The 69,639-nt window shown below is 46.1% G+C and overlaps 6 protein-coding genes across 6 annotated transcripts; 4 read left to right on the top strand and 2 right to left on the bottom strand.

The window, feature by feature from the left end:
* The first annotated feature begins 7,741 nt into the window (after window positions 1-7,741).
* On the top strand, window positions 7,742-8,677 carry LOC127227801 (olfactory receptor 226). The gene has a single exon (XM_051192130.1). The coding sequence runs from the start codon at window positions 7,742-7,744 to the stop codon at window positions 8,675-8,677; it is 936 nt and encodes a 311-aa protein (XP_051048087.1).
* A 15,715-nt stretch (window positions 8,678-24,392) lies between these two features.
* Window positions 24,393-28,013, top strand: Sprn (shadow of prion protein). Its single transcript, XM_051193303.1, has 3 exons — window positions 24,393-24,448; window positions 25,297-26,111; window positions 27,683-28,013. Exon 2 carries the CDS (start codon window positions 25,312-25,314, stop codon window positions 25,753-25,755), a length of 444 nt encoding a protein of 147 aa, XP_051049260.1. The 5' UTR covers window positions 24,393-24,448; window positions 25,297-25,311; the 3' UTR covers window positions 25,756-26,111; window positions 27,683-28,013.
* A 303-nt stretch (window positions 28,014-28,316) lies between these two features.
* On the bottom strand, window positions 28,317-39,680 carry Mtg1 (mitochondrial ribosome associated GTPase 1). Its single transcript, XM_051193302.1, has 11 exons — window positions 39,488-39,680; window positions 38,916-38,980; window positions 37,160-37,264; window positions 34,544-34,624; window positions 33,940-33,996; window positions 33,594-33,684; window positions 32,085-32,146; window positions 31,617-31,713; window positions 31,194-31,275; window positions 29,091-29,203; window positions 28,317-28,772 (listed from the first exon to the last, which is right to left on the bottom strand). The coding sequence occupies exons 1-11, from the start codon at window positions 39,594-39,596 to the stop codon at window positions 28,654-28,656; spliced, it is 981 nt and encodes a 326-aa protein (XP_051049259.1). The 5' UTR covers window positions 39,597-39,680; the 3' UTR covers window positions 28,317-28,653.
* A 2,623-nt stretch (window positions 39,681-42,303) lies between these two features.
* Window positions 42,304-49,325, bottom strand: Paox (polyamine oxidase). Its single transcript, XM_051193301.1, has 7 exons — window positions 49,111-49,325; window positions 48,203-48,689; window positions 47,338-47,537; window positions 45,611-45,863; window positions 44,415-44,527; window positions 43,832-43,992; window positions 42,304-42,641 (listed from the first exon to the last, which is right to left on the bottom strand). Exons 1-7 carry the CDS (start codon window positions 49,265-49,267, stop codon window positions 42,498-42,500), a joined length of 1,515 nt encoding a protein of 504 aa, XP_051049258.1. The 5' UTR covers window positions 49,268-49,325; the 3' UTR covers window positions 42,304-42,497.
* A 4,442-nt stretch (window positions 49,326-53,767) lies between these two features.
* On the top strand, window positions 53,768-63,909 carry Echs1 (enoyl-CoA hydratase, short chain 1). The gene is made up of 8 exons (XM_051193300.1): window positions 53,768-53,896; window positions 55,878-56,075; window positions 56,487-56,614; window positions 57,253-57,352; window positions 58,205-58,309; window positions 58,751-58,870; window positions 61,209-61,276; window positions 62,491-63,909. Exons 1-8 carry the CDS (start codon window positions 53,809-53,811, stop codon window positions 62,554-62,556), a joined length of 873 nt encoding a protein of 290 aa, XP_051049257.1. The 5' UTR covers window positions 53,768-53,808; the 3' UTR covers window positions 62,557-63,909.
* A 1,895-nt stretch (window positions 63,910-65,804) lies between these two features.
* Fuom (fucose mutarotase) lies at window positions 65,805-68,448 on the top strand. The gene is made up of 6 exons (XM_051192066.1): window positions 65,805-65,952; window positions 66,536-66,604; window positions 66,740-66,810; window positions 66,939-67,037; window positions 67,913-67,986; window positions 68,176-68,448. Exons 1-6 carry the CDS (start codon window positions 65,868-65,870, stop codon window positions 68,237-68,239), a joined length of 462 nt encoding a protein of 153 aa, XP_051048023.1. The 5' UTR covers window positions 65,805-65,867; the 3' UTR covers window positions 68,240-68,448.
* The last annotated feature ends 1,191 nt before the right edge of the window (window positions 68,449-69,639 follow it).

The following is a 69,639-nucleotide window of genomic DNA, read 5'->3' as shown; positions in this document are numbered from 1 at the left end:
ATGCAGGCATAAAGATTTTCTAATAAAGCAGTTCATGACCAATAGGCTTCTAAGAAGAGGGAATATTCATAGCTGTTGAGAGGAATATTCTCTAGATGCCTGTTACATCTTTTTGCTCTGTGGTACCATTTAATTATGTGGTTTCTTTATTGATTTTTTTCCCAAGGAATTGATCTACTGATGACAATAGTGTATTGAAGCCACCTGACATTATTGTATCTTGTATTATTTGTCCCTTTGGGTTCAATAATATTCACTTTATAAATACTGATGTTCCAATGTTCAAGGAACAATATTTGTTTTATCTTCTTGAAGGATTTCTCCGTTGATTAATATGTAGTAATGTTTTTTATTGCTTCTGGCTGAGTTTCCCCTGAATTCTGTTTTTGCAGACTTGAGTACAGCTGCTTCTGCTTATTTTGGGTTCTGGGTTGCATTGCATATAATCTTCCATCCTTTCATATTCCAATCTTTGTGATCTTTGCCAGTGAGAATGAAGTTTACCCCACATCCCTTCCCCTCTTATCCCCCCCATCATTTTTATCTCCTGACTTTATGTGCTTTTCTCATACCCACTGAATCCCTTTAATGTCCTCCATGTGTACATGAGTGTAGGACAATCAGTAGAGAATGGGTAGTCCATCAGAGCCTGCATCACTGAAGAAGCAGCAATCAACTGCCAATAGTTCCTAAGATAGAAATGAACTTCATGAGCACACACACACACACACACACACACACACACACACACACCTACCTATGCTGGGATTTTGTACAGATCTTGTGTGGCAGACTTTTCCTGAGGAGATGCAACACATTTGTCTACTTACTTGAGAAAGGAAGCCTGTAACAGACCAAAGTCCAACTTGATGAACCAATGGATTTTATTGGAATTACTTACAGGTATGTGGGGAATGATTACGTATAGAAACAGAAATTATTCAAAGACAGCTTCATCACCAAAGCCCATTCCTGCATGGGTGACAGCTCACAAAGGCTGGAACCATGGAGCACACTGTACAGCCTACAAGCAGATCAACAGGCTGGAGAATGTCCTTTCCAGATATCAAGCACAGTTTGTCTGAACCTCTTCCAGGTAGATTGGCTGGTTTTTCTTTCTTCTAGGCAGTTCATCTGGTCTCTGCTGCTTTCGGGTTGCTCTGCTGGTCTACACTTCTAGATTGCCTGGCTTTTCTAAAAAGTCCTTTATACATTTTAGGTTTGTCCTAGTCCCTCTGCAGTCTTTGCTTTTTATATACTCTTGGGAAGGGAGGGGCTTAGTAAATCTGATCAGTTTCAGGAAATGTCTGAAGCTATTTTGAGTTGTTCGCTTCCTGTTTTAATGAGCTTGCTAGCAGAATGGAATGTGTCAGCCTGGGAAGAAACTTCTACCAACAGCTCTTTCCCCAACCATGCTATGATTTTTGGCTTGCTTGATCTTATGCAGGCCTTGTGCATACAATCCCAGCCCCCTGTGAATTTGTGCAGACAACTGCACTGTCATGTCCAGCAAATACTGTTCCCCTAAAGATTTCTACTCCCTCGAGCTCTTTTAGTGTTTTTTGGCTCTTCTTCCTACATGATCCCCGAGAACTGGAGTATCATATAGCTGTCCCATTTAGAGCTAAACACTCCAGTGTTCTCTGAACATCAATAATGAGCCTCTTTTTTTTTTAATTTTACATGTCGATCCCAGTCCCCTCTCCCTCCCTCCCTCTTACCCTCTCTGCCCCCTCACATGCACCCTGACCACCCTCCCATCCCATCCCCCCACCACAATTCCACATGTAGGGCAATGCCATCCAGGTGGGGTCATGTAAATCTGTCAAGTCATTTGAAGTAGGGACTAGGACTTCTCTCCTGTCTCTAGGTTAAGGGAGTATCAGGGAGCCATTATTGGTTTGGAGAGAGAAAACGGAACCTAAAGAAAGGTCTAGAGACCTACAAGACTGCTGCCAACTAACAATTTGAGCAACCATGGAAAGGCTACCATAAATGTCCTTCCCGGATAGTGAGATCAACAACTAACTTATCCACCATCATGGAGCCCTCATCTAGTACCTGTTGGAAACAGAAGCAAACACCCATAACTAAACACTGAGTCGAACTAGAATCCAGATGCAGAGGGAGAGGACAAGACCAGGTTGCAGAAACACATAGAGACTGCTGGCCTGAACAAGGAGGAGCTAACAGGGCCCCCATACTGATAGCTGGGAATAATGAGTCTCTTTATTAATGGGCTGTTCTCCCTTCTCTTGGAGACAGCTTGGTAGTTCATACCCTAAATAAAGCCATGCCTTTTGACCTCAGCTTGGCTTTCATGGTCTCAGTCTCTCATTAAGCATCACACAGTGCATGTAAACACCCACAAGTGTGTGTGTGTGCATGTTCACACACACTAAAAAAAATAATAAAATAAAATAAAGCATGATGAACAGAAGCCAGAGATAGAAGATCCTGTTCTCATTACCTGCCAGAGTTAGTAGAACTGAACCACAAGGCAGAAGCAAGTACCTAGAGAAAGGGTATGCAAGATACCTCTGAAGCAAAGAAAGTTGAGTGTGAGTTCTATCATATACATATTTGTCAATACTCAACTCCAAGGCAATACTAATTTTCAATGTCACTATTATGACTGTTTTAAATATCAGCTTGTCACAAATTAGAATTACCAAAGTAGGGATAGTCACCTCAAGAACTATCCTGATAGCCTTGGTCAATGTAGGAAGGCTCACTCCCATTTTGCGTGCCATATTCTGGCAGTAGCCCAGATAAAAAAGGGTGGGACAGAAGAAGAGCATCTTGTCTTTCACTTGCTCCTCCATCATCCCTCTTGCCACAACTTGATTTGCCCTGTCGCTGCAACTGATGATTCCTTTACTGACAGCAGAACAGCTGTCATCATGCCATAGGGACCAGCAGCTCTCCAGGAACCTTTTGAGCTTCCAGAACCAAACTGGCACCCTGCCTTGTAGACTAACTTAACTATCTGCTTACACACAAATACAGAGAGAGAGAGAGAAAGAGAGAGAGAGAGAGAGATAGAGAGAGAGAGAGCATAAGAGACAGCTATTGTGGGATTACTTTAACTGTTAGAGCATCCAGCCTCAAGGGTTGAGAAATTACTGAGTTCTTAGCTTTCAGGTGTGATTCAGTTATTGTTACTATTTTGAAGTTGACTTATAAAATTCTGGTATATAAATATATTTTGTGCATATATACATATGTATATATTCTCAGTCCTTGGTTCTGTTCTTCTAGAAAACCTTAACTAAAATAGTCAACTTAACCTAGAAGACATGTCTCTAAGAGTGTTTTCGTAGGTCTTTCTAAGGAGATTTAACTGGGAAGGGAAGACCCATCCTGAATGTAAGTGACACTATCACATGGGCTTTGGTTACACACTGAATAAAAGGGGAAACAGGAAAAAGTCACATGAGCTTCCTTGCCCATGCCATGGTCCAAGCTGTTCTTGTCATCATGACTCCCTTCCATAATGGACTACATTGCTCTTAACTGGGCCAGAATAGACCCTTCCCTCCTTAAGTTAGTTTTGTCACAGAGACAAGAAAAGTAAGCTAATGCAACCTTAATGAGCGACTTCAGACACATAGGTCTGCCTGGGTGGGCAGAAGACAGCCACAGGCTGAGCAGGCACCACTATGATGAACAGATATGTGGTGGAGAAATGGGAGAGAAGAAGTGGAGTGGTTTGTGTGCCATGAAGAGAGGCAGAACTGAAGATGCAACAGGGGTGTGGAACAGGCTGATATGAGTGGTCTATGCTGCCAGCTGGGGCCATGTGCTATCTGGACCTGTGCTGTCACCAAGGGCCATGTCTGGGTCCATGGCCCTTCTGCAGTCAGGGTCTGTGTTTATGGCCATGGCCCGTGTTACCACTGAGGGCCATACAGATGCCCATGAACGGGCCACTGCCCAAGGCCATGCTGATTCTGAGGGCCGTGGTGCCACTGGGGCCATACTGAACTGAGTGACCTATACAGTCAACCAGGGCCATAGTAATGACCAGGTCCAAGCTGTGGCCTACTGTAGTCAGGGTCTGTGTTGATGTCCATGCCCTGTGTTACCATGGGAGCCATGGGAAATCTAGCCCCAGGAGACCTGGGCACCAGAGAGCTAGTCCTGCCTCAGTGGGGAAGCTTTCCGCTCAGGAGAACTTGCCCTGCATGCAGGAGCTCTGGCCCTGACCCTCACCTAAGGGGAGTGATCCCAGTGGAAGCTGAGACTGACCAACTCAGCTACTGTTGCGCCCCACATCCAGGGCTTTGAGTTGGCCCACCCCTACATCTATACCAGCTATGACCTGCTGGAGTGCATGAAGGGACCTGTCCTTAAAAGCCATGACCATAGGATCTCCATGACTCAGGCCAACAGCAGGATATCCTAGAGAAGTTTTGGTGAGGATCCAGTATTGATGGTGTGCCAGAAGTCAGAGGCCTTGAACCAAACCATCATCTCACTGCAGTGAACATTTGCAAGTAAAGCTATTTGAGGAAAAGGTATACTGGGTGTTACACTGAAGCTCCCAAGATCACTATCACAAACGAATAAGTGGTAGAGAGAAAGATGGAGAAATGAAGTGGTTTGTTTGTTTGTTTGTTTGTTTGTTTCCTTTTGTGACAGTGGGGAGGCTACAAGGGTGGAGAGTGGACTTAGAAGGACTGGAACTGATGGGATTGGGATACATGATGTCAAATTCCTAAAGAATCATAACAAGTGTGTTAATAAAAAACTGACTTCAAAAACATGAACACTTTTTAAAATGATGAGTAAAAGATGACAGACAGCTTTGGAAGCAGTGGGCAAAAGACCAAAAAGGGACATCTTACAGAAGCCAAAGGCGTAAAGTGGGAACTTATAAATCACTACAATTAGACACATTTTAAAACATTTTTTAGATTTGTTTGATTTATTTTACATATGGGAGTTTATTTTCTTCATGTATGTGCAAGTTGTGGGCATTTGATTCTCTGTAACTGGAGTTACAGATCTGAGCCACTCTGTGGGTGCTGGAGACCAAACTCAGGTCCTCTGCAGGAGCAATATGTATTCTTAACCATTGGGCCAGCTCCCCAGCCCCAAAACAATGAAATACACACTAATGTGGCAAAGGTTCAGAATTTGACCATACCATCTGGGCCAGGACCAATAGCAGGTGTGCAGTCTAATGTGGTCACTATTACTAATGTGGTCGCTTGGAGAAAAGACTGGCATTTTCTTGCAAAAGTTCAGATAAAGTTCAACTCAGATATCCCCTCCCTTAGGTGTGGATCCAAGAGAAACATTCTGATAGTAAATAGGATCTATGTGCTGAAATGTCACCCAGTGCTGTCCCCAACAATAACAGTCTGGAAACGAGCCAAGTGTATTACACTCACACCTTGGACAACACACAAGGTAAAATGAAGTGAGTGGCCTGGAAGGATAGGAATCTTGGCAGCAAAAAGCAAGAACTGAAAGACAACACAGAGTAACACCCTCTGCTATGCAAGCAAAGCAAAGTCATAAGCTGTCAACAGGTCAGTTATGTCAAGTGGTGAACACTCCTCTGTGGGGAAGGGGACTGAGGCTGGGGGCTTGGGTCACTTTGCAATTTTCTCCTCTTGGGTTGAGTGTTCTTCCTATCACTTCATAAAATGAATGGATAGATGGCTGTCCTGAGAATAACATAACAGGGGCACTCTGAGATCTGATGGGAAAGGGCCTTGATTCTTAGGCTTCTCTGGGGTCAACTACCCTGTGGGAAGCCTGGTGCTGAAGAGAAGGAAGGCTTCCCAGCTGAGCACAATTCCCCATGGGCCTGGAGGAACCTCCACAGAGCTCCACAAATTGTCCTGAGGACAATTACAGCCCTCAGCACTGGAGAGAACAAGGCCACTATGGAGAACATAAAGGCCATGGAGGCCCAAAACAACAGGCCCTGTGAGATGAGGAGCACCTCCCCCAGACTTGCAATAAGAGACACACACAGACACTGCAGGGACCCCACCTGGTTCGCTGAGACCTTGAGACAAAGGGTCCAGGGAAAGCAAGACCTTCCAGGGGCTGCCAACTGCTGCCACAAGCCTGGCCGGTGCATGACAGCAGACCTGGGAACTGGAAAGCTCCCAGCCCAGAGGCAGGGGTGGCATCCACCCTGTCCCAGGCCACCCGGTTTAGATGGTACTCAGATGCCCATCGCCAGCATGTGTGGGATCAGGCTGACAGGCTGCCACTATCAGCTTGCAAGCAGTACCCCTGCTTGTTTTTCTGACCCACTCCCTTTCTGAGGTGCTGACAAGAAACTGGAACAGCCCTTGGGCTCCTCCCCAACTCAGCTTGTCCCACCAGCCAGAATTCTCACAAACCTTGAGCTGTGGAGCCTCCCTCAGCATGACTCCGGGCTCCAGTAGCTTCTGCAGTCACTAGGGCCACAAACTGGTTCCAGTGGATTCACCTCATCAGAAGAGCCAACTGCACAGCCTGGGAGGTAAGAACCAACTGTGGCAAGGACTGCTTGTTGAACCTGCCAAGAACTGTGCTTGTCCACCAACCTTCTCTGTCCATCCAGGAGCAGACAACCTGGTGCTAGATGTGATCAAGGGACCTGGGGCTTCACCCCTTCCAAGATGAGGCAAGGAAACCATAAAGTGCTACTGCATGGGGACCCCTACCTGGCTTCTGTTCCAGGTTACCTCATCTGCCTTCAGATACCTAGCTACAGAGGTGTCCCCACGGGAAATTCCCAAACTGCTTATTTCATTCGAAGATTGGTGACAACGACTTCCATTCATTCTCCAACAATAAATTTGCTCCTTGGGGAAAAAATGTTAAAGCATCAGATGTAGAAGTGAAATCAGAAGGACTCACACACCTGTAGCCCCAGTATTAGGAGACTGATGCAGGAAGATACCGAGTTTGTTGCCAGCCTGGGCTCCAGAGACTGTCTCGGGGAGGAGAGAAGAAAGGGAGACACCATTACAAAGCAGGGTAAGCCATGTCCTCTGCAACCCTTTGCTCTGTTCCCTTCTCCATCTGATGGACTGTAACTAGTGGAGGTGTAGCTTTCCAGTCCCCTTGAGACATGAGACATGAGACCCTGGCCACAGAAAACAGCATCAACCGGCCAAGGTACTTGAGTCTTCAGACAAGACAGCATACAAAACCAGGCTCTGTAACCTCTGAGTAGCATATAAGGCAAAGCAAGCTTCCTTAGAACTGTATGTGTGCATGTTATATGGTAAATGCATGTGTGTACATGTGGCATGTATATGCATGCACGTAGCTGACAAGAGTGTGTGTGCACATGCACCTGGAGAGTATGTACTTGTGTATTGGGCCAAGGAGGGTAGCACATATTCATAATTATGTAAGAGGGTGTTCCTGCTTACACTGATGTCCACAGACCCCAGGCCACCACTCAGCCGTTAGCTCTCGGTAAATGTGAAAGTGAGCCCCCACGGTGGGCGTAACAGATAAGTACCGCAGCAGATCATGAAAGTACAGTGAGAGCTTGTCTGGCCTCTCCCTGCCAACAAGGCTGATCAGCCCTGGGAGCCCCCACAGAGAAGTCCCTTGGTCCTGGGACAGTGTGGCAGCCCTTGCCTTTGAGACCCAGCAGGGGTTGCAGAACTTCCAACATCTTTGACCAATGGAACAGTAGCCTGGACCTATCACTCAGGGCACCTGAGTCCTTGCTGTCCCGAGGTGCTCAGAAGTGGCCTCCGGGCCAGAAAGGGCCATGAGCAACTGCAACAACACTTTGGTGACAGAGTTTGTTCTTCTGGGTTTCCCAGAACTGTGCCACCTTCGAGGGCTGCTCTTTGGGTTATTTCTAGTCATCTATGTGGTGACTGTTTTAGAGAACTTGGTCATTGTGGGCACCATCAGTGCTAGCCGGCAGCTGCACATACCCATGTACTTCTTCCTGGCCAATCTGTCTGTGCTGGAAACCCTCTACACTACAGTCACAGTGCCCAAGCTGCTGGCTGGCCTCCTGGCAAGGGCAAAAACCATCTCCTTCTCAGGGTGCCTCACCCAGCTGTTCCTATTTCTTTCACTGGGCTCCTCTGAATGTTTCTTACTAGCTACTATGGCCTGTGACCGGTACCTGGCCATCTGCCGCCCTCTGCACTACCCAGCCATTATGGACTCAAGGCTGTGCCTATATCTGGCTCTCAGTGCCTGGCTTGGGGGCTTCCTGGCCTCCTTTGTGTCCACAGCTCTCATCTCCCGCCTCAGGTTCTGTGGCCCCAATTCCCTCAACCACTTCTTCTGTGATGTCTCACCCCTGCTGCAACTATCCTGCTCTGACACCTCTGCCATTGAAATGCTGGACTTCGTGGCAGCTCTGGCAGTTCTTGCAACCTCTCTGATAGTGACCTCAGTCTCCTATGCCCGCATCCTTGCCACTGTCCTGAGGATTCCAGGAGGAGCAGGCCGCAGGAAGGCTTTCTCCACATGTGCCTCCCACTTGGTGGTGGTCTTAATCTTCTACACCACCACCACCTTCATGTATGCCCGGCCTCACGCCATAAGTTCCTTCGACCTCAACAAGCTGGTATCTGTGATCTACTCGGTAGTGACTCCCCTCCTGAACCCTATAATCTACTGCCTGAGGAACCGTGACATCAGGGAGGCACTTACCAAGCTCCTACAGAACCCTAGGTTCTCCTGAATGCCAGTTGCTGGGTCTGCTGGAACGGTGGGTCCCTCTGCTCTGCTGTCAGACATGCCCACCAGCTACGCAAGGCTGTGCTCTACCTCATCAATGGGGACAAGTCCATCCTTTCCTCACAATTCAGAGTATCGGAGGGCACAATGTGGCCATTAGCCAGCAACAAACAAAAAGAGGGCTAAAGACTCTAGACTCTCCTAGGAAACTCAGCCCTGGCCCACGGACAGCTGCTCTTGTTAGGAGCCCAGGCGAGTCCTTTGTTCTTAAAAATCTCACTTCAGAGCACAAAGGAAGCTCCCTGTCTACTGACAGGATCTGGGTTTTATGTCCTTTCCCTGACCAGCCCTGAATGCCCCACTTCTGAGGCCCTGTAATTCTTCGCAAGGTCCCACCTCCTGGCAAGGTGGAAGAGTTCCAGCCAGGGCAGGCCACGTTACTGAAGATGCAAAAGATCCCTTTTCTCAGAAACAAGGAGAGCTTATTATATCTTCTTGCACAAAGCTTGGTAGGCATGATGAGTAAATGGCATGCATGCACCTGCCCTTTCTTTTGTGGGGCACGAGGACAGAAGCAGTAAAGCGAGCATTCCCCTTCCCAGCAGGTGTCATTGTTAGCCAGGCCAAGTTCTTTCTTGGTTTTGTGGTTGTCCTTTTCCTTCATGACAGCCACCTAGAATGATGAGCCTCACATGTGTCTTTGGAAGAATTTAATAGATATTGCAAGTCTAGGCAAATTTTTGTGTTGTGTTTACAGCCTGTGCCTTAATGCTTTACCTTGTACTTCTGAAGTTGCAGCAAGGTGCATCCATATTTAGGATTGTTTTGTTGTCTAATAGATGTAACCCTTCATCGAGAGGAAGCAACCACCTGTCTCTGGCATGTCTGTCTGCCTTGACACTTAACTCTTGAATTCTGCTTTGATTTAATACAACCTCATTGTTTTCCTCTTGTTACCTGTGTGATGCATACTTCCAGTGCTGTCTCTCTATTCCTGACCACCCTTCTGCAGCCATCTCGGTGATCCAGGCAGGGATTGCACAGACCATGCTTCTGCCACACCAACTGCTCCCTGTTGAGAACTCTGCTGTCAACCATTTTTACATTGTAGATAACTCTTTCTATAATCTTTGAGCTTTTCTTGTTTGGTTTGCAACTGTCTTAAGTGTGTGTTTATCTTTGTATTTGCTGCCTTTGGTGTTTGTAATACTTCCAGAACTCATAGCTTGCACTGTCATCAGTTTTTGAAACATATCCTGCATAACTTTCTTAAATACTACATCTGAGGTATTCTCTTTGCTCCAAAATTACATGTGTGTCAGATCTTCTTACCATGGCCCTCTGTCTCTTTTTTATAATTTACTTTCTGTATGTTCGTTTGTGTTTTGTCTGCATGCATATCTGTGTGAGGGTGTTGGAGTCTGGAGTTACAGACAATTGTGAGCTGCCATATGGGTGCTGGAAATTGAATCTGGGTCCTCTGGAAGAGCAGTCAGTGCTTTTAACCTCTGAGCCTTCTCTCCAGCCCACCCTTACTGTCTCTTCACATTCAAAGTTATATACTCCCTTTTCTGCAAATTTTCTTCCAATCTTCCGGGTTCTCAAGTCTCTCACCAACTATGTCTAATATTCTAGGTGTTTGGTTTTATTTTGTTCATTCTAGAATTTTCCTTTTGTTCTTTTTCTAGGTGAACAAAACCTCATTTTTTTTTCCACAATCATCAATCATCACAGAACACACTTGGGACCAAATGTGTAGAGTAGCATCCCCATTTACCAATCAAGCAATTCTGCAGCTAATATAAGATAGGGTCTTCTAATTCAGTTCAATTCTAACACTGAATACTTGGAAGTATCTCAATTCCCACAAATCTTAATTGAATACCCAGACAGTCCTACCCAATTCAGAACCCAGCTTCAAGCCTAAGGAGCTTACCTGTCTTCCTCATAAAACAGCAATAAATGGGGCTTTGCATAGTCCCTCACTGGGGATCTTTCTCATTTGCTAGAGAGCTCACTAAACTCTGGCAAACACTTGTTTACATGTCCCTGCCTATTTAAAGAACCACAAAGGAGTGACGAGGTTGTTTAGTGAGGCTTTTGCCTTGCAGAGAGACACATAAATCCCCAAAACCCACATGCAAAAGAAAAAACAAACAAGTAGGTACTACATGCTTTTAATCTTAGTGCTGGGGAAGTAGAGACAGACATGTGTCTCAGGCTCACTGGTCAGCCAACCCAGCCTCCTTTGCAAGCTCCAGGACAGTAATTGAGCCTGTCTCAAAAACACAGAATGATTGCTCCTGAAGAACAACACCTGAGGTTTTTGTCTGGTCTCCACATGCACCCACACACACACATGTGCACTTGCATATGCATGTGTACCTGCACACTATTCAACATATACACTGACAGTATAGAAGAATCATCACAAGGGATACAGATGAAGAGACACAGTGTGCCAGGAGTCTGTGAGTGGTGTCCTGGGTCTCTTGAACTGTTCTATCTGTCCCTGACCCAGACTGGACTGCATTCTTTCTACCACCATATGCAGATCCCTAACATCTTTAAGATCTATTTGCTTTTATTTTATGTGGATGAGTGTTTTGCCTGCATGTACGTATATGCCTGGTACCCATAGAGACCAGAAGAGGGCACTAGATCTCCTGGAACCAGAGTTATATAGATGGTTGTGAGATACCACATGGGTGCTGGGAACTGAAGCCAGGTCCTCTGCAAGACCAGCAAATGCTCCTAACTGCTGAGCCATCTCTCCAGCACAAGCTTTAGTATCTTATATGAGCCCCTCTTCCTTGGTCTTCTAGAAGTTATCTTGGATGTTTCAGGCCATTCCTTTTCATCTTCAGAAATGCCAGGATTCTTCATTAGCTTGCTAGTACAATTTTAAAATGTCATAAACAAGGTAGTTTAAACATCAGAATCAATTATTTTACCTTAGTATTTTATTTTATTATTATTTTACCTTAGTAACTGGGATCTTCTGAGACCCCTTTTCTTACCTTAAGAATGCCATATCTCCATCACCCTCCCTGTGGAGTGGAGGGAATAGGATGGGAGGGGGTTAGGAGGCATGGGAGGGAGAGGGAATTGGGATTGATATGTAAAATAAGAAAAAATAATAAATATTAAAAAAATGAATGCCATATCTCCTGTGTCCTTCCTTACATGGGCCCTTTGTCTCTGAACAATCTGTGACCTAATATCCTTGGATTGTGACCCTGTTACTTCCATAAAGATTCTATTATGGAATACAGCCACATTCTGAGGTGCTTGGAATTAGGATTCAACATGAAAATGGAGTAACCCAACTTCTAACAAGTGGCAGACATCTAGGAAAGAGATGACAAGTGCTGAGCAAATCTTACTACTGGGCAGCATTAAAATTCATAGGCCAAATTGGATATGATGGTATACCTTTAAGCCCAGAGCTTAGGAGGCAGAAGAAAACAGACCTCTCTGAATTTGAGGCTAATCTGGTCTAAATAGTGAATCCTAGGCAATAAATGGAATCTTCCAGAAACATGTGAGACCCAAAAAAAAAAAATGACTTTCTTAGCAATGTGCAGAGAAGACAGATGAGCAACACTCCTGTAACTGGCACCTAAGAATGGGACAGGAGAGATGGAAAACAAGCCAAACTTGGTAGAGGTTAGCAGGCAGGCATGGGAGTTTCAGTATGGAGTTGTCTAAGAATAATATTTAGGCACAAAAGCATGGAGAGAGACCATCTACCCACTAGGAATACTCCCAGAAACAGAAGTAGGGGGATGGAGAAAGAAAGCCCAAAAACCATTCACACTATCACTGTTAAGCAGAACTACGGTCTAACTCAGATCAGGGACTGTAGACTCTAAACAGCATATGCAACATGATGCAATGTAAGAAGCCATCTGGGGTGGGGCTGAGTCTGCCACCTTAGGAGTCAAAGGTTCTTGGTGTTATCCCATCTCCAGTAACTCCAAGAAAGGTAGCCTTGGACCATGGAATGACAACCTGGAGAGCTGGTCTAGCTACAAAAGGAAAGGTGATGATCGCCAGCAGGTTCTAGTCCCAAGGATGCCTCCAGATGCCCTCTGTCTCTATCCAGAAAGCAAGAGAGCACTCCGGGGTCCCCTCCCCAGACCTAGTTCTCCCAGGTCACATCAGCACCTGTCTCCACCCCCAATGGATGTGGTCAGTGCATCAGGTCCAGACAGAGTGACTATCTCACTACACCAGTAGGATTTTTTGTTTTGCTAATATTTTAAGAGCTGCCATACCTATTCAAATATCAAGCCCTAAATGCTATTCTTGCCTCCATGTACATCTTTCAACCTAGTCCAGTGGGGAGCCACACCTCCTCTGTGTTTCCTACTGTGTCTCTGATCCTCTTTCTTCTCTACTCTCATCTTTGGAACAACCCTCAAGTGTCAGAACCCAAAACTGGATCCCAGGGTTGATGACATTTCCTCTCACAGTCTTCATCTTTTGAAGGATATGGCCTTCACTTTGTAAACTCAACCCTTCTCTTCTTTGGGGGAAACAAAATGTTCTGCTCTGAAAATTCCTTTCTTGTTGCTTTTATTCCTATTTTACAGCATCCTCTTCTTAGCTATCAACATCGTGTCTGCTCAGGTCATTATGAGTTAGTGTGTGTGTGTGTTTGGGAGAGAGAGAGAGAATGTATCAGAAAGTATTGAGAAAGTGTGTGTGGTGAGAGTGTGTGAGTGTGTGTATGAAAGAGAGAGAGTGTGTGTATATAAGTGAGAGTGTGTGTGAGAGTGTGTGTGTAAGAGAGAGAGAGAGAATGTATGAGAAAGTATTGAGAAAGTATGTGTGGTGAGAGTGTGTGTGTAAGAGAGTGTGTGTGTATAAGTGAGTGTGTGTGTGTGTAAGAGAGTGTGTGAGAGTGTTGTATGAGAGTATGTGAATGTGTGTGTGTGTAAGAGAGTGTGTGTGTGAGAGAGAGAGTGTGTGAGAGAGAGAGTGTGTGTGAGTGAGTGTGTGTGTGTGCTTTAAGTTTTCCTCTGGGTCTTCAAATTTCTTTTGTTCTGTTTTTATACCTTGGCCTTGTTCTTGTGGGCTTTGACCATCTAATAAATTGTGTTTGTCTTTCACATTTTATCATAAAGTGCAGAGGGGGAAGCACCTGGGAGCTCTCCCTGCCTGAACTAAAAGGGAGCATCAGCCAATCTGGGCTACCACCCTTCAACTGCACATGAAAGAAAGCTCAAAACCACACTAGCTTCAATGAGAGGATCTCCATACACTAACCAGGGATTGCTGAGCCCAAATTGCCTCCCTTTCTCTCCAGGCCCTGCCTCTACCCACTGGATCCACCTCAGATTCCCATAATGCTCTATACTAAGCCTCAGCCAGGACAGGGCTGCCCCTAGCAGCTCAGACTATCATCCTGGGCCTTGGAAAGCAAGTCCAGTACAGATGAAAACCCTCATGGCTGCCTGGAGCTGAGATTACACTTACCCTACAAAGGCAGGGAGGGCCCGGCGACCTCAGTGGTTCCCTGGCATACAGATGTCTACTGCACAGATAGGACTGAGAGGTAAGTGACCAACTTCCCATCTGGACCACACAGCCTCTAGGCTTTCCATCCCAGGGCAAAACCCCAGACCCTCCCCCCTCCCGTCTCAGCCACACTAGCGGGTCAGCAAGAAAGACTCCTGGAGTCAGGCTACACCAACAGCCCCTCACAGGATCCTGTAACCTACAAGGCCCACTCCACCCCCAAAACCAGCCATCCTCCACATCCTCAACAGCCCACTGGGATACAGACATCCACTGTGAAGAGAGAACTGACAGTCGGCCCCCAAACCCACCCATCCAGGGAGGCCTCAGCAGCTACCTGGGACAAAAACATCTACTGCACAGAGAGAGCTGAGAGAGAGAAGTGGATCAAGAGACAAAGACGCCGCCTGTACCAACAGGAAGAAGAGATGGGTAGATGTCAATACAAGAATACATTCAACAACCTGAAGAGCACGATGGCAACACCAGAACCTAGTGGTACTACATCAGGAAAACCCAAACACCCCAACACAGAAGAAACAGAAGAAAGCAACCTTTAAAATAACTTGATCTGGAATGCAAAAAATAAATTTAAAAAAGAAAAAAAAATGATCAAAATGATGGAGCCCTTAAAGAGGAAATGAAGAATTCCATTAAAGAAATGGAGGAAAAGACAAACAAAAATTTGGGGAAAAAATCAATAAATCCCTTAAAGAAAGCTAAGAAAACCAAGAGAAAAAAAAAAAAAATCAAACAAGTCCAAGACATGAAAACTGAAATGGAGGCAATAAAGAAAACACAAACAGATTCTTGGCCCTCCTGGGCCCACTGCTCGGGGTGAGCATTTGGCCAGAGTATGGGTCCAACACTCCCTCCACCTCCCTGGAACTTCTGGGTTGGTTCTGAGCATACTGGACCCGCCTATCCACAAAGAACCACTTGAGCCGGCACTCACCTGATCTTTGAGCCCCATAGCCTGCCATCTGCCTGAGGTGAGTCTGGGACCAACCCAGGCCGAATACCCCCACATCCTTTCCTGGGTTAGCTCTGCATCTCGCTCCCCCCTATAACCTTGGCCTAGTGGTTCAGTCCTGGTACTCTGGTCCTTACCACCAATGAATGCCTTCCACTCATCCTTGTCCCTGCTGGGCCCACTGCTGAGGATGAACACCCCCTCCATCTCTTTGGAACTTTCTGGATATGCTCTGTGCATACTGGACCTGTCTATACACATGGGACCATCTTGAGCCTGCACTCACCTGATCTTCGGGCCCCATCGCCTGCCCTCTGCCTGAGTGCTTGAGACCATCCTGAGCCTGCCTTCCCCACATCATTGGTTGTGCTGTGGCCTCTGCTTGAGGGACTTCCAAGAGAGCTCAGATCATCCAGAGTTACAGACATCAAACTCCTGACCAATCTACACCCACCAGGAGAGCAGGGTAGAGAGAGAGAGAGACTCCACCTGCACCCACTGGAAGAAGCGATAGGAAGACTCAATACAAGAAAACACCCAACAATAGAAAGACCAGTATGACACTATCAGAATCTAGAGACTCTACACCAACTAGACCTGAACACACCAAAGCAGATGAAGCAGAAGAGAATGACTTAAAAAAATAACTTGATAAAAATGATAGAGCCCCTCAAAGATGATATGAGAAAATCCCTTAAAGAAATGGAACAAAAAACAAACAAAAAATTGGAAGAAATAGAGGAAAAGACAAAGCAAAAAAAAAAAAAAACACACACAAGAAACAAACAAATCTCTTAAAGAAAGTAAGGAAGGCCAAGACAAAAGAATCAAACAGATGAAGGAAATAATTCAAACAGTTCGAGACCTGAAAACTGAAATAGAAACAATAAAGAAAACACAAACTGAGGGAATGTTGGAAATAGAAAAACTGGGTAAACAATCAGGAACTACAGACGCAGGCATAACCAACAGAATACAAGAGATCAAAGAGAGAATCTCAGGCGCTGAAGGTAAACTAAAAGAAATAGATTCATCAACCAAAGAAAATATTAAATCCAACAAATCCTTAACACAAAACATCTAAGAAATGTGGGGCAGCATGAAAAGACCAAACCTAAGAATAATAGGCATAGAAAAAGGCGAAGAAGCCCAGCTCAAAGACGCAGAAAACATATTCAACAAAATCAATGAAGAAAACATTCCCAATCTGAAGAAGGCCATGGCTTTGAAAGTACAATAAGCATACTGAACACCATATAGACTGAACCAAAAAAAAAAGTTCCCTTGCCACATAATAATCAAAACACTTAACAAACAGAATAAAGAAAGAATATTAAGAGCAACGAAGGAAAAAGGCCAGGTAACATATAAAGGCAGACCTATCAAAATTATACCTGACTTCTCCATGGAAACCCTGAAGCCCATAATGTCCTAGATAGATGTTCTACAAATACTAAGAGTCCATGGATGCCAGCCCAGGCTACTATACCCAGAAAAACTCTCAATCATTATAAACGGAGAAAACAAAGTATTCAATGACATAGCCAGATTTTCACAATACAGATCTATAAATCCAGCCCTACAGAAAGTTCTGGAAAGAAAACTCAACCCAAAGAAGTTCACTATATTCACACAGACATAGGCAATAGTTAATCCCACTTTATCAGAACCCCCCCCCAAAAAAAAAGCAGGCCAAATATATTCACGATACCACTGCCAACAACAAATCTAAAACAAACAAGAATTAAAAGTCAATGGTCCTTACTTTCCCTCAACATTAATGGTCTTAAGTCGCCTATAAAAAGACACAGGCTAACAGAATGGATACAAAGACAGAATCCATCCTTCTGCTGCATACAAGAAACACATCTAAGCTTCAAAGACGGACACTGCCTCAGGGTAAAGGGTTGGGAAAAGATCTTCCAATCAAATGCACCCAAGAAGCAAGCAGGTATAGCTATCCTAATATCTAACTTCAAACCAAAATCAATCAAAAGAGATGAAGAAGGTCATTTCATATTCATCACAGGAGAAATCTATCAGTACAAAGTCTCAATTCTGAACATCTATGCCCCAAATACAAAGGCACCCACATTTGTAAAAGAAACGCTATAAAACTCAAAGCTCACATAAAACCTCACACACTCATATGAGAGACTTTAACACCCCACTCTCACCACTAGACAGGACCACCAGACAGAAATTTTTAACAAAGAAACAAAAGAACTAACAGAATTATGTTCAAATTGGGTTTAACAGACATCTATAGAACATTCCATCCAAACACAAAAGAATATACACCTTCTTCTCAGCTACACTTGGAACATTCTCTAAAAAGCAACATAGCAAACCTCAACAGATTAAAAAAAAAATGGAATGGCCCTCTGTATCTTATCAGACTACCATGCTTTACAGTTGAAATTCAACAACAACACAAATTTCAGAAACCCTACAAACTCATGGAAACGAAACAATCCTCAAATGCACCATTCCTGGGTCAAGGAAGAAATAAAGAAAGAAATTAAAGATTTCCTAGAATTCAATGAGAATGAAGATACAACATACCCAAACTTATGGGACACATTGAAAGCTGTGCTATGAGGGAAGGTCATTGAATTAAGTGTCCATATGAAAAAAACAGGATAGTCACATTAGAGAATTAACAGCACAACTGAAAGACCTAGAACAAAAAGAAGCAAACTCACCCCTGAGGAGTAGATGCCAGGAAATAATCAATTTGAGGGCTCAAATCAATAACGTAGAGAATAGGAAAACAATACAAAGAATCAGTGTAACAAAGAGTTGGTTTTTCAAGAAAATCAACAAGATAGACAAACCTTTATCCAAACTAACAAAAAAAAAAGCAGAGAAAAAACATGCAAATTAACAAAATCAGAAATGAAAAGGGGGGATATAATAATGGACACTGAGGAAATCCAGAGAAATTTCAGGTCATATTTTGGAAACCTGTACTCCACAAAATTGGAAAATTCAAAGGAAATGAACAAATTTCTGGATAACTATCACTTACCAAAATTAAATCAAGAACAGATAAGCAATTTAAATAGACCTATAACCCCTAATGAAATAGAAGCAGTCATCAAAAGCCTCCCAAGCAAAAACAGCCTAGGGCCAGATGGCTTCAGTGCAGAATTCTACTGAAAATTCAAAGAGCTAATACCAATACTCTTCAAATTGTTCCACACAATAAAAGCAGAAGGTTCATTACCAAACTCTTTTTACAAGACTACAATTACCTTGGTACACAAGACACACAAAGACACAACTAAGAAAGAAAACAACAGACCAATATCCCTCATGAACATTGATGCAAAAATACTCAATAAAATACTGGCAAATGGAATCCAGGAACACATTAAAGAAATCATCCACCATGGCCAACTAGGCTTCATCCCTGGGTTGCAGGGATGGTTCAACATATGACAATCAATCAATGTGATCCACCATATAAACAAACTGAAAAAGAAAAATCATAAGATCATCTCACTAGAAGCTGAAAAAGCCTTTGGCAAAATCCAACACCCTTTCATGATAAAGGTCTTGGATAGATCAAGGATAACAGGAACATACCTAAACATAATAAAAAATGTTATACATTAAACCAACAGCCAACACCAAACTAAATGGAGAGAAGCTTAAGGCAATTCTTCTAAAACCAGGAACAAGACAAGGCTGTCCACTCTTTCCATATCTCTTCAATATTATACTTGAAGTTCTAGCTAGAGCAATAAGACAACAAAAAGAGATCAAGGGGATAAAAATTGGAAAGGAAGAAGTCAAAATGTCACTATTTGCAGATTATATGATAGACCTGAAAAGCTCTACCAGGGAACTCCTACAGCTTATAAACACCTTCAGCAAAATGGCAGGATACAAGATTAACTCAAAAATAAAAAAAAAGTATCTCTACTATATACAGATGATAAAAAGGCTGAGAAAGAAATCAGAGAAACAACCTGGGCAGTCTAAGGGACTTCTAACAGTGGAACCAGGATGTATCCCTGGTGCATGAAAGGACTTTGGAAGAACATTCCCCATGGAGGAATACTCCCTTAGTCTAGCGGCAGGAAGGGCCAAGTCCCTACTCCAAATGACTTGACAGATTTTGATGATCCCTCCTGGAAGGCATCACCCTCCCTGTGGAGTGGGGGGGGATGGGATGGGATGGGGGTCGGAGGACATGGGAGGGAGGGAGGGAGATAAAATTGGGATCGATATTTAAAATAAGAAAAAATAATAAATATATTTAAAAAAAGAAATCAGAGAAACATCACCCTTTACAATAGCCACAAACAACATAAAATATCTTGGGGTAACACTAACCAAACAAGTGAAAGACCTATATAGTAAGAACTTTGTGTCTTTAAAGAAATAAATTAAAGAAGATACCAGAAAATGGAAAGATCCCCCATGCTCTTGGATAAGTAGGATAAACATAGTAAAAATAGCAATCTTGTCAAAAGCAATCTACAGATTCAATGCAATCCCCATCAAAATCCCAGCACAATTCTTCACTGACCTTGAAAGGATAATAATCAACTTTAAATGAAAAAAAAAAAAGGACCCAGGATAGTCAAAACAACCCTGTACAATAAAGGACCTTCGGGAGGCATCACCATCCCCAACTTTAAGCTCTACTATAGAGCTATAGTCCTGAAAACAGCCTGGTATTGGCACAAAAATAATCCAATAGACCAAGGGAATCGAATTTAAAATCCTGATAATAACCCACATACCTACAAACAACTAATTTTTGACAAAACAGCTCAAAGTATACAATGGGAGGAGGAAAGCATCTTCAACAAAGGTGCTGGCACAACTAGATGATGGTGTGTAGAAGACTGAAGATAGACCCATGTCTATTGCCATGCACAAAACTTAAGTCTAAATGGATCAAAGACCTCAACACAAATCCAGCCACACTGAACCTCTTAGAAGAGAAAGTTGGAGGTACCCTTGAACAAATTAGTATGGAAGACGGCTTCGTGAATATAACACCAGTAGCACAGAGATCGACAATTAATAAATAGGACCTCCTCAAACTGAGAAGCTTCTGTAAGGCAAAGGATATGAGTCGACCAGACCAAACAGCAACCCACAAAGTAAGAAAGATCTTCACCAACCCCACATCTGATAGAGGGCTGATCTCCAAACTATACACGGAACTCAAGAAACTAGTCAACAAAACACCAAATAACCCATTAAAAAGTGGGGTACAGAACTGAATAGAGAATTCTCAATAGAGGAATCCAAAATGGCTGAAATACACTTAAGAAAATGCTCACCATTCTTAGCCATCAAAACAACTCTGAGATACCATCTTACTCCTGTCAGAATGGCTAAAATTAGAAACACCAATGATAGCTTATGCTAGAGAGGATGTGAAGAAAGGGGAACACTCCTCCACTGCTGGTGGGAGTGCAAACTCGTACAGCCATTTTGGAGATCAGTATGGCAGTTCCTCAGGAAAATGGGAATCTGTCTACCACAGGACCTGGCAATTTCACTCTTAGGCATATACCCAAATGATCCATATCCATGAAACAAAGACATCTATCTATTCAACTATGTTCATAGCAGCATTATTTGTAATAGCAAGAACCTGGAAACAACCTAGATGCCCCTCAACCGAAGAATGGATAAAGAAGATGTGGTACATTTACACAATGGAATACTACGCAGTGGGGGAAAAAAAACAATGAAATCTTGAAATTCGCAGGCAAATGGATGAAACTTGAAAAACCATCCTGAGTGAGGAAACCCAGTCACAAAAAGAGGAACATGGCATATACTCACTCATATATGGATTTTAGACATAAAGCAAAGGATCACCAACCTATAATTCACACTACCAGAGAAACTAGGATACAAGGAGGAACCTAAGAGATTCACACAAGCTCCCTCACAGAAGGGGAAAGGGACAAGATCTCCTGAGCATATTGGGAGGGGGGAGTTAGGAGAAAGAGAAGGGGAGGAGAACGAGTGAGACCTGGAAGATTGAGTCAGGGGATGAATAGATGAGAGCAAAAAAAGATACCATAATAGAGGGAGCCACTATAGGTTTGAAGAGAAAACTGACTCTAGAGAAATGACTCTAGAGAACTTTAAATGTTCTTCCCTGATAATGAGATTGATAACTAACTTATATGCCATCCTAGAACCTTCATGTGTAGCTGTTGGAAACAGAAGCAGACACCCATAGCTAAACACTAAGCCAAATTCCTGGAATCCAGTTGTAGAGAGGGAGGAGTAATAAGAAAACGGGTCAAGACCAGGCTACAGAAACCCACAGTCCGCTGACATGAACAAGGGGGAGCTCATGGACCCCAGACTGATAGCTGAGAAACCAGTATTGGACTGATCCAGACCCCCCTGAACATGGGTCTCAGTTAGAAGGCCTGGGTAGTCTATGGGACCTCTGGCAGTGGAATCAGGATGTATCGATGATCACTCCTAGAAGGCATCACACTGCCTGTGGAGTAGGTGGGGAATTGGGTGGGGGGCGGGGGGAGGAGAGGGAACTGGGATGGATATGTAAAATAAGAAAAAATAATAAATAAAAAAAGAAAACACAAACAGAAGGGATTCTGGAAAACAAAAATCTGAGTAAATGAACAGAAACTACAGGTGCAAGCATATCCAGCCAACAGAATGCAAGAGATGGAAGAGAGTATCTCAGGTGTTGAAGATACGATAGAGGAAATAAATTCATCACTCAAATGAAACATTAAAGCCAAACAAAATGTCCAGGTAATCTGGGACACCATGAAAAGGCCAAACCTAAGAATAATAGGGATAGAAGAAGGAGAATACCAGCTCACAAGCACAGAAAATATATTCAACCACAGAAGACAACTTTCCCAATGTAAAGAAGGAATTGCCTATGAAAATACAAGAAGCTTACAGAACACCAAATAGATTGAAAAATAAAGTTCTCTTGGCACCTAATAATCAAAACACAAAATAAACAGAACAAAGGAAGAATATTAAGAGCTGAAAAGGAAAAAGGTCAAGTAGCCTATAAAGGCAGACCCATCAGAATAACACCCAGTTTCTCAATGGAGACTCTCAAAGCTAGAAGGTCCTGGGCAGACATTATGCAGACTCTAAGAGACAGTGGATGCCCAGCAAAACTTTCAATCACCATAGATGGAGAAAACAAGATACTCCAGGACAAAACCAGACTTAAACAGTACCTATCCACAAATCCAACCCTACAGAAAGCATTGGAAGGAAATCTCCAACCCAAGGAGGTTAGAGGTACCCAGGAAAGTACAGGCAATAAATAATCCCACACCAGAAAATCCTTAAAAAAGGAAACACAAACACGCACACCACCATCAAAAAATAACATGAATCAACAATCGCTGGTCATTAGTATCCCTTATATCCCATTGATATCAATGGACTCAACTCACCTTAAAAAGACACAGAGTAACAGAATGGATGTGAAAACAGGATCCACCCTTCTGCTGCATACAAGAAACACACCTCAACTTCAAAGACAGACATTTCCTCAGAGTAAAGGGTTGGGAAAAGATTCTCCAAGCAAATGGACCTAAGAAGCAAGCTGGTGCAGCTATTCTAATATCTTACAAAATAATCTTCAAACTAAATGTAATCAAAAGAGATGATGAAGGACATCTCATATTCGTCACAGGAAAAATCCATAAAGAAGAAGCCTCAATTCTGAACATATATGCCCCAATTACAGGGGCACCCACATTTGCAAAAGAAATATTACTAAAACTTAAATCACACATCAAACTCCAAACACTAATAGTGGGAGACTTCAACACCCCACTCTCACCAGTGGACAGGTCTTCCTGACAGAAAATCAACAGAGAAATAAGGGAACTAACAGATGCTGTGACTCAAATGGGCTTAAAAAACATCTATAGAACATTCCACCCAAACACAAAAAAAATACACCTTCTTCTCAGCACCCCATGGAACCTTCTCTAAAACTGACCGCATACTTGATTACAAAAGCAAAAAGAAAAAAAATGAAATAATCCCCTGTATCTTATCAGATCACCATGGCTTAAAGTTAGAATTCAACAACACAAATTGCGGAAACTCTACAAACTCATGGAAATTGAATAATGCCCAACTTAATCACCCCTGGGTCAAGGAATAAATTAAAGATTTCCTAGGAGTCAATGAAAATGAAAGTATAGCATACCCAAACTTATGGGACACTATGAAAGCAGTGCTAAAATGAAAATTCATAGCACTAAATGCCTACACAAAGAAGTTAGAGAAATCCCACACTAGTGAATTAACAAAACACCTGAAAGCTCTAGAAGAAAAAGAAGCAAACTCACCCAGGAGGAGTAGACGACAGGAAATAATCAAATTGAGGGCTGAAATCAATAAAATGCAAGTAAAGAGAACAATAGAAAGAGTCAATAAAACAAAGAATTGGTTCTTTGGGAAAATCAACCGAATGGCAAACCCTTATCCAATCTAATCAAAAGGCAGAGAGAGAATATCCAAATTACAAAATCAGAAATGAAAAGAGGGACATAATAACAGACACTGAGGAAATCCAGAGAATCATCAGATCATACTTCAAAAACCTATACTCCACAAAAACGGAAAATTTAAAAGAACTGGACAGTTTTCTGGATAGATTCTACACACCAAAATTAAATCAACAACATATAAACAATTTAAACAGACCTATAACCCCTAAGGAACTAGAAGCAGCCATCAAGTTTCCCAGCAAACAAACGAATGAATGAATGAATGAATGAATGAATGAATGAATAAATAAATAAATAAATAAATAAATAAATAAATAAATAAATAAAAGCAAGCCCAGGTAGGAAATGCATAAGAAGGTCAGGTAAAGAGACCCAGAGAGGGAGAGGCCATGCTGGACCAACAGGAACAAGAACGCACTGGATGTCCCGAGCTGTGGGACTAGTGGACAGGGGAAATGAGAGCTTGGGCGGGGTTGGAGGGTGGGGGGAAGACGGGGTGGGAGGAAGCAATAAACAGAGCAGCTAGGATGGGGGCCGGGCAACAGAAGGGCTAGGGCTGTGCCTTTCTGAGCTTGTGGTACCTCCTCCCTTCGCGTCTCCCGAGGCTGAACCTCCGCAGCAGCCCGCCCCTAATCTTCTGGCGGAGGCTTCGGCAAAATTCAGTTCAGTCGTGAGCTCTGCCTCGGGAAGAGGGTCCTCGCCACCGCACCTTTCCGCTTGGCGGGCCACAGTCTCTATGCGCTGTTCCGACCTAGGCCTGTGACCAGTAAGTCGGGGAGGTGGATGAACCGGGTGAGGCTGGGAGGGAAGAAAAGAGGGGGGCGGGGAGAGAGGCCCTGAGGAGGATGGAGCCGCAACCCAGACTGCTGGTCCACAACTAGTCGGAACCCATCCTGATCAGTGACCTGCGCGGACTGCTGGCCTGAGCAAACCCGGGAAGGGTGGAGCTGGGGAGGGGAAGAGAAAAACCTATTTTGGGTCCCGGCCTGCCCAGAGCTGGTTGTTTGCGCTACAAGGAATCGCGGATCTGAATTCTGCTCCCCACCACCACAGCCGCAGCCGCAGCTGCAGCCCCTAGCTGAAAGGTTCAAGCGAGGTATCAGGAGATCTAGGTGCCAGAGCAAATCACAAGGCCGTCCATTCTAACACTAATCTGGGTGTATTGAGGGCTCTCAATTCCAAACTAGCGTCCTCCATACACTAATCCATCCCCAGCCCTTCCATAGACCCGTGTGCAGAGCTAGGGATTTTTACCCCAGCCCCCAAAGCCTATGGGCCCCACCGAGGGAGCTCAGCAAACCCCGCCTCCACTCTATCACAACAGTAAGACGCTACCCTGTTATTGACCCTTTCACCTCACCCCATCTCCACATAGCAGAAGCCCCAAACCAGAGACCTGGTGCAGGAGGTTAAAAGAGCCCCTTGCCCAGCCCTGAGCCTACTGTCCTCCAAAATGCTGGGCGTCCTCTGTCTCATCACCACAAAAATCAGAGGCTCTTTCAGCCCTTCAGATTGATGAGCCTATTCCCAGACCCTGACACCCCCTTGCCCAGGGCCTAAACCAAGCTCCACCCCTTCACAGAAGCTGAAGCCCCTTCCACCCTCTTCTCACAGATTCTGCCCAGTAGAATGAACTGGACTGCTGCCACGTGCTGGGCTCTGCTGCTGGCCTCCGCCTTCCTCTGTGACAGCTGTTCAGCCAAGGGTGGCCGCGGAGGCGCTCGAGGCAGCGCCCGCGGGGTACGCGGAGGCGCGCGCGGGACATCAAGAGTGCGCGTGCGGCCAGCACCCCGCTATGGCTCCACTCTGCGTGTGGCGGCTGCAGGGGCAGCCGCAGGTGCTGCAGCGGGTGTGGCTGCGGGCCTTGCCACCGGCTCGGGCTGGAGGAGGACCTCGGGGCCTGGAGAGCTAGGCCTGGAGGATGATGAGAACAGGGCAACTGGAGGCAATGGAACTGACCGAGAAGTCTACAGCTACTGGGCCTGGACTTCGGGCTCTGGGTCCACGCCCAGCCCACGTATTTGCCTACTTCTGGGTGGCACCCTTGGTGCCTTAGAACTGCTTTGGCCCTAGATCAGGCTAGCTCCGGTCCCAGATCGGCTCCTAGCCTGCATCTTTGGGGCCCTAGGACCTACCCCAGTGGTCTCCAGATCAGAAGGTCACTTCCTTTTGCTGACTATGGTTCCCCCACCCAGATGACAGTCTGGGCATTCTGAATCCGCAAGATCTCTTGCAGTTTGTGGACATTGTCTACTCTCTTGCCCATCCCAGTTTCCCAATCTTCCACATTGGCAGGAACACCTTCACTGCCAGGAAGGCAGGCAGCACTCCACTCTCCAGAGCAGCCCAGGAGGAAGTACCAGGCCATGCCTATCTGCTTGCACTGAACACAAAAACATGAATAACCACCGAGAAGAGGCCATCCTCAGGTGAGCCTGTCTGATTTTGCCACTAAAGCCCAAAAGATCTTGGGCCTCCCATGGAAGCAGAAGGAATAGACCACTTCCCTCTGGACTTCACACTTTGGTGAAGATAACATTCATTTGGACTTGTGTGAGAAATGTCAGGTGCTAACCACCTGCTCAGAGCAGGTCCTAACGATGTCACAGCTCAGGAACATCCAGAGCAGAAACTATCCATCCCAGGACACCCTCTGTGGTCCTCCTAGAACATGCTACCAAGGCCACTGTAGTGTTTCTTCACTGAAGACTGCGTAAGAGACTTTCTGTCAGGATTCCCCACTTGGAGTTACTTGGTCATAGGACCACTTAACTGTTCCTAAGATCCGCTGAGGGTAGGGCTTCCACATTCAGAAACATTCCACTTCCTTTGAACTTTAGGTTCACAAGTGAGGGTCACTTGGATACAATACCAATCCTACTGCAGCCTTCTTTGTACATGATCCAAACTGCAATATTCCCACAATGCTGGTGGATAGCAGCATCTTGTGCTGGGAGACCCCCACCCCCTCCCTTGGAAACAGATAGACCAGGGTATGGCACAATTGGCAACTGGAAGCCTGCACACTGGAGAAGACAACAGTTCTCCAGGCCCACTACTGCCTGAGGAAAGCGTACAGACACAGAAAATCCAGCAGGTTGTGAGTGTGGGCTAACACTCCTATAAGTTTTCTGACCATCTATATCCATCCTGAGAACAGAGCTGATGCCCAGGGTGGCCTCAAAGAGATGCACTACAGTCCTCACATGGATCTACCTTTGGGCAGACTGGCTCCTTGCTGCTCCAGGGTTCACCAGCACATCCTTGCCCCATGGAGTGATGGGTCTCTGGGCTCAGTCAGTATACACAATGCTAGCCTGGCAAACCTCTGGTTAGCCAAGCATTTTCTTGACCAACAAGTTGAAGGATGCAGCTCCCTGCACCCTCAATCCACACTGCCGATGCTCTCAGGCACAGCCAGCCCAGATGCTTCTCTGTCCCTTAGAGACCAAGCTCAATACTAAATCCAGCAAGTCAAGGGCCAAGCCCACTCAGGGCCTCAAAGGCAGGTACCATCAAGTCTGGTATAGGAAGACCCACTAGAGCCCATTCAGCTTGTCAAACCCCTATGAGGATGGGTTATGTGGACCAGACCTTCACATACCAGAGTACCATGTGTTAGTTCTGGACATAATGGAAACATCACCTTTTAATTATTTCACACACCAACCTGACTTCTCCAGTGTTTAGCACTTGGCACAGTCACACATGTTCAAATACCTTCTCTACTAGTAGGAATCATAAGATGCTGAGGGAGAATCTCAGAGGCAGCTTATCATACTGTAGCCACAAGAGGCAACAGCAGAAGGCTAGCCCCTATTATCAGCCATCCACAAGAAGCAGAGAGCCTGCTGAGCATCCAAGCACTGGTTCAGGCAACTATGGGAAGGCCAGATCAATATTGGACAGAAGAAACTAGAACTACTGAGCAGGTGTAGCCCAGCTTGTCCAATAGGACTTCCTGTCTATATCAACCAGTACCTTCCCTTTTTCTTTCTAGAAAGCAAGCTGCTGGCAGCAACACACTTTAGATGCCTACAGGTAGATGGAGGTCCACCATGCTGGGATACCCTCTACACATCCCACAGGCACCATGGTACCAATGGCTAGATGGTGGTCCCCTTCCAGTGCTCCTCTAGCCTGTGAGAAGTTGAGCCTACAGCAGATGTCCTGAGATACAGGCTCTGAAAGTACAAGGGGAGAGGACATTTCTGGGCTTTTCTATTCCAAACCTCCTGTTGATGTCTGTGCACACATGTATCAGTGAAGAGTTCATTGTGAAATAAAGTCCTCTGCTGGTAGCAAGCTTCTTCCTCATTGCAGGACTTTGAGACACACGCTTATCTGAATTAGGAACCCCAGTCCCTAATCTACCAATCCCCAGCATTCACTGGTGGGAAGGGACTTAACTTATGGGTGCAAAGTACTAAGTGCACAATGAAAAGGCCATCAGAAAATGGGCTTTTAACCTGGTATCATGGCACACACCTGTATAATCCTAGCACTTGGGCTGGGGCAGAAAGAATGCTTGTTTGAGACCAGTCCAAGCCACATAATGAAACCTTGTCTCAAAACAACATAAATAAGTAAGTAAACAAATAAATAAATAAAATGAGAGACAACCAGAGGAAGACTTTTATTTAATTGTCTTTTTAATCCAATTTTTTAAAATTACAGACTATAGCTTTGACTCCTCTGAGATAGCATTAACCTCTACTTGAGACTGAGAGAAAACCTCCTGACCAAGCCATTTACACAGGATCCCTGGGACCCCCATGGTAGTAATGAGGACTGACCAGACTAATGGACAAGAGAACAGAGTGCCCTTTGGAGCTGGGGCCTGAGTCTCAGGTACCAACACATATAGCCTCTGGGTAGGGCAACAGTTCCAAGCTTTAGACCCTCCAGCTGCAGTTCAATGGAGTATGCAGAAGACCATACTCCAGCCAGCCAGTTCAAGGGTCAGCACTATCAGCAAGTAGACATAAGATCACGGTCCAGCATCACTTGGCCCAACAGCCCGCTGCGGAAGGTCCGGAGGAAGTCTCTGGCTGCCATGGCATAATCAGGCTGGATAACATTGACATTACCTGAGGATGGAGGGTCTAATGAGAAAGGGGCCTCTAAGGACAGTCTAGCCCTAAGAGACCATTAGGGGTACCATCGATGAAACCTGAGGAACAGAGAGTGTTCAGAAAGAATGTTCGCATCATATCCACCCAGCAATGCCCAGAGTTAGGACCACTCTGAAGCCTATATTCAAAGTCCTTCCTCCCTAGAAATTTCCATAGTTCCCCTTCCCATGTCCTGGGTCCCTTCTGTGTCTCACTCCTGTCCTCCAGAAAAGGTAAGGGTCCCAACAAGTGACAGAGTAAGGGCCCCACGCCACCCAGTGCAGCTTCACTCACCTGTGCCTGTGAGCACTTTTACTTTCCGGGTCTTCCCCAGCTTCACAGCCACGTTCTTCAGCACCCACTCTATGTGGTCACAGGCACTGGCCAGGCCATAGTGCTGCACGTACCTGCAAGCCCACAGCTCAGGTCAGACTCCCGTGAGGCTCCACACCTCAGGAGGATTCCCACTCACCCCCACCTCAGAGGAGTCAGCTCCTGGGCTCCTGAGAGGACCAGACTGCTTCCAGGCAGCTTAGTATTACGAACAAGGCTGAGAAACTCTTACAGAAAAGTAAAGACTTGTCACCCCACAAGGTAAAGTTCAAATGCCTGGCACCCAGTCCAGGCCTTCAATGGAGAAGAGTAGGTCAACTTCAGCTGACCAGTCAGTGCCTGGATGTTAACTGGTAAGCACACTAGCAAGTCAGCTGTTATAACTGCACACTAAACCGTCACAAAGCTATGGCAAAGCCATGTGAAAAGGGTCTGAAGTGACTTCTCTAGGGGAAAGCTCTGAAGAACAATGGAATAGAGACAGATAAGACACAGAGCTAGAGAAGATGGTTGACTGGACACTACAAATGCAGACCAGAAATAAAGTATCCTGAGCAGTGCAAAGGGGCCCGGCCACTAGTGAATCAGGCACCTGCATGGGACAAAGGTGAGAGGTCACAGCCACCTGCACCACTACAGAGGTGAGAGGTCACAGACAACCTGTAACCACCACAGAGGTGAGAGGTCACAGCCACCTGCACCACCACAGAGGTGAGAGGTCACAGCCACCTGCACCACCACATAGGTGAAAGGTCACAGCCACCTGCACCACCACATAGGTGAAAGGTCACAGCCACCTGCACCACTACAGAGGTAAAATGTCACAGACAACCTATAACCTCCACAGAGGTCACAGCTGACCTCTGTGCACCATGGCACAGGTGAAATTTGGTCATTTGGAAATTCGGTAAATATTAAAGAAAATCTCATGTTCAAGAAACAAGAGTAGAAACTTCATTGGGTCTCCACAAGGACAGCCAAAATTGTGTAACATGTTAGCTCAGTATGGGAAGCTCTCTCTTCTTATAATGGTAACTGTCTACACAGCAAGAGATAACAGCAGTGTCTCTGGGGTGCACAGACCATGCAAAGGCAGCATATGATGACGGTATCACATAAGGTAGGGAGAGAAATGGGGCCTGGCTGTTGCAAGATAACTGAGATGCTCTCAGAACTCTGTTCACAAAGTCACGGGTAACAATCTAGAAAGCACTCCACAGTGGTAGTGTCTTAGCAACATCCTCAAAGTACAGAAAACTGGAGCTGCAGACACCAGCAGGAAGTGGGCAGATCCAGTAATGGCTGGAAGTTTAAACACTCTTCTTGGTGATTCACAGTACAGATAGGCAGATAACCGGCAACACAGAAATGAGGACACCGTAAAGACCAAACAGAAATCAAAGAAGTTGTAGCCGGGCATGGTGAACACGTGTAGTCATTCCTAGGACTGGGAAGGCTGAGGCAAGAAGAGCTCACCTCTACAAAGTGGCCCAGACATTCTCCTGTGTTTTACCCAAGAGAAGCAGAAGTTCCCATCACATAAAGACAGGACATGACAGTTTCCAGAAGCTTTGTGACAGCCATTCCATGTCCACCAGAGTGAACAGATAAATCAAGTGCAGGATATCTAGGTGATATATAGTGAGCTCAGCCACCAAAAGGAATGTAGAGCATGAATAACTCAGAACAATCATGCCCAGTAGAGGATGCCGGGTGAGAGAGGTTGTATCCTGTACCATTTCATTGACAGAATGTTCATCTACTTCTACCCACACACAAGGGATTAAGGAAGAGACAAAGTGAACCAAGGTCTTAACTATGTAGCCCAGGCCGGTTTCAAACTTATGATCCTATCTCAGCCTCAGAGTACTGGGATTTGGGATATGTACTACCACACCCAGCAGAAACCACTATCTTGTGTGACAATATGATGTGGTCATAAGTCAAAACTTGCCAAATCACACACTTGCAATAATGTAAGATTATATAATATTTTAATGACTTATTTCTAAAATCATACCTAGATAGGATGAGCAAGCAGCCCCCACACCCACTGCCACTCACCCAAATAGCCCATGCTTGTTGAGGGTGTAAAGGAGGTAATCAGCCATGGTCTCTTCCCCAACAAGGTGGTCCAACACAGTTCCTGGAAGACAAGCAGCTAAGGCAAGCCCATGGAACAGTGGACAGCTGTGCCCCACCAAGCCCTAACGCCTCCCAGCTGAAGGCAGAAGACCCGGAACCTCCCTGCAGGATGGCTCACAGCTGTGGCCTCCTTCCTATATGGTATGTGACTTGGTTGCCACCCCCATTACAGGGCAGAATGGCAGCCAGCACATGCATGCTGTGAGCTAGTCTCCATCTCAAAACCATGAAAAAAAAAATCTGGCAGCAGAAAAGGTGGAGGAAGTACCAACCCCACCTGCCTAGGGGGCAGTCAAAGTCAGCAATGGGGCAAAGGGACGGCCATCCCTAGCCAGGGCTTACCACACAGGGCCAGCTTCAGGCCTGTCTCCACACTTTCAATCCGAGGAGCCAGCACCCCAGGAGTATCCAGCAAGAACATCAGTGGACGTTCGCACACCTGTGCAGCATAAGGTGGATCAAGTCAGGCAGCCTCTGCCCAACAGTCAAATCCTTGCCAGAGACTGTGAGGCAGGCCTCTGCATAAACCCACCCATAAGTTGTCTTTTGCACTGAGGTTTACAGTCTCCATTGGGTATCATTTCTGCTTAATTTGAAGAACAAATAAAAGCCCAAGTACCATGGAAGGTAAAAGGGAATGTGTGAGTGTGGCTCTGGCAGGTGAGGTAAGAAGGCTGCCTTCCGGACAGATTTACATAGTAGAACTGGAAGGAGCAAGAGAGGAGGGAAAGGAAGGAGGTCAGAGGCCAGGCTCAGTAGAGCCAGCAAAGCTCTGGGCAGAGCTCTGGGCTCAGCAACCAAGGACCATACCTGGATTCTGGATGTCACAGCTCTGGTGATTCCTGGCTCACCGCCCACTCTGGTAGCTTTTCCTGAAAAGACAGGAGAGGGCCCATCAAATATTTACAGACAGCAATAGAACAAGTAATGAAATGTATTTAACTAACATATCCAGGAAGCAGAACAGAAACCAGAGGTCAATAGTTGTCAAATTATAATCTGTCCCTTATTGATCCCGAAGAACACATGGTTTTCAAAAGCTAGGCACAGTAGCCAAAGGCTGACAAATGCCCAAAGCTCACTTCCCAGTGTAGAGAGTTGCCCTCTGCTGCAAAGGTCATCCCAGACCTGCTTCTCCACCTCAAAGCCGGCACCACCCTCGATCCCAGCACTATGGGTGCCTGGCATGGGACCCAGCCCAGGGAACCCCAAAGAGGCTGCCTATTCACTGCCAACTGCCACAGGAGTAAAAGGATCAAAGTGTCCATCACAGATGACCAGAGGAATGAGATATAGAAGGGAATAACTTGAACCTAAGGAGGAGGGAATTGCTGAAAAAGTCCCAGCATTGACAAACCTAGAACACTATAGAAAGTGAGATAAGCCAATCCCAGCACTCCTTACTGACAGCTGGACAGAAATAGAACAGGGCTGCCAGGCACTGGGGCAAAGAACAGGGTAATATGTTTGAAGCTTTAGTCTCAGGTAATTTAAATTTGGATAGGGAGGATGCCTGCACAACCCTATAAACTACTTAATAACTCTAAACAAAGAAGATACACGCTTCAAAGGAAAATAGAAAATTAGATGATTTGTGACAGCTCTCCAATTAATGCCTGAAATACCCCCTTTCTAAAATAAAGGTACAACATGATTTCAAACTCTCAGGCTTTATAGTACCAATAGGTGCTGTTGTTGTTTTGTAGTTTTTTTGTCTTTTAGAGACAGGATCTCACTATGCAGCCTTGGTAAGCCTGGAACTTTCTATGTAGACCATGCCTGCCTTGAATACACACAGATCCACTTGCATATGTCTCCCAAGTGCTGGCATTTCAAGGCGTGTACCACCACATTCAGCTATAAATGTTTTTTTTGTTTGTTTGTTTGTTTGTTTTGTTTTGTTTTTTTGTAACCTGGGCTATCCTGGAACTCTCCCTGTAGATCAGGTTGACCTCAAATTAAGAGATCCACCTGCCTCTGCCTCTACCTAAGTGCTGGGACTAAAGGAATGTGCCAACACATATGAATTTGTAATTTTTTTAAATAACACTACTGTTTGTGTGAAAAATGAAGCCAATATACATTTATCTCAAAGTCTAAGATGCATAAAAGCCAACAGCATGTGCAAGCGTGGTAAGTACACACTGTGTAATCAATGGCTGTTCACCACATAGACCACCTTCAGACTATTAAGTGTCCTTTTAGCAAACACAACAGGACATGAGCTTTGGAAGAAATGCCTCAGAGCAACATAGGGCAGGCCATGTTCTTCCATACTGCCCCTTAAGAGTGGAAGTCAGCACACCAGTGACTGTCTACCTGTCCTGAGGTGCTGCCGTCTCAGGGAGTTGATGAGAGAGGATTTGCCTACGTTGGGGACACCGATCACCATGACGCAGTACTCCAGGTTCTGTAGAAGCAGAAGAGTTTCAACTTCATCCCACCCAGCTGTGAAGCTCATAGCCCAGGGGAAGGGCTCATCAATACAAAGGGCCTGTGCTGACCAACAGGGTTGGTTCAGCTTTTCCCACTAAAGGAAAGTAAAAAGCCTGGGTCCTGGCTAGAAGACAGCCCAGCCCTCTGTATTAAAGAAGGCTCAGAATGGACAGGTAGGAAGGGACTGGGTAACTCCACATACCCACCCACAACTCCACATCCAACCAACCTCTGCCCGATGGTAGCGGTAACTGCACTTGATCAGTTCTGTAAGTTTTGGGATGATCTGCAACAAACAAGCCACATCTTCGGGTCACACACCCCTTACTGACCCACTTCCACATAACAGGATCAGGAACTCCATGTTTCTACTTAGCTCTTGATTAGGAGGGCAAAGATCTCATACATACCTCACTAAGGAGCTGAGACAAAAGCTTGGGCATCCAGATCACAGGTATCTAACAGTCCACCTGAGCCACAACTAACTGGATTCATTCACCCATTCCCAACTCAATCCAACCCAAGTAACCTCACATACCATGAAATAGTAGGGTGTCTACCTCAGGCGGGCTTCTACAGCAACTGTAACTACCTACTAGACAGTACACATATCAACTCATGGGGTTCCATCAAAACAATTGGGTAAATAAGTTACAGGGTTCTGCAAGAGGCTCTCATTACTTAGGACCACAGAATACTCCCTCAAAACTCACTCAGACTGTGAGCATATGACAGGAGACAGGAAGCCCAGGATATCCTGCACCCCAGGCAGCTAAAGCCAATTCCAGGATTTTATCCCAATTACTTATCAACCAACATGTAGAGAGGCTCACCTGCTTGATGTTTTCATCCTTTACACAGTTTGTGAAAATGACATTATTCAGGCCTTTTCCTTCTAAGTGCTGAACAATTTTCTGAAAGAGACATTTCTATTTTAAATACTAAATTAAAATATGAATGGTATGTCAGGCATGGTGGCACATGCAGACAGTTAGGGAGTTGCGTGTGCATGTTTGTGTGTATAAATCATTGCCAGAGAGATGGCTCAGTGGTTAAGGTCACTGACTACTCTTCCAAAGGACTAGGTTTGATTCCTAGCACCCACATGGCATCTAACAATAGTCTATAACAACAGTCCCAGGGAAGTTCTGGCTTCCATAGGCATGGCATAAGTGTGGTGTATAGACGTCCATACAGGTAAAATGCCCATATACATAAAATAAAAATAAAGCTTAACAAGTACACACACACACACACACACACACACACACACACACACACACACACACGGTGATACTAAAACTCAAGAATCTGAGCTTGGGGACAGTGAGACAGCTCAGCTGATACGGTACTGGATGCCAATCCTAACAACCTGAGTTTGGTCCCAGGGACCCATACAGTACAAGGAAAGAACCAACACCTCCAAGTTGTCCTGTGACCTCCAAATGTATGTCATGGAACATACATATCAACACACACAGAGTAAATAAGGGATAAATGTAAAAAATATGTTTTTTAAAAAGGAATTTGGCTGACCCTGGTGTCACTTTCCTTTAACCCCAGCACTCAAAAGGCAGACACAGGTGGATCTCTGAGTTTGAGGCCACCCTTGTCTCAATACAGCAAGTTCCAGATCATCAAGGACCACAGAATGAAATCACCTAATAAATAAATAAATAAATAAATAAATAAATAAAGTAAGTAAGTAAGTAAGTAAGTAAGTAAGAATCTAAGCTTGAAAGGGAACTGCAGTTGCATTTGTCTGCTCAGAGTCAACTTAAACTCTAGGGGCTGGGCAACAAGACGTGGATGCCAGCAAACACAATGGAGAGCCCAAACTCTGAGGACAATGTGCTCAAAAGAGCCCCTTGGACAGCAAAAAGGAAGAGCCCTAGGGCAGACATAGCTGTGATGTTTATGTACCTCAAGCTGTGCCAGGGTGAAGCTGAGGGGACACAGCCTGCTCAAAGGGACTCCAATGCTCCTGAAGATAAAGTGGGACTGAACCAAGTCACTCTGAAGCCTCGGCACTGAGCTCACAGGTGCTGGCTTCCCTGAGGAATGGCATCACTTTCATGTATGTGCTCTATCATCTGAGACTCCCTTTGTGGGGAGGGGAAACTGAGACAGGCCTTCACTGTGTAGCCTCGGCTGACCTGGAATTCAATATGTAGACCAAGCTGTCATGGAACTCATAGAGATCTGCCTGCCTCTGCCTCCCATATTTTGGGATAAAAGATTTGTGCCATCATGCCAAGCATGAGACTTCATTTTAAACTGAAATGATATTGAACCCAATCTGATTATAGAGAATAAGAAGTACTATAAGCCCAAAAGTATATTAAAGTTGACATAAAGTCATTAGACTTAATATTCAGCATAATCAGCATACATATTTTATTTATATTCATATATACCAATACATGTTTAAAATCAATATTATGTTTGGTCTACTGGCCACAAACTATAGTCAGTGTTTAAATAAACAAAAAAAAAGCAATTCATTGATGCAGTCAGTTTTTTTTTTCAGTTATTTGTTACTATACTACATATCATTAATATGATATAAATAAGATACTTGCCTCGGGGGCTGGAAAGATGGTAGAAAGCTTAAGGGCACTTGCAAGTTTGGCTTCCAGCACCCACACAACTCATAATTCTAGTTCCAGGGAATCCAACACCCTCTTCTGGCCCCTGTGAACACCAGGCACACATGTGTTGCACATGCACACATACAGACAAAACACTCACACACATAAAATACATCTATGAGGTGAAAAAAGTACTAGTCATGCCAGAGACATACGATCTCTGGTCTCTGTTAAGATTCATTCAGATGTCCCTCTGGTGTAGGCCATGGTGGTGGAGCCTAAAGTCCTTCAGAAGCCTGGCGCTCCTCTCACCTCCCACACCTTCCCAGTAGAGGGCAGTGTCCACCAGTCTGTAAAGGCTAGCATTTCAAGTGCAGAAGCAATCCCTAACAGATCAAGTCTCAACTAGTAAAAACAGGGGAAAGCAATTGAAGATAAACAACAAACAGGGCAGAGCCCAGATCATGATGAGTTCCCTAGGCCTTGCGGCGGGTGCTGCCACTGGATATCCACCACCTTGGATATCCTGACCTCCCATATAAGTTGTTCCTCTTCTGCATCATTACCAAAGGTTACCATGTGGGACACAGTAGACAGGGCATCCATCAGAAAGGCTCAGGGCACAAAGTGGTTACAGTGGTCACCAGGGCTCCCACAGGACACAACCAAGGTGTGTCCATCTTGAGCATTTATTTGGGCCATACGTTCATGCTTGAGGTAAAGAGCTGGTGCTGGGAAACCAGGCCAGAAGCCTCCTGCAAAGGCAGGAGTTGTTTTTCAGTACAGCCTAGCCAGGGGTATACCAGAATTCCTGTTGGTGGCTGTTACTGCTGCTGGCATCTGTGACAAGGCACTCACCTGCTGCTCTGTAAGATCTGCCAAATCCATTTTGTTAAGGATAAGCAAATGAGGCTTCAGACCAAGCAGCTCTTGGAACAGAGGGTTTCGACCTGAAAGTGGGATGTGCTGATGTTAAGGCAAAAACCCTGCCGAGCTTTACCAGTCGTCATTCAGCCAGGAGCTAAAGCCAGAGAAGCCCCATCTCAGAGCAAGTGTGACCATACAAGCCATCTTTCTGCCCCCAGACTTGGAAGACCAACCTCCCAAGTGGCTTGTGAAGAGTGCCAGGAGCTGATCAAGCAGGCCATTTTCATCCTAACTTCCCAAACAGATAATGGGAAGAATAAAACCAAAGTTATAAGAAAACTACTGTTTAGATTCCAGGGAATTTAAGTTTAAAAAGAAATGGCCTGAACACCTAAGAAAAGTGATTCCTCTGAAGTCCTAACTATATTACCTTGAGCACCACCGATCCTGGCTCCTGAAGATGCCACTTCCTTCCAGCTATCCTCAGCTACCAGGCTGATGTGGGGCTACATGTGACATTAACATACGCAAGATGGGGTTTCTTATCTTCACAGTCTGCCCTTCAGCCCTCCTGGTAGAGTCTAGTACAAGAGTCCCAAGGCCTCTTCCACCTGCCCCATCTTGGTAGCCGGGGAAGCTGCAATCTCCACCCAAATAATCCTCCTCTTACAATTGACCGATCCATTCATAAACCCAAGTCTCCAGGCTCCTCTCCTAAAATGCTACAGAAACCAGTATCCAGGACACACCTGCTACCACATCCTAGAAACAGTTGAATGTTCCAGAAACTAAAGAAGAACAGCCCTCTCATCATATATGCTGAAAAATGTTTTACTTTTTAATAACTTAATATAGCTAGGAATGGTAGTGCACACCTTTAATCCCAGCAAGCAGATCTAAGCGAGTTCCAGGTCTATATAGTGAGTTCAGGCCAGTCAAGGCTATAATGAAAGATCCTGTCTCAAAATTAATAATAATAATAATAATAATAATAATAATAATAATAATAATGCTGTCACACCTGGCGGTATGTGATATTTTGGTGATTAGACATTTATACCCTAAAACAAATGTGCCAGGTGTAGTATTGCTAAAGTCCCAACTGTGAAAGCTGAAATAGTCCCTCATTCTCCATTACTATTTCCAGACTCCCAACAGGGGCAGCAGGTCCCCACAGGACCTGGGACTATTGGCCTGGTATCCCCATGCTCTTCTCAGGCTGAGGAAGTAGGATGAGGAAGAACTCACATGCCAACAATTGCATCACAGAAACAAAACACAGCTTAAATGCGACAAAATTATCTGAGAAGCAAGGGTCAATGGACATGATAATGACCTGCCAAACCTTCATATAAGGATGGGAGAAAAGCCCAGGTTGGCAGGACCTGGGTTTCATAATTTACCCCTAAAAATATCAAAGTAAACCAGAGGCTGAGACAATGTATCAGATGGGAACTTAAAATAAAAACACAAACCTGGGTCCCATCCCTGAGATTCTGATCCAAAAGGGGGCCTAGCAATTACAGTGAAAGTCTCCCAGTAATTCTGGTATGTAGTGAAAGTTGAAAAACACCGTTTTATGCGCCCGTAATGACAAAAGAAGCTATCGGCAGCTGTAGACATATAACTGGACCTGAGGCAGAACAGACTAGATTGTCCAAAGGAGATAGAGTGAGAAGGATGCCTCCTTCCTGATGCCTCCACAGTCTAGCAGAGGTGCTCTCTCTCCCACAGCATGAAAGGATATCCGGGCATCGTGAACCTCGATAACACAATCCACTAGCTTCAGACTGCTCTGCATCTTCTTCAGTCCTGGAAGGCAGAAGGGCATAAGGAAACAGCCCAAGTGGGGGGCAGATGTAAGTGGTCCTAAGGAAATGCATCTGAGAACCAACCCATCAGGGCACACCTGGGTGGATCTGGGTAGAATACTTCACATTATGAGGGTCTTGGGTGTTGATCTGGAGGCCCTTGATGCTTCGCTGACTTAATGATCTCAACACATAAAAAAACATCGAGGCTCCCAACCACCAACCACCCTCCCAATCACACTCTCGACGCCATTCTGCCACACTACCACCTCGCATGGCAGCGGCAGCAAGATGGCAGCAACCAGCAGCCCAGGGACGCACTATGCCAGGTGTCTGTCTGGGGACAAACTGTGACCTCTACACTCAGACATTACTCATGTGAAACGGCTTCCATGTGTCTTAACCGGACCACTCAGTGCGACTCAAGGTTATCAAGCATAGAACAACTCTCCAACCTGAGGCTAGGAAGGCGACCAAACGGCCCGCCCGCGCCTCCCGCTAGCCTCACCCTTGGCCATGTGGCCGGGGAACCAACGTGCCACGTCGTGACCTTGCAGAGGGAAGCACTCGCGCCAAGCGGCCCCGACGGCACCCCATGCCTGCGGCCACAGCCTCATAGCAAACTGATAGTGCTGGTGTCGGAAGCGCTCCCTGACGGACCGACCCCGCGAATCTGGATCTGCTCTCAACAGTTCCGGCGCTCTAGGGTTCCGTGCACGACTGCGCGTGCGCTTGACTCTGAGCCCTCAGTGTGGGCGGGATCGATGTGCCTGGGCGGGTCTGGTGCTGCCCTAGTCTCAGGATTCCTGAGGTTATGTAAGGTCCTCTTAAGTGATTTGAAGATTTTTTTTCCCCCCTCTTTTTTTTTAAAGAGACCTTATTGAGTATATGTGACATTTGTCTTTATATCGGCTGTGATAGCACACACCTTTTATCCCAGAGGCAAACCAGTAGCCCTCTGCGTTCCAGCCTGGTCTACATAGTGAATTTCAGGCAAACCATAGCTACATGGTTGAGACCGAAAAAAACAACAAGACTTAATTTTATTTATTTATATTTATTTCAAGTGTCTGTGTATGCCACAAGTTGGCAGGTACGGGGCCCCAGAGGCCAGAAGACAGTGATCCTCTGTAACTGGAATTTTATAGGTGGTTTTAAGTTGCTGAGTGGGTACTGGGAATCAAACTTCAGTCCTCTGTAATAACCTCCAAGCCATCTCTCCAATCCCAGTCTGGAAATTCTTCTCTACATTCCAAATATTTCAAACTAGACGGTATAGCGTGGAGGATGACAGCTTACCTAGCATGCCCAAAATTCTAGATTTTCATAGAGAAGCTAGGAGGATTTGACCTGCTGGCAATAAGAATGGGGTTCCTCCATGGCGGGAAGTTAACCTGACAAGCCTAGGAATTTAAACTTAAAATCTGCCCCCTGCCCTTTTTTTTTTTTTTTTTTTTCTTATTTTCCTTTTGAGACGATATCTCACTTTGTAGTCTATTCTACAAAACCTAAAAAGAAAACTTTAAATTAAAAGTCTCAAACGGGTATAACAGACATACCAGCAACACGTGAGATAGAAGCAAGGTCGGAGTTCAAAGTCAGCCTGGGCTACATGAGACCCTGTCTTTAAAAAGTCTTATTTTTCCCTCATGTAAGTCAATGTAGTGAAATTTAGTTGTCCCCTATCAGTTCTTGGGCCTTTCTTAGAACTTTCAAGTGTTTTAAATATTCAGTGCCTTCATTTTCTTTTCAAGTGTGACATATTTTAATGTAACTGTTCCAAGGACTGACTACAATCATTAATACCATGAACCTGAAGTGCTCTTCATTGATGCAAGACTAAACGTAAATTCAGCTGCTCCTAGTAGAACAGGCCCGTGATACCTGCTAATTATGGAGGGCACTACCCTAAGAGAGACCCTATCTCAAAATAAAAAGGGCTGACATGTAACTCAATGTTATAATGGTTGCCTCAAATGCAGGAAGCCTTGGGTTTAGTCCCCAGTCTCACACACACTCACACACACACACTGTAACTCTAGCACTTGTGAGGCTGGGGCAGAACAGAAAGTGCAAGGCCAGCCTGAACTACAGAGTGAAATGTTGTCTCAAAAGAAAAAGATGCAGGAAAGGTGCCCACATTTTAAGTTTAAAGCTCTAGGCATGTCAGGCCAATGGAGGAGCCCCTTCCCCAGCAGCTCAAATCCTCCTGGCCTCACTTTTTGGCAAGCCTGTCTTCCCCACCTTAGTCTGTGAAAACTAAAATGCCTCCCTGAGTGTCAACAGTGAAGACCTTTGCCCTTGAAGGGTCTATATTCTTTCATAGTCCTCAGGCTACAGACTATCATAAAAACCTACTGGAGTTGGCTTTCTTCCGTGGTATCCCATGAAGGACAGTCTGGTGACATAAAGCAGGAAGTGTTCTTGATGATGAAACATGCTTCCTGACAGACTTGTGGGATGGAGGAAAGGCAAGCCTTGAAGACCTCAAGGACGAACAAGGAGCCAAGCAGGGCTGGACTGGACTGTGAGTGAACAGGCAAGCTTGGAGCTGTTTCGGAAATATAAGTCTAATTGATACAACCAGGAGGGGTGGCACGCAGCCCTTCTGGAGCCTGGGGCCAGCAACAGTGCCATGCTGTGCAAGAGTGGAACAAGGGTCTTGGCAAGTTCCTACAGCTCCCTCTGGAGCACCACCTCAGTGGTTGCGCCAAGCTCTCCAGCTCCACCATCCAAAGGAGATGTGCAAGCTCTTGTGACAGGTACAGCATGGGGAGTTAATAAGTCTAAGTGTTGTGTCTCCTCTATAACAGGAGCAACAGACCTTGTCCTCTGGAGCTGCTGGGAGGATACAGTGAGACAGACTGCAAAATATCCAAGAAACCTACCCAACATTGCCTAGCTCCCCAACACACTCCCCATATCTACCCCAACACTCCTGGCTCCCCAGGACCCTTCCTAACCCTACCTCCATATTCTGTTTCCCCAATACCCTCCCTGTATTTGGCCAACCTGCTCCCCCAATAATCTCTATAAATTTTTTTCCTTCACCTCCAAAAACCCCAAGACAGGCCAGGATAGGATGCCACTCTCTGCTCCACGCAGTCTTCTCGATTCTACACATTCATCCATAATGTGGTCCTGAACAAAAGCAGTGGGAACCCTGGAAACACCTTCAAAAAACAGGACAAAGGATAACCTAAGCCCCAAAGAACCCAGAGGGGAAAAACCATGAACTGGGGACAGACAGGCCAAACAGGACCTGGACTTGGGTGGGAACTGGATGAGAACTGGATGTAGGATGAGAAGGACTCTAGACACAGATGGTGTTAACTGTTTTATGTGTGCAACAACACAGTGGGGCATCCATGATCAGACCAAGCCAGACTCCAACAACAGTTATAAGAAATGAGATCAGTTTCCCAAAATTAAAACTACCAGTAAGATCCCAAAACCTCAACCCAGACTGAAAACTACATATCCAACAGACAGAGGACCTTGGTCAGCCCACATGACACTCACAGCCTGGGCCGGGGCTGCTGTACCTGTGAGTCCCACAGACTAATGAGGCGATCAGCTTCCCTCCAGCCAGACAGGAGGGCCCCGTGTGTGGTGGAATAAAATGTCCGATGTGTGGCTTCCCCAGCGAAGAGTATCTGGAGCTGCAGAAAAAGACCAAATTAGAACAGGGTGTGAGTGGGACAGCTGTGGAGAAATACACAGAAAACAGAGCCCCTGTCCATCCATCTGCAAATGTGCAGAAGACACTGCCCATGCCAGGTAGGTGTGAGTACTAAGAGAAGCCCAGGCGGTAGAGCCGGGCACCATGACCAGAAGAGTTGCTGAACTACCATGGTAGAGTGGGACTAAACCTAATAACCCATGCAGTGGTGAGAAGTCACTGCCTGCAACTAAAAGTGACATGACAATGAGCAAGCTGACAGGGACCATGAGACACCTGGGGAAAATGAACCATGAATACCAGGTGACATTGAGTAGCTGCTTAGAGATACACACCAAGACATCTGTGTGGAGGCACACTCGGTAATTAAGGGACAGTGGGCAGACCATGGGGGGCGGGGGGTGGGGGGAAGCACCCGCTGCTCTACCTACTTCTCTACAATTGATGACTTCCATAATTAAATTGTTTTGAAACAGGGCCTCACTATGCGGCTGTGGCAGTGGCTGGCTTGATCCTCACTTTGTATATCAGGCTAGCCTAGAACCTATAGAGACCTTTCTAGCTGAGATTACAGAGGCATGAGCCACCATGCCCACCTAAATGTCTTAAAGTGACAGTGTGAATACATGCTTTCAATATTAGAATCAGATGGAGCGCTATGGGGAGTGTCAATAAGTGGCACAATGCCTGCCTAGCATGCCCAGGGCTTCATCCCCAACACAAAAGAAAAAGAAATAAAATATCTGGAAGCATAGTCTGGGGAGAAGATGGTTGTTCCTATACTTCTGTTTCCTTTTATTTCTGTAGCCAGTACTGTAAAATGCCTTAAGCCATGGTATGTGTAATTCTGATTTGAATAACACATTTTAAGTTTTTTGTTTGAGTTTGAATTTGTTGAGACATAGTCTTACTAGCCTTAGCTGGCCCATAACTTGTTCTATTGGCCAGGCTGGCTGTGGACTCAAAACAGTCCTCTTGCCTCTGCTTTCTGAGTGCTACAATTATGAGTGCATGCCAGTATATTCGACTTTAAGTTACTCTTATTTTCAAAAAGAAAACAGCTCTGAGTCTTTGGGATCCCTGCCCCACCCATCACTCACACCACCTCATCTTTAGGCCTTAGTTAGCAGCAGAATCCCCAGTGCCTCACACCAAAGCAGGCCACCATACCTGGGTACCAGTTCCATCCTCGGTAGGGAGGGGCTGAGCCAACAGATCTAGGTCATCACCAGTGCTGCCAACTGCCACATAGCTGTAGGAACCTCGGGTATATGGGGCACTGTGCCAACGAGACCTCAACACACTCTTGGCCGCTGGCAATTGTGGGTTTCCTGAAATAGAGAGATATGGGATGTTAACTCAGAATTCTCACTAACCTGGAAGAAAACCAAGTCAGTATGTGTTTTCCTAAGAGGCAGCCTGTCTCAGCTGCTCTGACAGCCCCACTCAGGGACAGCTGGTACCAATAAGCAATACCATGAGATACCTCATGAAAGTGAACTGCACACCCTTCTGAACCTCAGTTTCCCTGCCTGAAAGCATCTGACTAGGGACAACTGCATGTATTTGGGGTGGAAGATTTTTAGAATATAAAATTAGGGAGAGTTTACAAACCATCACTAGCCCACTACCCAGGAAGAATTCCAGGAATTCTACTCTGGAAATATACAGTGCAGGATTCATTCTTCTCTGTTCTGAGTTTACTTCCTGTTTAGAGACTGGCCAATAAGAATAACTTATTGCTGGGGAGTACCTGTCACTCTCCGAAGTACTTGGGTTAGAGACAAAAGCACTTCTTCATCCGACAAAGTCTCCATAAACTCCGACTCGAGCCCAGCAATAAACCCACAGAGCACATGTGAAGACCTGCATGCAGAGAAAGATGGGAATGGGTCTGCTGGCCACAACTCACTGTGTCAGGGCCAGCACCACCCAGAACAGTAGCCCGGGGCTCTCCAGGGCCTCAGCTATTTTCACAACATTAAGGCATCATGTGATGTCTTCATCACTTGTACCAATGAGCGAGAGAAGAGCAAGTAAACTGTCCCTGTCACTCAGAAAATGGAAGTCTCAACAAGCCACAACAGGAGGCTCCATGTCTGCCACCACCATGCACATTTGGGGAGGGAGGGGTGAGCTGATTTCACTCAAAAAGTTTCTACATGAAATAGAAAAAGTGACTGATTTTATCAAATTTTAGCCCTTGAGATGCATTTTTCTGTCTGTGTAAAAAAAATAAGAGGCATAAAGAAATTTTGGGGTGCTGTCTGTGAGTCTGGAACCAACTCACCTCTTCTTCACCTACAAGGACACCTAGCCAACCACGAGACTGAGCAGATATTTTCTCAGGAAAAAAAAAAAGTGCACAGTATATATTGATAACAATGGAATTTAAGCTCTCAAGCAAAACCCAGAATTTTAGCAAAATTGTAGATGTCACCAACAGTGTAACAGCTTCACACTCTTGACAGTCTTCAGATACCATGGTGATATTGATAAATTTAACTTCTGACATTGCTGCATGAACCAACATTTTCTGAATGACATAAATTGTGGAGAGGTAAAAGCCAGTGAGTGAGCTATAGGCTCAGTGAGAGACCCTGTCTTGAAAACCTGGGTAGAGAGCAATAAAGAAAGATCCCTGAAGTCAACCTTTGGCCTCCACACAAAGTAAGCATACACATATATACACATACATACACAGGAGGGGGCCACATTTCTTCAAACAAATTGAATTTAAAAGGTGGTACAGTTCTGCTTGTGTTCAATTCTCATTGCTATTTGCCCTAATAGAAAACACAGGAATCTCAGCTGCTTCTGTATTCCTTTATGTTGATCTACATGTCCCTCCTCCAATTAAACCCTCAGAAACAATGGCAATGAACCACACACAGATTAAGACTAGTGAGCAGGAGAAAGCTTCCCAAGAGTTCCTCGATGCATACATACTCAAAAGGAGGCAGGACCAAAAAGCCAATGAGCTTCTTGAACCAGGTGTCTTGAAGTGAGAGGGCTTTGTCTTGTAGAGGTGATGTGTCCTCCCATACCACCTGGATGAGCTTGCAGTCTGGCTCCCAGAAGGGCTCCTCAAACTCCAAAAATATTTTGTTGTTGGTACCAAAGCCTATTTTTCTGATGACTTCTGCCTTTTTGGCAGGCAGTGGTGGCTCAAAGAAGGTATCTTGATGTTCTTTGAGAAAGCCTGAAATTCAGAATTAGATGTGGTTTAAGGTAGATTTTGTGGTGCATGCCTTTAATTCCAGCACTCAAGAGGCAGAGGCAGGAGGATCTCTGTGAATTAGAGGCCAACCTGATTTACATAGTGAGTTCTAGGGCAGCAAGAGCTACATCGTAAAAAACCAAAAAATAGAGGGCTGGAGAAATGGCTCAGATGTTAAGAGCACAGGCTTCTCTTCCAAAGGTTCCTAGTTCAATTCCCAGCAACTACATGGTGGCTCATAACCATCTGTAATGAGATCTGGTGTCCTCTTCTGGCCTGCAGGCATACGTGCAAGCAGAACATTGTATACACAAGAAATAAATAAAAGCTTTAAAAAAGAAGGCTGGGAATGGACAGGCAGGCAGGAAGAATTTTAACTAGAATCTACATCAACAGGAACCTGACCTGATTGTACAAAGGACTTCTATACATCTCATGCATTCATGTCCCAACAAAGGCTGAACCATCAGGACTTAAGGTTGACTGCTACCAAATACCAGAGGGATACTACAGACTCCTCTGTCATAGATGGACAGTTAAGTAGGATTCTGTGGAGACATCTCACTCCTGACCTTCTCTTCTAACTGCCAGTCACACTGCTCAGAATCAGTCATCACACACATTGCATCCAGAAGGCTTGTTTTGCCTTTTACTGTGCTAGAAACTGAACCTGGGCCTCATACATGCAAGCACTCTGCCACTGAATACACTTAGATGAGCCTAAGTAGAAAAAAAAAAAGTCCACAGTCAGACAACCAACAAAGTCAAACACAGGAGAGAACATTTGCTTGAAGCCAGTAAGAAAGGAAAGGCAAGGTCTTTAATCATAGCACTTGGAAGGCATAAGCAGGTGCATCTCTGAGTTTGACACCAGCCTGGTTTACACAATGAGTTCCAGGCCATCTCGGGCTACATGGTGAGGCCCAGTCTAAAAATAAAATATTAAAACTTAAAAAAGGAAGGAAGAAAATCAGTACAACAGGAAGCCAGCAAGGCCACAACCAGGCCCATGACAGGGACAATTTCCCCATACACAGTGGGCATGGGGGGAGAAGTAGAGCCCTTTTATCTAGATCTTCAGGAACAAATCACTCCTCAATCTATAAAGACATGGGCACACACAAGTACTTTGAAATTTACATGTAAACACCATGTGAAACAGGGAAGTAAGAACTAAATTTCCACGGGTGTTTATTAACAATGACATCTCTATACAAGAAAGTATTAGCCAGGCATGGCAGCCCATGCCTGTAACTCCAGCACTCAGGAGGCTGAGTCAGGAGTGCTACAACTGTTACAAAATATGATAGAGTACTTTCATTCATCTGAAACCCTTAGAATGAAAAAATGAACTCAACGGCTCAGCAAACATCCAGAGCCAAGGGAAGACAAGAAAAACTAAAGGCCTGGGACAGGGATATAGATAGAAAGCTTGTTCAGAAAAACTGAGTTCTACCTAAGGGCACGGTGACGATAACATGATGGGCAGGCAGGCAGGTACCATCTTCACACTCTACCAACACCGGGAAGGTCTCCCCTGGAAAAGCAGCTTCCTGAAAGGACCCGTTCCAGTGAATGGTCTTCACCGGTTTGTCAAAAACCACCGAATCCTTGGGCAAGGAAGCCAGTATGCAGTTGGTAAGTCCTTGGTAACCACTAGGAGAGACAGAAGGTGATGTGTGATGAACCAGGCCCCGAAAGGGTAACTCTGGCAGAAATAAGCAATCCAAGATGCCACCAGCCTCGATGGGAGCACCACTCAAACCAGAAAGAGAGGCAGAGGAAGGCTGCCTGGAAGTGGGGCGACCCCTTAAAACTCAGGACCGTTAAAGTCTGCTTTCTGGCTAATGAGGGTCACAAAACTGACATGAGAATTAGAGCTCCACAGCAGCCCCATGTTTGTGCACTTCCTGAGTCACAAATGCCTATCAGCCAAAGCCTTGGGCTTGATGGGGGGAGGGGGACAGCCCTGCCAAATGTCTATGTGCCTGGCAACAGACACAGCCCTGCCTGCCATAGGGGAGAGGTCTGCCTGGCTCCTCTGCACCTGAAGCCCCTTGTGTAACACCTAACACATGAGAGGCCCCAGGAAAATCAGAAGAAATGAGCATTCAGGACATTTCCTTCTCAATATCCTAGAAATATTCTTGCTTAAACAAACAAAGGTAGGCTAGGAGAAAAAGCAACCATTTCTCTGAAAGGGGAGGGCAGTGCCCTCACCTGCCCCACCCCGGGTCTCCTCTCTCCCTTTTTCCCTCCTTTCTCCAGTCTAGTGCCTCTGCCCAGACGGCCAGAAAAGCTGACAGGACTGCGGCCCATACCCAGCCAAGGTGCAGTCCAGCCCAGGTAGCACTGTATACTCCCCAAAAGGCGCAAGGGCCACCAGGTCCATGCTGTGGGTGCCGCTCACGCAGCATTCTATGTTGAAGAAGGTGTTCAGGATAGCCAGCTTGAGCTTCTTAGTGTCCTCATCCTCGGTCCAGTTAGCCACCTGCTGACTTAGCTCCTTCTTGAGGAATTCTCCAACACTGGCCATTGGAGTCTCTGTTGCATTCAGGAACTCTCGGGTCCGGTCTATCAGTCCATAGAACAGACTGGCCATCTCTGTCACCAGCTCCAGGCTCACATATGTTCCAGAGCTGGTACAGCTCACAGAGGGCAGGGCCACGTGCCCTCCTGTCTCCACCAGCTGGTTCTCCTCTGATAACTCTTTCTCCCCCAGGAGCCCGAACTCTGCAGCCAGCTGGAAGACAGGATTGCCCTGGGAGGGCCCATGGATCCAGTGTGCACCCAGCTCCACTACACCACCTAGGAGGGCACAGGAAATGCTACCTGGAAGCTCCCTCACGAGAAAAATCAGCTCCACCCTTTCCCAAGCATACTCTCGAGAACATCTTGAGAGTCACACGGTCCCATTGTATACCAGGACCTGTCCCTCAGAGTCAAGTGGTTCCCAAAGGCAAGGCTTGGTCAGAACAGGCTTAGGGAACTCCTGGGGAGGGCTGAAAGTCAGCCTGCATCGGCTTCGGAAGACACTTAAAGAGAAACTGAGAGGAACTGCGGGACCCTAGGTTGCCTTCCCTGTAGTGTACTCTCCTAACTTTGGGCAATTGACTTTCAGGGCCCGGTGAACGTGGGTGTGTGTTCTTTTACCCAAGGAGCCAGAAAGGGGTTCCTGGATCAGTCGGATGGGGTCTGGGGTCGGTCAGGGGGTCCAAGGGGCGGTTACCGAAGCAGCGTTCCGAGCGGATGCGGCCCCCGGCGCCGGCGGTGGCCTCCAGGACCCGCAGGTGTGCAGCAGCAGGGTGGCGGCAGAGTCTCTGCGCAGCGCCCAGCCCCGCGATGCCGCCGCCCACCACCAGCACCCGCGGACCGCCGGACGCCATAATTTGCTCAGGGTCTTCCAGCGACCGATGGCCCTAGGCTGCCCCACGGAGGCGGGCGGACGGGCGGGCGGGGCCAGAGGCGGGGAAGAAGGTGGAGCTATGTAGGAAAGGAGAGTGCGTGGGGCTGGAGGTGGGGCGAGGGGCGGGGCCTATGGGGAGCCGGAGGGGCCAGGCGGAAGGCTAGCGAGGTCCGGGCAGCCCTCTTTGAACATTCGGACCTGGACCGGAGCAGAGCGAGGTGGATGTCCCGCGGTCTGCACTGTGTCAGCACTGTGTACTCCACGAAGGTTTGTGGCTCCCGGATGCGCTCCAGCTCCAGGTGCTCTGAACCGTGCCCTTCATGTTTAGGGCCGCCCACAGTCGCCTTTAGAGAGATGTGGGTGTGACTGCCACTGGACAATGTCAGCCAGCATCCCCACAGAGGTACTTGGCCTTCCAGAGTCATCCATCCTGCGAGGCATTCTTCCTGGCATGTATAAGCAGAGAGTGCTAAAAATTAATAATAATAATAATAATAATAATAATAATAATAATAATAATAATAATAAGCAGAGGGGGCGCCATAGCTCTAGTCTCCTTTTCACGGGAGTATTGGCTCACAGTGGAACCTGCTTAAGAGGTGTATAGTCCGGGACCCCATGCTTACTCCTGTAAGCTGAGAACAGTGCTTTGACCAAGCTTCACCAGAGCAGCACTCACAGGCTGAGGGACAAAATTGTCTTTGCCCTACTCACTCGATCCACACACTCAAATCAAGTAGAGTTTATACCACAAACGCGCTGATTGCATGTTGCGGAGAAGGGGCGATGGCTCTGGTACAGGTGGGAATCGTGATCCTTTGCACGAATCCCTTTCTGGAGAAGGTATATTCTAAAGATCAGGAGGCATATGCCCTTCACTCAACTATTAGAACATCACCCTTTCACTTGCAAAGTTAGTGTGTTTAAAAGGATCTTGGGAGTTGGGAGCTGAAGCTGACCTCCATAGACGAGATACCAAGGGCATCCTGCCTACAACCATCAAAGAAATGGACCTAGAGGCAAAGAACTCTACCAAGCCAGGTTCACTCAAAATGCCAGTCTTTAGTACCCACCATTTTCCTCTACCCAGTCTTAAAACTTCCATTAACAAACTTCATTCCTGCTGGCTAGTTTTCATAGACTAACAGTTGATATGCATGCTGCTGTAGGAGAGAAGTCATCAGTGGTATTACACATACTACTGGCCTGCCAAGTAAGATGTGCCCAACAGGAGCACACAGGTTATAAAGATAACCAACTGGATTAGATTAAAGACCTGCTCCAAAGGAGGGAATTCATGCTTGTTACCGTAAACAAGATCTAAAGTTTAGCAAAGCCTTCGGTTTTGCTAAACCATGTTGTCAAACTACATTCTAAATGTTTGTGTTGGGGGGGAGTTGTTTTGTTTTTTGCTGTTGTTAGGTTGGTTGGTTTGGGTGTTTGTTTTGCTTTATTTTTGTTTTTGAGACAGGGTTTCTCTGTGTAACAGCTCTAGCTGTCCTGGAACTCTCTCTGTAGACCAGACTGAACTTGAACTCAAGAGATTCACCTGCCTCTGCCTCCCCAGTGCTGGGATTGAAGGTGTGTGCCATCACTCCCAGCTTACGTTTATGTTTTTACCCACAGATTGGCACTGCTATCAATACTGGCCAGAGATGCTTCTTCTTCAGTGGGCAGAAATTAATGCAGGGACTCACAACTAGCCCAAGTGCTGAGAATAGATGACAACATTGAATGACACATCTGTATCATATCCCCTACACACACACACACACACACACACACACACACACACACACACGGCTCAGGGAACATTAAGGAGAGGGAAGGAAAAGAATGTAAGAGCCCTGGGGTTGAGAGATCACATATTGTTCTTCCAGAAGCCTGGAGTTCAGTTTCCAGCCCAGCACCCATGTCAGGTGGTTCACAAGCATCTGTAACTCCAGCTGCAGGGATCCAGCTCTGCCTTCCAACCTCTATGAACACCCATGCAGACATGGTATACATACACACATAAATTTAAAACTAATAAATATTTTTAAATAAAAAATGTAACAACCAGAGGGTGGCGAGGAGTGCTATGAAATGCTGTCTACTGGACACGACATGGCCAATGTATTCATGACAGCAAAGATGGCCTGTGAAAGACCAAGCCAAGATCTAGCAACATTCTAACAGACAGCACTAATTGGATACAGTGGAGTATAAGGAGGCAGGGTCATGAAAGGTAAGGTGTTTCCGGGAGTGGGAGAGAGACTTAGGGATTGATATAATCAAGATACATCATTTATATGTATGAAGCTGTTAAACGATAAATAAGAGATCTTTAAAAATTCTGTTAACAGGGAACAGCCTGGGACCCAAGTGCCCTTCTTCAAGCACGGACTGGGTAGGTTAACCTGTCTCCGTTATTGTGTATGCTTTCAGGTTTCTCTTGCATCTTTTCTTTAAAAAAAATAAATGGTTTTTTGCTTGGGAGGGACTAAAGGGAAGGGCTTATATAGTCCAGACTAGCCTTAAACTTGCTATGTAAGCAAGACTGATCTTGAACTCCTGACCCTCCTTCCTAACTTCCCTAGTGGGTTGCTGTGTGCCCCACCATACCTGGCCTTTCCTGTACAATTGTAACCCTGCTACAGGAGAGGCAGAGTCTCAAATATATCTACTTCCACTCACCAATTCCTATGGTAAATTTCTTTGGCATACAGGTAAAATTGAGATGGGAACTTTGAATACAGTGCCTGGTAATAACACTTTGGGTCTCCAGAGGTACAGGGCAGGGACAGTAGTGTTTCTTGTCCATAGTCTGAATCAAAAGGCTGCCCTGCAGCTGGGGTAGTCACATGCTCAGAAACAGACATCTGGAGACTAGGCAGATACAGTCTCACAAGCTTGTCTGAAGGTAGGAGGGCCATGTTTGACACCACAGATGACACCTCCCATGTTACTTAACCAAATCCGGCTTGTTCATTTTTTGTTTATTTTATTTTATTTTATTTTGGTTTTTAAAGACAGGGTTTCTCTGTATTGCTTTGGAGCCTGTCCTGGAACTAGTTCTGTAGGCCAGGCTGGCCTCAAACTCAGAGATCCTCCTGCCTCTGCCTTCCGAGTGCTGGGATTAAACATAGAATGTTTGATGGACATTTAGGCTATTTCCACTTTTTTTGGTCCTTGTAGCTAATGCTGTTTATGTACCTACAAGCTGCTGTGAGACTGTTTTCATTTCTCTTGGGTATGCACCTAGGAGTAGGTTTGCTGCTTTAACTTTTGAGACAAATGGCAGGCTGTTTTCCAACCTGATGCTGAGGCATTCCCTCACTGATGTCGGAGCCTACTTCTTCTGGATTCTGACTATGCTGAAGACCAGCTGAACCCTCTAGCCTTTTGGGCTGAACAACTATTGTTGAACTAACTAGACCACAGCCTGTAAGCCATTCTTGTTGTGTATGTGTGTGTATTTACATGTATATGTGTGTATATACATATATATTCTTTTAATTCTTTATCTAGAGAACCCCAACAAATACAATACTCTCACTCTTCAATTGCATCTTTTGTCCCTAAACTCAGAGAACAGTAGCCACCTGACTTCAACACCAGCCCTGAGTTGCTAGATAAACCCTGTATGTGAGCCATTTCACTTTTTTAACTACTGTAACGATAGCTTGGCCTATGCCAATATAGAGCCCCTCATCAGCAAAAGTTTGTGGGTGATTTGTTTCTGCTTATATTCTACCCTAGTCTTGAAATAAAAGTTTGCTGACCTTATTTTGGTTCGACTTGTTTTCTTTATCAGTTTTGCTTTTGTTTGTAAGTGCTGTCATTTATCTCTATCCTAGTGTTTGCAGGCCAGGGCAAAAATACAAATAAAGGCCATACTAACACTTGCTAAGCATTTCAAAGTTATAATTCAAGATAATTTATGTGAACAAAATCTCAGCTTTCTTTTAAATATATGTGAATCATCTCATCTTGTAAAACCACAGCTATTTCTAAACCGGTGTTATGAAGCTAGTTAGCTGCCACGTAAAGAATGCCTCTCGAGCAGGGTATGGTGACAACACGCCTTTAATCACAGCACTTCAGAAGCAGAGGCAGACAGATCTTTGTGGGACCAGGAGACAGCCTGGCTCACATGGTGAGTTCCAGGGCAACCAGGGCTATGTAGTGAGACCTGTCACAAAACTAAACAAAACCGGCTCCATACTGCTTTACCCTCTAAGCCTTCCAGCGATCAAGTCCGACCGCACACGGCCAGCACATGGGAAAAGGCACAGTCGCCTCTACTAACCCGCACTGGATACCAACCATGGGCACACCACCAACGCGGTGCAATTAGCAGCCTACTCAAAGAACTGCAGCCCGGCATGGGCGACCCTCCTCCCCACCCCGCCCACTACATCACCCCACCCAGGTCACCCGTCAGCACCTTCCGCTTCCGTCTCCTTCTAGCCTGGGATCTGGGGCGGAGCGATTCTGAAGGCGGGGCGATTCTGCGGGAGGGGCTAGTGTCTCTACGCCATGGCCGCCCTGCGTGCTCTGCTACCCCGAGCTTGCAGCTCACTGTTGTCCTCGGTCCGCTGTCCAGAAATCCGGCGCTTCGCCTCGGGTGAGTGCGGACACCGGCGGAGTCCGTCACCCCACTTTGGGTGGACTCTCCACACGCAGCCTCCGGCTGGTTTATAACCCCAGCCTGCACGCACCCTCTCTTGATCCTGGACCTTCTCTCCTAACTCCAGATCTTGTGTCTGTCCTCCACTTCCACAAGTAGGCACTCCCAACGCTTGACTCTGAAGTATCTAGATCCTGGGTTCGAGGCTCATCCCCTACACCCAAACCTAGATTCCTAGCTTGAAGCTCCTCCTTCGGAGCCCCCTCCTCCACTACTCACCTAACCCCTTCCCAATTCCATACCCCTCTCAATTCTTGACCCCCCTCAATCTGACCTTAGGCTAACCTTTCAAGCCCAACCCGAGCCTAGCACCTAGAAGCCCTGCCTATTAGAGGGCCCTGGCTGTAATGGCAGCTTCTCAACCCTAGAACTTTAGTGCCAGGACCTCTGACCAGTTGGGAGCATGAATGTTGGTTGTGAAACCTCATGTGCGTTTAGGTAGCTTTAAGAGAATGTGAAGGTAGGTTAAGCAAGACAGTTAAGCAAGAGTTTTGGGAAAGGTTTGTCCACAGTGCCTCCTGTCCCGTCCCTCCTATGTCCACTGCCCTCTGCTGAGCCTGTCCTTCACACCGTCCAATCAGCGCATCCCATACTGACACACCCACTTTCCTCCCCAGTCAGTGGGATAATCCCTCCTTTAGCCATTTAGTACTTCAGTGTTACCAGCAATTCTTGGCCATGTCCTGGGGCTAGGGCTTCTCAAGCTGGATTGGATGTCATTTCCTAGCCTAGTAGGCACCCTACTGTTTAACAGTGCACCACACTTAAGTTAACCCAGAATCCATAAAACAAGCACTGTGTTAAGGAACAAAACACCCGGAATATGGACCTTCAGTTTCAGGCTTATCTTCCTCCTCCTAAGCCCATGGGCTATACACCACTCACTCATTCCCCCTCCCCTCCAGCGCACGTGCACGAGCGCGCACGGGCACACACACACACACACACACACACACCCCACACACCACCCCATCTGAATTGGCTGCTCCACTAAGTCACCTAATGGTGCTTTGCATCTGCCTCTGTCCCACCAGGAATACTGCTCCAGCAGGCTTGGGCTCTGCCTGCTCTCACCTGGTGCCATGGTCTGGAAAGTGCTGGCATATGGGGGGGGGGGAGGTGACTGTTCTGTACTAGGGTTGTTGTTGTTGCTTTGTTTGTTTGTTTGTTTGAGACAGGATCTTACTATGTAGCTCCTTGGCTTGCCTGGACCCCCTAAGTGCTAGGATTAAAGGCATGTGCCACTGGCAACATGCCTGGGTAGATCATAGCCAGAGCTTCAGGCTGATTCGGTAAGGATAGTACAGAATTCCCTGTCTGTTCTTTCATCAGTCAGGGTTCTGTAAAAGAGCAGAACTGATAGGATGAGTGCATATTATATTTGTTTATATATAATATACATATATATTAAAAGGTTATTACAGTGGCTACAGGCTGTAGCCTGAGTAGTCCAACAACGGCTGTCTCCTGACAAAGGCCAAGGATTCAATAGGCCTTCACTCCAAGAGACTGGATTATTTCAGCAGTCCCCATCTGATTTTGGAGCCCAGGGAAGTCCTAGAGAGCTGATGGTCTCCAGTGTATGCTGGAATCTCGAAGAAATAGGTTCACACACCAGAGAAGGAATCCCTTAAGAATAGACTGGATGAGAGTGCCATTGAGAGTGAGGGCAAGAAGGCAAAAAGCAAAACATTCCTTCCGTGTCCTTTTATGTAGGCTGCCACCAGAAAGTGTGGCCCAGGTTTAGAACTGGGTCTTTTCAATTCGAATGATCCAGCTAAGGAAATCCTCCACAGGTAGTTCAAGCTGTTTGAGTTTTAGTTGATTCCACATGGGATCTAGTTGACAACCAAGATTAGCCACCATACTGCCTTTACTACCTTTATGATGACAATCCCCTTTTGTCCTCATGACCTAGGTGCTAACTTTCAGTACATCATCACAGAAAAGAAAGGAAAGAATAGCAGTGTGGGATTGATCCAGCTGAACCGCCCCAAAGCACTCAATGCTCTTTGCAATGGCCTGATGGAGGAGCTCAACCAAGCCCTGGAGACTTTTGAGGAAGATCCTGCTGTGGGGGCCATTGTGCTCACTGGTGGGGAGAAGGCATTTGCAGGTGTGCTGGGCAGCCATGGTGGTAGAGGGTACGGGAATTCTGTGGCCTGGCCTGTGGGAAGCAGCAAAATGGACCAGTTTCTCTGTGATGGGAGGGGTAGCTTAGGCTACACAAACATGGACAATAAGCTCCATGGAAGAGCAGTTCTGTGTGTTGAACATTCAGGAGTGCTCAGGTCCTTACTGGTCAGGTGAAACAACCAGCATACGCTCAGCCTCCTCTAAGTGTACCTGGCATGCATTGCCTGCCACAACCCCCAACATTACCTTCTTATAACAGCTTGGTGAGTTGTTGGTCCATGTATCAGCTGTTCCCAATGTTGTGGGAAGTAGCCCGAGGCCCATTGCATGGAGATTCAGAACTGAGAGGTTCTCTGATGTCTGGTAATGGAAACCTCACTGCTGCCTCTAGCTGGAGCCGACATCAAGGAAATGCAGAGCCGGACATTCCAGGACTGTTACTCCAGCAAGTTTCTGAGCCACTGGGACCAGATCACCCGGATCAAGAAGCCAGTCATCGCAGCTGTCAATGGTTATGCTGTAAGTGTCATCCCCAGAGGTCTCCTGTACAAGGTGGAAGGGGTTATGCTTGTACAAATAAAGTATTGCAAAGATCTGTGTCTTTGAAAGGCCCATGGTGTCTTTTGCTAACTGCTTTGTTTGATGGAGGCTCATTGGCTAATTCCTAGATGTGTTAATGAGCTTTTCTGTTTCTGTTTAATTGCTGCAGTAGCTGTACTACATGTGTGAGTACTCTGTGCCCACAACTGTTCCTGCTTCACTAGGCCGTTGAGAAATGCAGGACTACTTTGGCCCATGGAAAAACCGTGTGATTATTATACATGCTGATTATTTAGTAAAACCCATCCCTTGGGGGTGGTCAGCCACACACATTCATGCCCTAACCGATTTTGAGTTACTATGTTAGCCTGAGTTATTCACCACAAAGCCAAAAGTATTTACTGCCTGGCCCTTTACATAAAAGTCTAAAAGCCCCTGTTAAGCAACATCTCTTATATTTATCTTATCACTTTAATGTAGTTGTGTTTTGCTAGGTTAACATTTGCTGTTATCTGACTATTTCATGGTTTTAGAAGTTTTTTAAGCAAATAAAGCAATTTTCTGCCTGGGACTCCTCTGGTAAAATCCACCAGCTTATGAACTTTTTTTTTTTGCAGCTTGGTGGAGGCTGTGAACTTGCCATGATGTGTGATATCATCTATGCTGGTGAGAAAGCCCAGTTTGGACAGCCAGAAATCCTGCTGGGGACCATCCCAGGTGAGAATGTGTCAGCTGTAACAAGATAAGCCTGAGTCTTAGCCCCATGGCTTTCATCCAGCCACAGGCCCCAGATGGATGGCTCTTGTCTGTTCAGTTTTCTTTTTGCCAACCAGCACCTGAAAGACAGAGCAGATGAAGCTCAGCACAGCCTTTGAGCCTCAGGCAATACACACAGAGTTGACGATGGTTTTTAGCCATGGTGGTTCTTTCCTGCTCATGAGTCATATATCTTCAAGAGTTCTGTACACCTAAAGCTTGGTAGAAAAATGGGTAGCTATGGGCTTGCAATAAAAACTCCGTCCCATGTGACTCTGGCTCTGTCCACTCCTATGTCACTGTTGTAGAGGGTCAGGTGGCCTACCTGAGTTCAGTACATCAGACTGTAGAATTCTCGCTCCCTGCTGCTTGGGAAAGCCCTGAAAAATGTTGAGAAAGCAATCTCATTTCTCTCCTGGGGCCACCTGTTAGACCTGCAGGAGAAAGTGAACGAAACACTCAGAGAGAACCTGAGCCCTTGGGGAGGGAACCACAAGCAGAGGAGGCCTCCACAGTATTCTGGGTTTGGTCAGGCTTCTGAGATCCTGGGCAGTGAGTTCAGTGTATTTGTTCAGGTCTGTAGAGAAGGTGGCTGATGCTGGCATTCAGTCCATCACATGCTTTCAGGGAGCCCTAGAACCTTTCAGGATTGTGGAGAAAGAGCCAATCTGGTTTTTCTTCCTTTTTAATGATGAGAAGGGACTTGGGGACTCATGCATGCTAAACCTCTGTCACTGAGCTGCATCCAAACTTGGGTTTCTTCTGGATATACTTAACAAAGAGCCCACTGAAACCACAAATTTCCTCCTGTAGGTGCCGGGGGCACTCAGAGACTCACTCGTGCAGTTGGCAAGTCACTAGCCATGGAGATGGTCCTCACTGGTGAGCGCATCTCAGCCCAGGATGCCAAGCAAGCAGGTGGGATAGCTGATGTTGTGAGCCAGGGGTGACTACATCTGGTGTCCCCATGGGTAACTGGCCTTGGAGCCTAAGGTTCTGGCATTGGGTTTTATATTTTGAAATAAGTTATACACAAGAGAGTGACAACATATGTTCAGGTTACAAATAATAACATCTCTTCCCACTGCCCTTCAAAGGCCCTTAGAGGCCAACATTTCCCTGCCCTTGGCATTGACCATAGACCTCAGGTTCTTTGTGCCGTTTGATCATGAAGATCAAAGTGGCCTGTGCAACTTAGAGCTCAGGGACTGGAACCCTGGCAGTCGAGAGCAGAGTCACTCACTGCTGGGGATAGCCATCCCTCGATTAGGACCCAGAGGGTGGCCTCTTGGTGTCACTGGGTTCCGGAGGAAGGGACGGTGCTGTTTCTGTGTGTTATTCATACTTTTCATGTTTTAGGTCTTGTAAGCAAGATTTTTCCTGTTGAAACACTTGTTGAAGAGACCATCAAATGTGCAGAAAAAATTGCCAGCAATTCCAAAATTATAGTAGCTATGGCAAAAGAATCTGTGAACGCAGGTAAGAGTCTGCTGGAAAGAGAAAATGGGAAGAGTCCACAGGACTGCATAGATGGAGTTGTAAGGTTCCAAATTACCTCACCCTGTCCCACTCAGCAATGGGAAAGTCCTTGGGATTGCAGTTTGCCATAGTATTCCAGGTTTTGGTCACTCAGATGTCTGTCAGGATACACAGTGTCTCTTTACCAGGACCCAAGACTGGGCCAGGCCTGGGACATCATGGCAATGCAGTGTCAGGCACAAAGGGAAGACCAAGAATGGATCCACAGCCCCTGGGGTCACCGGTCTTTGGGTCAAGGGAAGGCTGTCTCTGGGAACCTGGATTGAACAGTTCCCTCCTCAGCCCATGCTCCAGTTGTGCAAATGGGTTGTAGCCTGGTATCTGCAGTAGCACAGCTCATATGAAACATCTTCATAAGTTCTCTCAGCTCATGACACTGGCCTGACTTGCCTTCTTCCGAGCTGCCTCATCCTCTTCTTCTTCTCTTTAAATGGACTCATTTATTTATTTCTTTATTTCCCTTTTTGATTTACTGAGGGGGTATCCTATGCACATATTGAGGTCAGGGAATAATTTGAGGAGTCAATTGTCTCCTTCACCATATGGGTTCCAGAAATTTAATTCCAATTGTTGTTAGGCTTGGCAATGAGGGACTTTCTCTACTGAGCCATCCTGCTCAGCCCTTTGTTTGGGTTGTAAGGCAAGATCTTTTTCTATAACCGAAGCTGTCCTCAAATTCTGGATCCACCTGCCTCAGTTGCTAGGACTATAGGCATATATTGCCACACCTGGCTTGAAATCTTTTTTTTTTTTTATCTATTTATGTTAATTATTAACATGTGTGAATTTACATATATGTGTGTATGTATGTGGGTATGTGTGCCTTTCACATGTGTAGGGTTTCATGGGTCTGGTGTTATTCAGAGAGTCACCAGTTTGACTCAAGTTTTAATTTTAGTAAATTAAAAGCTTTTTATTAAAAAGAGACCAAACCTGAGAGAATTCTCTAGGTAAGGGCTGATCTTGTAACAGACATCCAGCAGGTACCTCAGCCATCCAAGCAAGCGTTTCATGCAAAAGCAGAACTTAGCAATTAGCATGTTTAATCTTGTGACCCATTGCCTTGTAGGAATAGCTGAGACAGTGAAAGATTTTGCAACAATCAGCAGTTTTTTAAGCATAGTCCAACTGCACCAGGAAGTGGTCCACCTTGAGCCAGCTGACAGGGTACATTCAAGGTAGGAGCAACTTCCTCCTGGCTTGTACAAGTTAAAAAGCTATGTTGTTTTTACAAGCCTAGCATAGTAAATTTATCCTCGAAACAGGATGTTCAACATCGCAGAGGCCAGCAGAGGGCATCAGATCTCTCAGAGCTGGAGTTAAAGGATTTGTGGGATACCCAGATTGTTAAATAGGTACGAAGACCTGAATGGAGTTTTTGTGGTATTTTAAGGATTTTATTTTATTTTATTTTATGCACATGAGTGTTTGGCTGCATGTGTGTATGAACATCACATGTGTGCATGGTGCAGTGGAAGACAGGGGACCCCTTGGAAATGGAGTTACAGACAGTTGTGAGCCTCCCTGTGAGTTCTAGGAAGGGAACCCAGGTTTTCTGCAAAAGCACAAGCGTTCTTAGCCACTGAATCATCTCTCCATCCCTGGGAATGGACTCTTAATGTAATAATTTATCTCAGCATTTGGAATGGCCCTGTGTTTCTGCTCAGCATCACATGTAGAGTCACCTTGGGGGGGCAAAAGATGTGACCTAGAAAGGTTGTTGCTACCTCCAGAGGAGACACCAGCTCTTCAGGGTTGCTGCTGGCCATAATCTGATGTGTTGGTGTTTGAAGAGCCTACTATATGTGGAGCACACAGAGAGCAACTGAGGGTTCTGTCAAGCACAATGGCAGGCATAGTCACAGCTTGGGTTTTCCACAGCAGTGTTCCACTAGACACTGTTCTGCACACGTGATGCTCTGTCCCTGCTTCCTAGCCATGCTTTTCTGTTTTTCATGCTTTACTGTGCTTCCTTGTTTGGTTTTATCAGCCACCTCAGGTCTTCATAGCTGGGCAGAGTCTGCTTTTTGTCCTTTGTTCAGTTCTGGTGCTCTTCCCGTCTGGGGTCCCTGGACCACCACCAAGTTGTTTAGGAGTCCTGGGAGAGCAATTTACTTCCATGGCTATCTCAACGTGGGCCGTGCACTTGAAAAGTGGGGAGAGCTGAATCAGCATGGAGGCCACACAGCCTGTAGCCCTTTCTGTGGATCACAGTCAGTCTGACATGGGTCCCTCACATCCAGCACTTCGGTTTGTGACTCCAGGGTTTCTTTTTCAGCCTTTGAAATGACCTTAACAGAAGGAAATAAGCTGGAGAAGAAGCTCTTCTATTCTACCTTTGCTACTGTGAGTAACTAGTACTCTGCTTGGGATTCATGTTGGTTTCTGTTGCAGAAGCTGCAGAGATTTTATTACTGCAAAAAAGGCCCCATGAGTTACTCCACAAACAGCAGCTTCTGTGTTTAAAGTGGAATTCATAACTGGGCACAGTAGTTCCAAAACTTAGGAGCCAGGGGACAAGGAGAGTTGCTTGAGCCCAGGAGTTTGAGGCTAGCCTGTGCAACACAGAGAAACCATCTCTAAATGTTGTTTATTCTATGTGGATAAGTGTTTTGCCTGCGTGATGTAAATATACTGTGGCATGTCTGGTGCCTGAAGAAGCCAGAAAAGGGCACTGGATACCTTGGAACTGAAGTTACATACTGTTGTGAGCTAAACCCAGGTCCTGTTTAAGAGTAGCAAGTGCTTTTAACTGGTGGACCATCTCTAACCACCACCACCCCCTATTTATTTTATTTTGTTTTTTTGTTTTTGAAACAAGGTCTCATTATGTAGCCCTGGCTGGTCTGGAACTCATTATATAGACCAGACTTGCCTTGAATTCATTATATAGAGCAGACTTGCCTTGAACTCACACAGCTCTGCCTGCCCCAGCCTCCTGAATGCTGTGATTAAAGGAGTGTAGCACCATGCTTGCTACAGTTCACCTCTTATCAGAAGTTCATGTCTAGGTGTTTTAACAAATCTTCTAATCATCAGATGCATTATCCATTGTACCACGGGCCCAGTGCTAAGTGTTTTCTCTAAACACCACACACACACACATACATACATTTAAGGAGCTGGGGAGCTGGCTCAGCATTTAAGAGCATGTACTACTCTTCCAGAAGAACTGAGTTCACTTCCAAGCATTAGGGGTTTGGACTCCTGAGGAAGAATGGGGATGTGTGCACATAGTGTGTTCTGTTGCTACCCCACAGCTCTGTGAAAGATTCCCACTCAGACCCTGCCAGATGCAGAGGTGCTGTGAACACGAGTTTACAGGCTCCTGAGAGACTGTGTCTTGGGTGTTATACAAACCCCTGGTCCCATGCATAGCACTGTTATTGGGGAATCCCATCTTTCATGGGCTGCAGGTGGGTCCAGTGCAGAATCACTGTCCTGTCAATAAGCTTGAAAAGCAGGCGAGGAGGAGGATGTAAGCATCTTGGAGATTCAGTCAGCTGAAGGGCCCAATTGGAAGATGCAAACTTTACCTCCCTTCTTCCTTTTCCTACCAGAATGACCGGAGAGAAGGAATGGATGCATTTGTGGAGAAAAGGAAGGCCAACTTCAAAGACCACTGAAAGCTGGCAGCTGAGCCTTGTGCCACCCTGGGGAGGAAAGTTCAGCCTGTCAGTTTGAGAGGCAAATAAATTGTCCTAAAGGGTGGTGTAGGCCACAGTCCCTACTGAAGGCTTTGTGGCTGTGGCCCCAGCTCAGGTACTCATGGTGTGGCCTGCAACCTCCACCGGGGCTGGAAGTCAATCTCTCACAGTCTTCTAAATCAGAAATATGGGAAACATTCAAGGTGTCTTGATTTTTTATTTTTATTTTATTTTTTTTACTTCACTTCAGAGGCAGGTGTGTGCTTGAACCATCCATACCCTGTCCAGTTTGGACAGTGCACAGCTCAGGATATGGCTTCAAGTAGGAAGTGCTCTAAGTGTACAATAATTTGTTTAGAGTGACTACTTCCATTTAATTTCAATTTACCTATAGTGGTCTATAGAGAATGAAGAAGGTGTTTTCTAATTACTATTGCTGTTATTTTCATTTGTGGGGGAATACTGTTACTTTCTTATAGATGGGGTCTCATTATGTAGCCCTGGCTGCCTGGAACTTACTATATAGACCAGACTGGCCTCGAACTCACAGAGATCCACCTGCCTCTGTCTCCTGAGTGCCGGGATTAAAGGTGTGTGCCACCACTGCCCGGCTATTTGTGTTTTTGACTTCACCATCTTAACCACATCTGAGTATCCCATCAAGCACTTTCATATCAGTGTGCAGCCTTCCCCACCATCAATCAGCCTCCAGAACTTCATCTTCCCAAGCTAAAGCTGTCTCTATTAGACACTGACTCCCTACCCCACCCCCGAGTCCCCGGAACCAGCAATTGCACTTTCTATGAGAATGTAATGACTCCAGGTTCCTCAAGAGTGGAATTAGAGTATTTGTTCTTTTCTGTTATTTCACTTGCACAAGGCAATGAACAACATCTCCCAATGACTTCCTATGAAATTCTGAAAGTGGTGGTCTTAAAATGCTAGAAGGTAAGTGGGTCTGTAAGGCCCCAAAGGAGCGCTTACACACCCTTCCCTGTGAAGATGAAATGAGAAGACATGAGGATGAGGCAGGAAGTCTGTCTTCCCCAACAGCAAGTCTGCCTTGCTGCAACCTCTAGCCTCTAGAACTGTGAAAAGCAAGCAATTAAGTTGAAGCATGTTGAAGCCTAAACTAATACAAAGACCCTCTGAGTTTATCACGCTGTAGTACATCAATTAAAAGTATGATGTTTGCCAGGTGGTGGTGGCACTTGCCTTTAATACCAGCACTGGGGAGGCAAATGTAGGTGTATCTCTATGAGTTTGAGGTCAGCCTGGTCTACAGAGTTACAGGACAACTGGAACTAAACAGAGAAACTCTGTCTCAGAAAATAATAATATAATAATAAATAAATAAATAAATAAATAAATAAATAAAAACAAAAAACCAGAAAAGCCTAAGGTTTTGTGCTGAGATGAGGACATGTCATTCTCACAGTATTTTGTTTGTTTGGTTTTTGAGACAGGGTTTCTCTGTATTGCTTTGGAGCCTGTCCTGGAACTAACTCTGTAGACCAGGCTGACCTGGAACTCACAGAGATCTGCCAGGCTATGCCTCCCCAGTGGATCAAAGGCATTTACCACCAGCTCCCAGCTAAGATATTTCTTTTTGAAGCCATCTCAATATATTGCTCAATATATATTTGTCTTGAACTCCAGGGTGCAGACAACTGTGACTCCAGACAGTTGGACAGTGACCTTCTATACTAGTCCTAGCCATTTCAGTGGCATGTGGCCAGGGTCCCAGGATCTGCTATGCCCAGAGCTTCATTCAGTGTGGGGAAATGACTGCCTTTTGCTGTGGCAGTGTGACATCAGGGCTGTTTTGCAGCACCCTCGGCCCCTGTCAGTATGAGAATGGAGATCCTTATGGAAGCAGTTTCCATCTGAACCTTTGGGTATTTGCATAAAATACACCTCATGGGGAAAGTAATCCCAGCACTCACATGACAAAGGCCAACAGATCTCTGAGTTCAAGGCCAGTCTGGTCTACACAGCAAGTTTCAGAACAGCTAGCTGGGGCTACATAATGAGACCCTGACTCAAAATCAACTGTGTTGGAGGGTTTGGGGGGTGAGAACTGAGGCCTACCTAAACTCCAAATTAAGACATATATCATATCCAAGTATTCAAAGTTGGTTTTATGAAGTTAATACACAGCCCAGATCATGGTAACTGGCATGATCACTACATCTCAACCAAAGCTCCCTATTCTGGAAGCCAAAACTCTGGGACTTTCTCCTGAGAAGCCCACTCCCTTCCCCCCTCCCCCAAACTCCACAAGAAGAGGACTTTGGATTTCCTGGGACTGGAGTTTCAGGTAGTTGTGAGCCACCATGTGGTTGCTGGAGATCAAACCGATATCCTCTGGAAGAGCAGCTGGTGCTCTTAGGCAATGGGCCATCTCGCTAGTCCCTGTTCATTTACTAACCCTGGACATACAGAGAAGTGTATGTCAGCCATTGATTGACCCACAGTCTAAAATGAACAAGCAAAGGAGGTGACCTTGGAACTGAGGTAATCTATTAGTTATTTGTTTTTAACTTAAAAAAAAATGTATGAACAGACAGGCATTGGTGGCACATGACTTTGATCCCAGCAATCAGGAGACAGAGGCAGGCAGGTGGATCTCTGTGAGTTCCAGGCCTGGTCTACAAAGCTAATTCCAGGACAGACTCCAAAGCAATACAGAGAAACCCTGTCTCAAAAAACAATAAATAAATAAATAAATAAATAAATAGAAAAAAATTAAAAAGTGTGAATGTTCTCCCTACAGTTATGTCTGTCTGCCTGGTTACTCAGAGGCCTCTCAGAAGAGGGCAATGCATCCTTGAAACTGGAGTTACAGATGGTTATGAGACACCAAACCCCACTGAGTCATTTCTCCAACCTCCCATTGGTTTAATTCTTATGTGTGCACAGTCATTTGTTCTGAAAACTGAAACAGTGTTTAAGATGTTGGGTTGGTGTGGGTGCCCATAAAGATGCCTACACTCCATCTTGGCACAAGGACAGAGAGTTCAAAGCTGTCAGCAAGTCATAAGATCGAAAGGTCAAAGGTATGGCTACAGAAGGATGCTTTTGGCTGTCTTAGTCTAAATAGCAACAGACCTGAATCTGAGGTGTGACTACTCCTGGCCTCAAGGCTAGGAAACAAGAAGTTGGAGCTAAGGTGTGGTTACTGAACCACACAGCTACACAGCTTTTGGAGCCGCCTCTCCTCTGGCCCCGCCCCAATCCGTGTGGCACCACCCTGGCCACAACTCCCGACTTCCACCAATTCTGCGGCCATGGTTGCACTCAAGGGCATCCCGAAGGTGCTGTCCCCGGAGCTACTGTTCGCGCTTGCGCGAATGGGGCACGGAGATGAGATTGGTGAGCTTGTAGCGAATCGGCAGCTCGGACCTCTAGCAGCGGAGCGATCGGCACGGGTCCGGGAAAGGCTAGGGACACTGCCATAGTCACCTTATCCTTCAGAACAGGAAGCCATCTGCTTCAGGAAAGAGCTGAGCTGAGGTCTATTATTGGCCCAGGCCACAGAACTCTGAAAAGGGCAAAGCGGGTTCCAAGTTCAGCAGCAGGATAGTTCCCGGATCTCCCATGTGGCCTCCCAGACTGCCCTGAGGTCTGCCGAATTCTCTGTCTCTGGCCTGGTGCCCTATGGCAAGGCAGGGCAGTCAGAGGCTGGAGTGAAACTACTGGTTCCTCCTCTCAGGTTTCACTGCCTCATTTATAATGTCTTTTTTTTTTTTTTTTTTTCCTACTGATCTGAAGGGGGATAGTGGGCTGACCCATGATATGTCCCCACTACTGGAGTGAGAGGTATATACTGGCCGGGTATGGGGACATTCCAGATGGTGGACTGTGTTGATAATGCACAAGGATGTGTGGCTTTGCCATATGTGAGGTGACCATCTGGGAGAACCGCACTGACTGGAAACTGCCCCCCCCCCTTCAGTTCTTGCAGATGCGAACTTCCCTACTTCCTCCATTTGCCAGTGCGGGCCTGTAGAAATCCGAGCGGATGGTGAGCACCATAGGTGGACTGGTCCTGGTTCTATGGCATCTGTCCTGGTCCTTCGTGCCTGTTGACCGGTTTCAGACAGGTAGGGTTACCGGTCATGATAAGAGCAGAAGCCTGATCCCAGCTCTGCCCTCCTAGGCCTAGACATCCCACAGATCCTGGAGGCTGTGCTGAAGCTGCTGCCCCTGGATACCTATGTGGAAAGCCCGGTGAGGAACAAAAGTTATGCTACTAATCTTTGCCAGACTTCATTTGACCACGTGTCCCCAAAGGGCCACCTCCCTCAGAGGAGTCCTGGAGGTGCCTCGGGCCACATAGCTGACCCCTCTCTCCCCAGGCTGCTGTCATGGAGCTAGTGCCCAGTGACAAGGAGAGGGGCCTGCAGACCCCTATATGGAACCATTATGAATCCCTTCTGCTCAAAGCTGACTGCAAGGTGAGTGCACACCCAATCATGAGACCCTCTGTCTCCTGGAGGATCAGGAAGAGTGGATCATGGGAGTGGAGATGAAAGAGGTGTTTCTGAGCCCTGTGGCCACCTCTCTCCAGCCTCCTTCCTCTCTGCTCAATCATCCTCCTCTTCCTCCTTCTCCCAGAATCCTGGCCTGTCTGCTTGGGAGTTGGTCCCATTTGAGCCAGAGGATTGTGGGATGCCTGGTGGCCCCCACTCTGACCTTCTATAGATGTGGACCTTTACCCTAGGTCTTGCTCATTGCCATTTCATTCTTGCTAAGTTCTGCATATCACACAGCCCACATCTCTGCCTGGCAGAGGACACATCCATCTCCTAAAGGAGCCATTGGCAGGCCTGAGCAGGACCAACTTGAGGACTGCTGCCCTAGGCAGGGGACTTCCAGGCCAGTTTAGAGGGTCCAGGGCAGCAGTTTTCAACCTGTGAGTCATGACCCACCCAAAAAAAATAAGAAAACACAGATGGCTACATTAAGATTCATAACAATAGCAACATTATGAAGTAGGAACAAAAATAATTTTATGGTTGGGAGTCACTTTAACATGAGGAACTGTATTTAAGGGTGGCAGCATTAGGAAGGTGGAGAACTGCTTGCTGCTCTAGAGGCTTGCTGAGCTGAGTCCACATCCAGCAGACACATCACAGGCTCAGACAGGGATGTAAAAGATGCCCCTTATTCCTGGAACCCTGAGACTCCAGCATCAGGATAACCAGAGGAATGGAGCCTGAAGATCATTGCTGCTGCCTCCTAGTTATTTCCTGATGGAGTACTCAACTCAGGAATACACCCAGAGGAGTTCTGGGCAAGGTCCCTCCAACCATGCTATTTTGTCTTGCAGAAAGCCCTGATGAAGATAGAGAGATTTGAATTTTATGAACGTGCAAAAAAGGCATTTGCTGTTGTTGCAACCGGGTAAGTTTCTGCTGCACCCAGGTGACTTGGGCAAGTCCTTATCCAGATCCCTGGGAACTGCCTCCACCTCTGTTTTGCCCAGGAAGACAGGCGGGATTTGGGTGGCAGAGTTCCTGGACATTGCTGAGCAGGGAGAATACAAACAGAAATGGGCAAAGTTAGAGTCTCAGCATGCTGACCCTCCGGCAGGGAGATGGCACTCTATGGAAACATTATCCTGAAGAAGGGAACTCTTGATCTTGGACCCTCATAGAGATCAACTGAATCCAGTCAGCAGGCCACCCCTTGGCAGCCCCCAGACCTGGACCCCAGCCTGGGGTTCAGGAGGTTGACAGATCTTGAGTGACTCTACGGACCCTGGCAGAGATTTCCCCCTTCCCTGATTTGTGAAATTGACTGGGGGGTGAAGGTAGGAGGGAGATAATAATTACTGTCAATCTTTAAAGGTTTTGTACTCCTAAACTTGTCTTGTGGTGAGTTCCAGGGGAATCATTAGCTTCCAAATAAGTATCTCCTACCCATCCTTTCCACTCAGGTGGAAAATCTACATGGGAAGTGAAGCATAGGACTGGTTTGAGGGCTAGGAGCTGGGCAATAGCTAGGCCTGAGTAGGAACCCAAGAGCTGGATTGAATCCGGCTGCAGCATGGACCTAGGCAAAGGGCTAAGCTGGTAGTTGGTGTTGGGTAGGGTGCACAGCAGGGGCTGCAGTTTTTTTCACTGGATGGTTGTGGGAGTTGGGAGCTTCTGCATTGCCCACTTGGGTTGCAACACAGCCTGACTTTTGACTGGAGCCAGTGTCTGAGCTCTAGGCCAGAGGGCAGGTGACCGAGCTGGGCTGGACACTTTAGATGGAAGGAGGCTGACACTCAGAGATGACTGCTCAGCTGCAAGGGAGGGTAATGCTAACCTCCCTGGCTCAAGGTCAGAGAGGTCTGAGTGTGGGCTGTATCCCATGCCTATGTTTTGGCAGGTTGAGTACCCATTATCTATTCATGAGCATCTGTGTTAAGCCCAGGAACTCAGATGCAACCTGGCTGCTCCCAGCTTTGAATCCTCCATTGTCCCAGATGGTAAAGGATCAACTGAGGCTCAGAATTGCAGAGAGAAATAGCAAGATTGTGGGGGAGAACCTTAGGAGGGCCTGAAACAGTTTCCCTACTGAATACCTGCACATGTCTGAACCACATGTCTGCAGACTATTTTTGAATGTTCACAGCAGCTTCGTACTAGCCAAAAGCTGCAAACAACCAAGAGTCAGTCCGTTGGGTAAGTAGACAGTCCCTGTGATACGGCAAGTGCTCTCAACTGTTCAGCTGTCTCTCCAGCCCCAGTTGTCCTTCAGGAGGAATGCCCACAGAGGTTCCTAGCTCAGGCAAAGCTGGAAAGAAACCTGGCCTCAATACTACCCTGAGCCCCAATAAAACACTGGGCCCTGGGACCCCTGGCATCTGCAGTACCGCGAGACAGGTCCTTTGCTTAGATTCAGGGAAGGAATATGGAGGTAGGCCAGCTCAAATTCTGACAATGAATCTGACCTCATGAGCACTGGGAAGAGTGACCACTGGGCACTGCTTCCTGACCACTGCACCTGAATGTCTAACCTAATGGAGGAATGACATTGAAGATTTGATGGTAACCCAACACTGCTGGA

Source organism: Phodopus roborovskii, unplaced genomic scaffold, assembly GCF_943737965.1.
Source record: "Phodopus roborovskii unplaced genomic scaffold, PHOROB, whole genome shotgun sequence".
NCBI classification, from domain to species: Eukaryota; Metazoa; Chordata; class Mammalia; order Rodentia; family Cricetidae; genus Phodopus; species Phodopus roborovskii.
This window is presented reverse-complemented; position numbering and strand designations above follow the sequence as displayed.

What these genes read in the sequence shown, in the direction of transcription:
- Mtg1 (XM_051193302.1), bottom strand. Translation starts at nt 39,596, where the DNA reads ATGAGGCTGTGGCCGCAGGCATGGGGTGCCGTCGGGGCCGCTTGGCGC. An exon ending in CCCCGGCCACATGGCCAAGG is followed by an intron (nt 38,981 to 39,487) that starts GTGAGGCTAGCG and finishes TCTGCCTTCCAG; the next exon opens with GACTGAAGAAGATGCAGAGC. An exon ending in AACAAGCATGGGCTATTTGG is followed by an intron (nt 29,204 to 31,193) that starts GTGAGTGGCAGT and finishes GTGGGCTTGCAG; the next exon opens with GTACGTGCAGCACTATGGCC.
- Fuom (XM_051192066.1), top strand. Translation starts at nt 65,868, where the DNA reads ATGGTTGCACTCAAGGGCATCCCGAAGGTGCTGTCCCCGGAGCTACTG. An exon ending in GGGGCACGGAGATGAGATTG is followed by an intron (nt 65,953 to 66,535) that starts GTGAGCTTGTAG and finishes CCCCCCCTTCAG; the next exon opens with TTCTTGCAGATGCGAACTTC. An exon ending in TGTAGAAATCCGAGCGGATG is followed by an intron (nt 66,605 to 66,739) that starts GTGAGCACCATA and finishes CTGCCCTCCTAG; the next exon opens with GCCTAGACATCCCACAGATC.
- Echs1 (XM_051193300.1), top strand. Translation starts at nt 53,809, where the DNA reads ATGGCCGCCCTGCGTGCTCTGCTACCCCGAGCTTGCAGCTCACTGTTG. An exon ending in TGGGGAGAAGGCATTTGCAG is followed by an intron (nt 56,076 to 56,486) that starts GTGTGCTGGGCA and finishes TGCTGCCTCTAG; the next exon opens with CTGGAGCCGACATCAAGGAA. An exon ending in AAAAGAATCTGTGAACGCAG is followed by an intron (nt 58,871 to 61,208) that starts GTAAGAGTCTGC and finishes TTTCTTTTTCAG; the next exon opens with CCTTTGAAATGACCTTAACA.
- Sprn (XM_051193303.1), top strand. Translation starts at nt 25,312, where the DNA reads ATGAACTGGACTGCTGCCACGTGCTGGGCTCTGCTGCTGGCCTCCGCC.
- LOC127227801 (XM_051192130.1), top strand. Translation starts at nt 7,742, where the DNA reads ATGAGCAACTGCAACAACACTTTGGTGACAGAGTTTGTTCTTCTGGGT.
- Paox (XM_051193301.1), bottom strand. Translation starts at nt 49,267, where the DNA reads ATGGCGTCCGGCGGTCCGCGGGTGCTGGTGGTGGGCGGCGGCATCGCG. An exon ending in TATCGTCACCGTGCCCTTAG is followed by an intron (nt 45,864 to 47,337) that starts GTAGAACTCAGT and finishes TCTGAATTTCAG; the next exon opens with GCTTTCTCAAAGAACATCAA. An exon ending in TTGGTCCTGCCTCCTTTTGA is followed by an intron (nt 44,528 to 45,610) that starts GTATGTATGCAT and finishes CTCTGCATGCAG; the next exon opens with GTCTTCACATGTGCTCTGTG.